This window comes from Mustela nigripes, chromosome 5 (genome assembly GCF_022355385.1).
Source record: "Mustela nigripes isolate SB6536 chromosome 5, MUSNIG.SB6536, whole genome shotgun sequence".
NCBI classification, from domain to species: domain Eukaryota; kingdom Metazoa; phylum Chordata; class Mammalia; order Carnivora; family Mustelidae; genus Mustela; species Mustela nigripes.
In genome coordinates this window covers 115,923,778-115,995,866 of record NC_081561.1, presented here as the reverse complement: position 1 = coordinate 115,995,866, position 72,089 = coordinate 115,923,778, and the positions used below count along the sequence as shown (strand labels likewise).

Genomic DNA, 72,089 nt, shown 5'->3' with positions numbered 1-72,089 from the left:
GTTTCCTATAGCCTCCTAAGAAAGTGTTATCATGTGATCCTTTATTTCTTGCCTGTTTTGTTTATGTTGTTGTAGACTTCTAGCGACGTGAGACAATAGGAAGACGTATGCACGCGCCCTTACCCAGCCACACCTCTTGCTTACCCTTTGCCTCACTTGCTCTGTCATTTTCTTTCACTTGTTCTAAATGTTTATTTGTAATGTTTTTTCTGAAACACTTGAGAATAAGGCTTAGACATCATGCCCCGTTGTCCTGTGACTTCATTGTGTATTTACTGGGAACAAAAGACATTTTCTTATATAACTTGCATAATAAATGTAATTGTAAAATTAAAAAAAAAAACACTGATATATTACTCTTATGCAATCTATGGTCCATATTCAAATTTTATCAACTGTCCCAATGATGTTCTTTATAGTTATTTTTCCCCCCAGTCCAAGCTCTGACCAACGATCATGAATGGGTTTAGCTGTCATGCCTCTTCATTCTGGAACTCCCTTTTTCCCTTCCTTCCTTCCTCTTTTCCTCCCTCCCTTCCCTAAGAACGCAAGTGATTATTATTTTTTAGAAGATTGTATTTATTTATTTGAGAGGGAGAAAGAGAGCATGAGAGAGAGAGAGCTCAAGCAGTGAGGAGGGGTAGAGGGAAAAGCAGGGTCTTTGCTGGGCAGGGAGCCCGATGTGGGGCTCCGTCCCAGGACTCTGAGATCATGACCTGAGCCCAAATCACGAGTCAGATGCTCAACAGACTAAGCCACCAAGACACCCCATACTTTGGTCTTTCTTTGCCTTTCATGATCTTGATATTTTAAAAAGGTATAGGCTAGTTATTTGTTGGAATGTCCCTCAGTGCGGGTGTGTTGATATTAACTCATGACCAGACAGTAGATCATGTATCATTAGGGAGAAAACAAAGCAATGATGTTCTGTCCTTCTTGGTGCTTCCTAGCAGGGCAGCACAAGATTCACTTACTCCCATTACTAGTGATCCTAACTTTCACCACCCAGTTTAGGTGCCGTCTTCCAAGCTTTTTCTCTGTAAAGTAACAGCTTTTCTCTTTGTAATTAACAAACAACTTGAGAGGCATTCATTGATGATTCTTACCCAAATCAGGTATTACTGTGATGTTGCAATATGGTCATTTTCTAACTCCTTATATAGCAGGGAACTTTTTCTCCATCATCATGTATTTATTCATGTATTTATTTATATCAATTTGGACTTGTGGGACTTTTATTTGATTCAAAGGGCACAATATTTTTTAATCATCCTGTGAGGTGATAGATGTGTAAATTAAGTTGCTAGGGGAAATGCCTTTGCAATTTATATGAGTGTCAAACCATCACATACACTTCAGATATCTTACAATTTTGTCAATGATACATCAATAAAGCCAGAAAAATACATCCTTACAACATGGAATTTGACTCTACTTAATATATACAAAATCAATTATGAACAATTAATGATTTTAAAGACCGGTAGTATGCAACTTTTTAAACAATCTCTTAATACTACTAATTTTTCTTAAAAAAAAAAAAAGAAAACTGGTGTGGTGTGAAGTTCACCACCATCAGTTGCCTGATTTTCTCTTTCAGATTCTAGGTACTGGTACATTCACGTTAGTCAAATCTTCTGTAAGATTTTTCTGGTTTCTCGGCTTGGGGACCCTCTTAACTTCAAAGAAGAGAGGTCAGGAATAAATCAAAATGTATGTTAGTAATAAAGAGTTGCTCCTAATTATTATTGATTCATTTCTTTGTGTGGCTTAATCTGGTAAGCATTATTCATTTGGGCTTTTATTAGGTCTGTATTGTTTGGGCTATCTTTGAGTCAGTCTCTTTTTCAAAACCCTACATTATAGTATTTTCAATGGACCTTATTTGCTTGTATAGAAATCTAGAGACTTATGCCAAGTAGAACTGTGGCCATAAACTCAAGTGTGAACCTACTGATGATCATTGCTTCTCCTATTGTCATTGAACAAGGAAGGCATGGGAAGATTTCACTGATTTTACACCCACAAAACTCTATACATTGGTTCAAAGGCTAAAAAACAAGGAATCTATTAAGTGTGAAACTGCTTGGAGGAAAATTTGTTTGCAAAGACATCAAATCTATATCAGAGGTAAGGAAAACATACATATAATGCTTTTTTGACCAGATGTCTTCTTGGATTTAGGAAAATAGGTGGGACTATTTGGAGGGAAAAAAGGGCTCTAGTGGGGCAGAGGCATTGAAGTAGGGCTAAGGCTTCCATTCAGCAGGTCACTGAGGTCTTGAGCTAGTTTTGTGCCTAAGCCAAATAAGGCATTCTGTTGGTGGGAAGTATTTTCCCTGAGCTACTCTAAGTCCTTACTATGTTCTGTGGTATTTTTAGAAAGCAGCCTTGACTTTGCATTAGACAGATGTTTACTTGAGTGTGAAAACTGTTATTTTACGAGGTGAAAACCACACTGAGGTATCACTTTGCTACACATATGGTTTTTTTTTTTTTTTAAGATTTTATTTATTTATTTGACAGACAGAGATCAAAGGTAGGCAGAGAGGCAGGTAGAGAGAGGAAGGGAAGCAGGCTCCCTGCTGAGCAGAGAGCCTGATAGGGGGCTCAATCCCAGGACTCTGGGATCATGACCTGAGCCAAAGGCAGAGGCTTTCTCAGGCACCCTGTACACATATGGTCTTAAGTAGTACCTACTTTTTTTTTTTCCTAAAGATTTTATTTATTTATTTGACAGAGATCACAAGTAAGCAGAGAGGCAGGCAGAGAGAGAGAGGGGGAAGCAGGCTCCCCCTGCTCTCTGCTGAGCAGAGAGCCCGAGGCGGCACTCGATCCCAGGACCCTGAGATCATGACCTGAGTCGAAGGCAGAGGCTTAACCCACTGAGCCACCCAGGCGCCCCAAGTAGTACCTACTCTTAATCATATTTAGATAGTTCTCTTGGGAAAATAGATTCTGTTTGTTTGCATTTAATTTTAGGGAAATGCTATTTGTTTACCCATGGCCTCAATTCAACTTATCTGAAGTGTTGGTGCAGGAAACACAGCACTCTATAGTAGGTTCACATTTACTTGCCAGAATTGCTGATAGAAAAGTTAAATATCTCTCTGCTGCCTATGGTAGTGTAGAGAAAACGAGGTCAGGTGACTGCTCTGTCTGGGTGCTACGGCTTCTATTCTTCCCACACTGATTCAAACAGCCTGAAAAATAAGTCCCGTTGCAGAAACTGAATGCTGCCACTCTGGGCTGTGGGGGCATAATGACTTTCCCATTCAGCCTCACCATGCTGGCTGCAGCTCCCTGATCACTCATCAGCCCCGTGGTAGAGAGCTTCAGAAGGAAAATGATGACTCCTCCTGAATTCTACAGTATTTTGTTCACACTCACGTTAATGGGAGGGCCTTTGCCTCTATACTATTGCCGTTATCTTTCTCACAAGAATAGAAGGATTTACTCACAATCATTTAGTCAGTTAATTCGGGACTGTTTTTATATTTTAGACTCATCTTTATGACCAGTTGATGACTAGTTTCAAGTTAGAAGCAAATGTTGATTGATGATGATATTTATTAAATACTCACAAGTACTAACTGCAGCATAAAACGTTTGCAAGCCATGTTTCCTGTCATCTAACGGCTCATTATTTAAGATGCTAAGATAGTCATATATTCATCCTTCTGCCTCACTTATCCATGAGATCCAAAAGAGAGTGGCAATTAGTCTGTGCGTGAAACAATAACTTCTCTAGACGTTCTTAATTAAGTCAGCTGTTTGTTCAGTAGAAGATGTTTGAGAATGTTTTGGGGAGGGGTAATTGATTACAGGTGGGCCCAAGGGAAGTTTTTGGATGATGGAAATGTCCCATGTTGATTGTGCTTGTGTCTACATGCTCATTCATTTCGACAAGTGAATACATTTGCCTAAACACATCAAACTACATATTCAAAGTGGATGAATTTTAATGTATTTAAATCATACCTTGCTTCTAGTTTATAAAGCAATCCTAGATGTTAACATAAAGCCTACCTAACTGATAGAATGTTCTTCAAAGTATGTGAGCAAACAATTCACAGAAAAGGAAATACAAATGGAAAGATACATACTGATGCTATACTCTCCTCAAAATAAAGGAAAAACACATTAAAATAACATGAAATTTCTACTCCTTTTCACCTGGAGGTTTGGGGGAAATGACTGATAACAAATACATTGTGTGGAAAAATAGGTACTCTCATACTTAACTGGCTGAAGTGTAAATTGGTACATTCCTTTGGAGTTTGACAATAACTAACAAAATTACAAATGCATATATCTTTTGAGCTAGTAATTCTATTTTGGAGGAGCTTGTCCAACAGATATAATTGCATGCATGCAGAATAATGTATGTATCACATATTACTCGTAGAATTGTTAATAATTGCAGATGATTGTTCAGATGTTCCAAAATAGGGGACTGGCTAAGTGAGTTGTGGTTCATCCACGCAGTGAAATACTATGTAGCTGTGAAAATGAGAAAGTCTTTAGAGGTTCTGGTACAGAGAGTTCTTGTTAGTTGAGTGAAATGATAAGGTACACTTTCCAGGAAGATAGAGTGGATATAATTTTCCCTATTCCTTACTCTTAAGTACAAATAAAAATTCTGGATATTTATATATGTGTAAACAAAGAAACAAAATGTTGAAAAGACTGAAAGACAGAGAGAAGGCACGATTGATCAGGTGGGAATCTCAGGACCAAGAACCGTGGTGGTGAGTGCTTTGGGTTTTCCTGGTGCCTCATTGTATCCAGAGTTATTGCTGAAAAAGCTGGCAACTTGGAAATGTTAATGGGAGAAGACAAAAATGCCTCGACAAAAGCTTGCTCGTTCCAACCAAAAGACTGGGAAATGGAAAGGCTAGCAGAAGAAAAAACTTGCAGAGTAACTACACCAGCTAAGTCCCACAGAAAAACCTGAGCACAGGTTTTTCGAAACCTGTGCTCGGGTACCAGGCATAAAAGCAAAGCCTGAATGGGGGAGGAGATTTCCACCCCACTGTTCCTACTCCCCTTTGGTCAGGATTGTGTCAGACAATGAGCACTAAGTAGGGAGCCCAAACTTCATCCATGCTGGGGATAGATTAGACCTAAGAAATAAATTAAATTTGTGAATGACATTGTTAGAGGATGAAAAGATAAACCTTGATTGGGAGAAAATATTGGCAAACTACATACTAACAGACGACTTGTAAGTAAAATATATGAAGAACGCTTAACACTCAACAGTAAAGAAAATCCAACTATAAAACAGGCAAAACCTGAAACATTTTAATGAAGAGGATATACAGATGGCAAATAAACACATCAAAAATATGTTCAATGTCCTTAGCCAGCAGGAAAATGCAAATCAAAGCCATGATGAGATCTTATTGCATACCTTTCAAAATGACTAAAATAAAAACTAGTAATAACACCAAATGCTGGTGAGGATGTGGAGAAAATGCATCACTTATTTGTTGCTGGGGGGAATGTTAAATACTACAGCCACTCTGGAAAATAGTTTAATATTCTCTCATTAAACTAAATATGCAATTACCTTGTGCTCCATGATTTTTACTCCTAGAAATTATTCCAGAGAAATACAAACTTATGTTCACACAACAGTGAATATACATGAATGCTTATATTGGTTTCATTTATAATAGACAAAAGTTTCTTGATGATTGAACGTTTGAGACTGTGATATATCTCTACTATGAAATGGTACTTAAAAAAAAAAAAAAAGAATGAGCTATTGACATATGCAACAACCTGAAAGAATCTTTAGAGAATTGTGTTTTGTGAAAAAAAAAACAAGTAGGTTACATACTACATGGTTTCATTTATATAATCTTCTTGAAATGACACAATTATAAACTTATTTTTTTTTAAGATTTTATTTATTTATTTGACAGAGAGAGAGATCACAAATAGGTAGAGAGACAGACAGAGAGAGAGATGAGGAGAAGCAGGCTCCCTCCTGAGCAGAGAGCCCAATGCGGGACTCGATCCCAGGTCCCTGGGATCATGACCTGAGCTGAAGGCAGAGGCTTAACCCACTGAGCCACCCAGGCGCCCCAAAATGACACAATTATAGATATGATGAACAGATTTGTGGTTGACAGGATAGAGGTGGAAGAAGGAATTGGTGGGAAGTTAGTAGGAAGTGGCTATGCAACGGGCAATATAAAGATCTTTGTGGTGACAGAACTGTTTTTTTTTTCTTTTAAGATTTATTTATTTGACAGAGAGAGACACAGTGAGAAAGGGAACAAACACAAGCAGAGGGAGTGGGAAAGGGAGAAACAGGCTTCCCACAGAGCAGAAAGCCCAATGCGGGACTCAGTCCCAGAACCCTGGGATCATGACCTGAGCCGAAGGCAGGCGCTTCACCGACTAAACCACCCAGACGCCCCTGACAGAACTGTTCTGTATCCATACTGTATCAATCTTGGTATCCTGATTGTGATATAGTTTTTTTTTTTTAAAGATTTTATTTATTTATTTGACAGACAGAGATCACAAGTAGGCAGAGAGGCAGGCAGAGAGAGAGAGAGGAGGAAGCAGGCTCTCCGCGGAGGAGAGAGCCCGATGTGGGGCTCGATCCCAGGACCGGGATCATGACCCAAGCCAAAGGCAGAGGCTTTAACCCACTGAGCCACCCAGGCGCCCCCTGATTGTGATATAGTTTTGCAAGATGTTACCATATGGGGAAACTGGGTAAAGGATACATGGGATCACTTTGCATTATTTCTTCTACTTGCATGAAAATCTATAATTACCTAAACAAGCATAATTTTAAAAAGTCAATGTACAAAATAATATATCTGAAATGTTACTTTATATGTAAAAATTGTGAGAAATAATCTATAATTATTTTGTTGTAAATGAATAATGATTTGCTAGAAAGACCCTCTAAGAAACTTAGAAATCTGGTCACCAGGGGAGGGAGGAATGCAGGGAAATGGGGACAAGAATAGAAAGGAGACTTTTCCTTTATACTCTTTTAACTTTCCAATTTGTATGTATTTTAGATGATAAACTCTGATAGGCATATATACGTATGTATTCTTTTGATACAGACCTGCAGTTTTCCATGCAATTAGTTTTCTTTTTTTGAATAATCTTAAAAAAAATTCAATTAGCATGTAATGGATTAATTAGCATGTAATGGATTATTCATTTCAGAGGCAGAGTTCAGCGATTCATCAATTGCATGTAACACCCAGTGCTCACTGCATCACGTGCCCTCCTCAATGTCCGCTACCCAGTTGCCCCATCCCCTCACCTCCCTTCCCTCTAGCAACCCTCAGTTTGTTTCCTAGAGTTAACAGTCTCCTATGGTTTGTCTCCCCTTCTGATTTCTTCTTATTTTATTTTTCCCTCCCTTCCCCTATGATCCTCTGTTTTGTTTCTGAAATTCACATATGTGTAAGATCATGTGATAATTATCTTTCTCTGATTGACTTATTTCGCTCAGCATAATACCTTCTAGTTCCATATACATTGTTGCAAATGGTAACATTTAATTTTTTTGGTGGCTGAGTAGTCTTCCATGAGATAAATATATATATATATATATATATATATATATATTTTATATACCATGATATATCTATATTCCATATAATAGATATATATCAGATATATCTATATCATGGAATATAGATATATCATGGAAAATATATATATATATATATATATATATGTATGTATATACCACACACATATATATGACACATCTTCTTTATCCATTCATCAGTTGATGGACATCTGGGATCTTTCCAAAGTTTAGCTAATGTGGACATTGTTGTTATAAACATTGGGGTGCAGGTACCCCTTTGGATCACTACATTTTTATCTTTTGGGTAGATATCTGGTATTGCAATTGCTGTTTTGTAGGGTAGCTCTATTTTTAACTTTTTGAGGAACCTCCATGCTGTTTTTCAGAGTGGCTGCACTTGCATTCCCACCAACAGTGTAGGAGGGTTCCCCTTTCACTGCATCCTCATGAACATTTGACTCAACTCTGTCTCTTGTTACTCTGTGTGTGTGTGTGTGTGTGTATGTGTGTATGTGTATGTGTTAGGTGGAGGGGGAGTGAGGAACAAGGAGAAATGGCATATTCTACAATTTAGTCTTTGGGTTTCTATTCATTTCTCAATTTACTTTCTATCCCCAAAGGCCACATGTGTTAAACAATTACATGTCAGGTACATGTTAGTACTTTATATATTAGTTAACTTAATCCTTGTAACACTGCTATGAAGAAAGTGTTATAATTATTACCCCCATTTTACAGGTGAAGAAAATAAAGATAAGTGAGGTAAACAACTTTCCCAGTGCCACCTAGCTAGTAAGGGATGGAACATAGATTTAAATGCAGCTGTTTCTGACATCAAAGTGTATGTTCTTTGCTGCTTTGCTTATCTGGCTGAGGAATTATTGCATGAACTTTAGGAGAACAGAGATGATGCCTTGATGAACTACATGTAACACATCTCCAGCAGATTTCATGGGGAGAGAGGTGAGAAATGGGTAATACACTGACCAGGTAACAGTAGTCTATATGTGAAGGGCCCGAGTTACCATCAGTGCCTGGGTCATTATGAAAGAAATGCATTCTTTATAGAAAAAATAAAAACTATTTTGTAAAAACAGTTGAGTGTGGGAAAAAAGAACAAAGGGTTTGAGGGGAAAGACATGGTTTTGACTCTCACCAGGGATCACTGGTAGGGGAGTTACCTTGGTTAATAAAGAGAGAGAGAGAGAGAGAGAAATGCTTCTATTGCCTGATTTTGCTAGATGTGTCAGGATTTTGTGCAGACAGAGAATGAGGAAGAGGACTGGCTATTTGATAGAGGAGAAAATTGGTGATGTGAAGTATATCTTGAAGTCGTGACTCAGGATGATTAGAATAGCTAAACTTGTTATAGATAGTGCACTTGGAAAGGAAAGGACAGTGCTAGAACAAAGATGAAGAAAACCACACTCCTCGAGAAAAAGAGGAGGGAAGAGAGTTGAGCATGAATCAGTTCAAGGATAGATGGATAAATCTGAAATAGGTCTTTGAAAGAAAGTATCAGATACATCTTGTGCACCTGTTTAAGACAGGATGGTTCTTTGTGCTGAATTATGTCAGTGCATAATTTTCAGTTAATTTTAGGCTGATAGAAATATCACTTTCCTGTAGCCTGCTATATCTCACTTCTCCTCATGTTTGGCTTTCTGCCACTGAAAGTACACTCAGGGACCAGAGCCATAGCAAAGTGCCAAGTCCAATTCCAACTCTAAAATTGGCCATTATGGCCCTTTGGGAACCCCAAAGATAGTCTTCAGTTGTAAATCGTCGCCTTTCCTTTCTGCACCTCTTCACTTCGTGAGGCCAGAATTGATGCCTGGCTCTCCCCGATAAATGTTGGGTGGCTGCCAGCGCTGACTGGGACAGTGGTTTAGAAAAAGCCTTTCATTGATCTCAGGGAATTTGCACACAGCGTGGGAGAAATACTCCTTGCTGTGGCCCACACCTCAGAGACTTCGTGGATTAACTAACTAAAACAAGAAATCTCTGCCTGGGGCAACAGCCTCCTTGTTAGTCCAGTGTCTTCCAGATGAGAAAGTCTAAGCCCAAAGAGCTGTTGTCAAGGTCATTTCCTTGTGGAGAGTACTTCCTCCAAAGGCAGCTCCCCTGCATTGCACTGTCCAGTTGCAATGAAAGTCTCCCCTCAGCTTAAAAATTATCATCCAATCCAGTTTGGGGGATGTACAGTAGAGTTCTCTGGTTTGTTAAATCACTGTGTCCAAGATCTAACCCACCATTTGTTGCTAATGTCTAACCAGAAGAAACATTTCTTTTTCCTCAAAGGAAATGGTTACTAAGGAGATTACAACTATTTAACAAACACAGTCACAAATTTAAACAAAGTGGTAGGGGAAAACAAGGTAAACTTTGGTGTAGTACTGAGGACTTTTATATTCTTCCTGGTTAAAGTTTATCTGACAAAACACTTTCTGAAAATAAAAATTTGATTCCTCAATGCTAACGTACACTCCTCAGGGCTAGGACATCCAATAATGAATGAGATCCAAATAAAATGGTTAATAAAAATGTAATTATTAATTAAATACATAGAATGATTATGTTCTCTTAAAGAGAGCCCTTTTCTTTTTGAGAGTCATTCTAAAATTCTTACAGATGAAATAATGTCATGTCTGGGATTTGCTTCAAAATAATCTGTATGTGAGGTGAAGGGAACAGGTAGAGGTACAGATAAGAGATTGGCAGGGAGTTAATAATTGTTGACTTTGGGTGATGGGTGCATGAGTGTTCATTGCCTCACTCATTCTACTTCTACATATATATTTTTTTCCCATCATAAGAAAAAAAAAATAATACCACATCATGGTCACCGTTAGGGGTGTTTAGTTCTTGTGAACATCATTATTCTTCTCAGAGACACATCATCCAAAAGTTCATAGCAACTGGACATCATACTTACTACTTCTCTCTGTCCCCTAGGTCTTCATTTAGTGAGCTGTGTTGACAAAAAGTGTTAATGACTTTCTGAAGAGAAGCTCCAGGGAATTCAGCTTGATCAGCCAAGTGGGGAAGAATCTTTTCCATACCCTCATGTGCTTCTAAGGAAGGTCTCCCGGCTGGGTCAAGAAACCTGCATGTTCAATGCCAGACAAACAAAAATGAGGTTTTAAAAAAAGAAGATAGAGGCTGACAGAAGTCAGTTCTTGTGAGCTTTGGGGTCAATCCCCTACGATTTACTTAATTAGAATTTTCTTGAAAATTCCAATAAGTGCATTTCAAATGCTCTTATTTTGCAAAATACCAGAGATTACTGAGTTCAGTTACAATCTCATCCAGAAAAACAACACTCCCAAATACACTGATTTTTTTTTCTTTTTTAAAGATTTTATTTATTTATTTGACAGACAGAGATCACAAGTAGGCAGAGAGGCAGGCAGACAGAGAGGAGGAAGCAGGTTCCCTGCTGAACAGAGAGCCCGTGCAGGCTCAATCCCAGGACCCCGGGATCATGACCTGAGCAGAAGGCAGAGGCTTTACCCCACTGAACCAACCAGCTGCCCCCCCTTTTTTCTTTTCTTTCTTTCTTTCTTTTTTTTTTTTTTTTAAGAGTTGTCCTTTGCCATAGTTCCCAGATATAGTATGCTAATTTTCCAAACAGGTCAGTAGTTATGACTTAAATAACAATGTAGGAACCATAACTGTTAGTGCAGGTACAATTTTACAATTTTAGGATAGAAAAATAGAGATGGATATAGTTTATTCAATAATCAACTATTTTTGAGGGAATTATGACATGCTATATGCTCAGACTCTGGAACCAGACTGCTTGGTGGCATCTCATCTTTCCTTCCGCCTGTGTGGCTTTGGGCAAGTTGTGAAACTTTTCTGTGTCTCACTTTCCCCAGCTCTGTCACGTAATTTTGTGGATTGACTAAGTTAATATTCATGAAGGATCTAGAACAGAATTAGCTCTTGCACTCATGGAGTATGTCGTTAGACACCAATTCTAGAATTTGATGCTGGAAAAAAAGACTCGAATGTCTAGTCCTACCCTCTTATTTTATATGAAGAGACTTTAAAAAAATACCGATGGCCAGATGTTTGGGGTCTGGGGTAGGACCCTTAGGTGATTCTACTGTGCAACAGGAATGAGGGCTGTGGCCCGAGAGTTACAGAAAACCATCCTCCTGGAGGCTTTTCTGCCTAACTTTAATATTTGACATGTGGATGGAACATTCTATGTGGGATCCCAGCCCTTCTCCCAAATGTCTGTGCATCTGTTCGTACTATGTTAAAGCAGAGCAACAAAAACATATAATTAGCATGCTCATACTTAATATTTATTACTGTGAAAGCCTCTGATTTTTCCCAGCTTAAAAATAGCTGTTTTCTTTAAAATGCCATATTTGGGGTGCCTGAGTGGCTCAGTTGGTTAAGCATCTGCCTTTGGCTCGGGTCATGATCCCAAGAGTCCTGGAATCGAGACCCATGTAGTGCTTCTTGCTCTGCGGGAGCCTGCTTCTCCCTCTCCCTGGCACTCACCCCTGCTTGTGGTCTCTCTCTCTGTGTCAAATAAATAAAAAAAATCTTAAAAAAAATGCCATATTTGAAAAGGACAGTATGGCTAGAAGTACAGGGGAAAGCACTTGCATAAATCTGAAAGTGAGGAGCTGGGATTAATCCAGCAAAGTTGCTTTGGACCGTAACAATTTTCTGCCATCTAGTGGATAATTCAAAGAATAGACCATGTCTTTATTTTAAGATCCAACATTAACCCAAAACTATGATTTCCAGGCCTCCTGCTCCTGGAAGGGAATGTTTTTATGTTAACAAAACAATCAGTTTCCCACAAATCGTGCTTCCAATCTATTCTCACGTTTTTATTGATCTGTTGGTTTTTTAATGTAAAAAAATTCATTGTGTCTTATGATTTCTCTTAATGTTGCAAAAAAAAAATTGTGGACACTCAATAAAATGGAAATCCGAGTAGAGTAGTCACCCTTATTCAGTTTTGCTTGCTGCAGTTTCAGTGTCCTGGGGATCAGCTGTGATCTGATGGTCCTCTTCTGACCTATCAGAAGGTCAATAGGAGACTAATGCTATGTCATTTCACCTCGCTTCATCTCGGTCTGTGGGCTTTTTATCATCTCACTTCATTAGGAGAAGAAGGTGCGTTCAACGCAGTAAGATATTTTGAGAGAGGGACCACATCCCCATAAGTTTTATTACAGTATATTGTCACAATTGTTCTATTGTATTATTAGTTATTGTTGTTAATTTCTTATAGGGCCCAATTTTTTTCCTAATTTTTTTTTTAAACTAACATACAATGTATTACTGGCCCCAAGAGTACAGGTCTGTGAATCGCCAGGTTTACACACTTCACAGCACTCACCTTAGCACATACCTTCCCCAGTGTCCATAACCCAACTACCCTCTTTCTACCCTCCTTCCCTCAGCAAACTTCAGTTTGTTTTGTGAGATTAAGAGTCTCTTATGGTTTGTCTCCCTCCTGAGCCCATCTTGTTTCATTTATACCTTTCCTACCCTCCAAACCTCCCACATTGCCTCTCAACTTCCTCATATCAGGGAGATCATATGATAATTGTCTTTCTCTGATGGACTTATTTCACTAAGCATAATACCCTCTAGTTCCATCCACGTCATTGCAAATGGCAAGATTTCGTGTCTTTTGATGGCTGCATAGTATTCTTTTGTATATATATACCATTCTTCTTTATCCATTCATCTGTTGATGGACATCTAGGTTCTTTCCATAGTTTGGCTGTTGTGGATATTGCTGCTATAAACATTCAGGTGCACGTGCTTTACAGGGCCTAATTTATAACTTAAATTTTACTATACATATGTTTGTATAGGAAAAAGCATAGTATATATAGGGTTCTGTGTTATCTGTGGTCTCGGGCATCCACTGGGACTCTTGCATGTATCCTCCACAGATAAGGTGGGGGAGGGGCTACTCCATGCTCAATTTCTAAATGGTTGAGTACTTATAGCCCTATGGCATAGACAAATGTGTCTATATTTGGCTCTTTTAAAAAATTCTCCTTTCTCCAATGTTGGAGGAGGCAGTGGTATCCAAGGTTAAAAGCATGGACTCTAAGTCCAAATTTAAAGTTGGAGATCTCCCTTGTGCTAACTCTGGGAATTCGGAGAACTTAATCTGTCTGTTCCCCTATTTCCATCTGGTCATGATCCTACCTGCGTCAAAGGGCTGCAAAGCACTTAATGTTCAATGTCATCACTATTTTTTACAATTGTTATTTGTCTACAGGTGTGCCAGTAATTACTCCTTATGAGGAGGAAGTTCAGAATTGGCTTGTACCCAGACTCAGTTCAATTTAAATAATCAACAAACCTTTCTTTAGGCTTATTTTATATTCAGCATTATGGGAGATACAAAGCCGAAGAAGACATTGCCCCATTCTTGAGTCAATGTTCTCATAAACTAATAGGGGTAAATTAGCTATATTTCAAAGCCAATATAATGAGTGTGAGGTCCCAGTTACTATAAACAAAGTATGGAGGAGGAGAAGGATGTTTCCAGTGGGAGACGTCAACTTATGAGCTGGAACGTAAATAATAGGTAAGTTTTAATGGGAATTAAATCATGTAAGTGGAGATGGTAACAAAAACTCTCTAGGTAGGAGACTATTTTAAGCAAAGGAATCAAGTTGGAAAAAAAAATCAGAATTTACTTATTTCGGGAGCCGTGAGTAATAAGATTTGACTAAACCGCAAGATTTCTTCATTCTTATTTGAGCACCTACTCTGCCAGGGTCTGTTCTAAATGGTACCTACATGCTGGTGAATAGAATATACAAAGATTTGTATTCCAGGGTAGAAGAAATACTGGGAGAGAAACCTTAGGAGAGAGGATGGTGCTAGACTTGGGAGGGGGTCTAGTGGAGAGCCAAGAAGCCTGCTAAGCAAGATGGGGCCATGATCAGGCATTACTTAAGAAATACGTATCTGGTGGAGGAAATATGAGGGGTAGACAAAAGAATGAGGCATGGAGCCATGGAAACATATTTTCATAGGAGGCAAGTCCAGGTGAGATGTGATGAAGCCTTGCACCACTGGAAGTGAAAAGGACAAAGGAGAAGGAGATCCAACAAGGGGAGACTGGCATCCGCAGGACGGGCTTCCGGAGAATGATGTGAAGTGATGATTATAGGTTCACTGCAGAGAGAGGAGACATGATGTGTCCAGGGTATCATTTGCATCATGGACAGTGTAGCTTTTAGAGTTGGGGCCGCCTATATTGTAACAAGTTGTGGCAGTCAGTTTATCTCTTTAAAGCTCAGTGTACACGGGGAATAACTGAACCTGGCATTTTTCAGAGTGTTGTGGAAAACAAAGACAACATCTCCCACATTCCTGGGAGTGTGGCGACCCTCCACCCCGGAGTCTGTAATGAGAGGAGTAAAGAAGTAACGCAGAGTCGTCTACACCTGCTTGCATTTGGCATCAGAGAGGAATTTGAAAGGGAATTTGTTCCCACCTTGAGATTGACCAAAAAAAAAAAAAAAAAAAAAAAAAAGATAATTAGCTGAGAATTTTTCAGCAATGACCCCACATTAGAAAATGAACCACAAATCATAGGATATTTTTTAAAATTTGGGAATCAAAATCATTGTATATTTTGATATTATTTTGCTCACCCACTGGGAAAAACTTCATTTCAGTATCTGGAAACATACTTCTGATGCAGGGATAAAGAGAGATTTCATGAGAAATCCAAGAATGAGAATTTGACTACGATTTCAATCCCCTGAGTGTTTTATTTCCCCAAATCTCAGAGCCCATCTCTGAACATTTGCTGACTGCTGACCTCTACTAACCCACCCTTAGGAGCTATGCACAAAAATGCTTCTGAATATAGAAGCATCAGGCAGCAGAAGCGTGCGCATTGGTTAAGGAGCGGGCGGTAACAGATCCAAAGAGGGCCTAGATGTTTATTTTCTGGAATTCCACCCAAAATAACTCTGTGAATAGTTGCAATCTAAGTCTGGAGGGAATTAATGCACATTAAGAGAAAGAAAACACCAAAACAGGAGAGGTGAAACTGTCAAGAAAAGGAGAAGCTTAATAAGGAGGAAGGAGAGCAAGGCGGGACCCCGGGTGGCTTGGGCAGCCCATGGCTGTGATGAGAGAATTGAAGGTGCCCAAAGCGACACATACTCCGTAATAGGTTAAAGTAGCATCCTCTGCCCTTTTAAGAGACGCAGAGAATGCATTTGGTTGTTTAAGCAAAGTAAGTGCAATCACATTTCTAACTTTGAGTACATGATACAAAACTTGTTGGACAGATGGACTCCAGAGTCAGCAGGCTTGGGATGGTCTGGCTTCATGTAAAGCTATGTGGGGTAGGCAAGATCAGCTTTCGAGGTCCTCGAGGAAAGCTTCAGAAACAGCCAGTTCTTCTCCAGAACACCTGGACAGTACGTGTCTCAGGACACCCTGGGAGTGCTGGCTGCGAGGCACACTCTAGGGATGGGTCGTCTATAGACAGAGGAAACAGTGACATCAACTTGAAAAATTCCAGGCCGATGCCTGAAATTGCAGTTGCTGATTTTCAATCCAGCTGTGTCTTAATGGGCCACTCCCTAGAACATGATCAAGGCGAGTAGGGAAAGGGATTTACATATTTAGTCATGGTGAGTGACAATCAACATAGGGAGAATACTGTTATAGAAAGAAGACTATTTTCACAACTAGAATTTAGTTCAGAAATTGTTGGTTGTCTATCACATGCCAGACATTTTGCTAAGCACTGGGTTTATGAAAGATGAATAAACACATGATCCAGGGGTGGGTTGGGGGATTGGAAGGTAGGTGAAAATAACTGATATTTAATAAATATTACTGAGTTAAATATGTTGCCAGTAGACGTGAAGCAGTTTGTGTATATTTCCCTTAATATTAATTACAGTTTCTTAAAGTTCGTATTCTAGGTCCCCACTTAAAAATGGGAAAACCAAGGTCCAGACTGTTCAGTAACTATTGTCCCACACCGAGGAAATGGCAGAGCTGAGCTCTGTACACAGTTTTTCTGGCTCCAAGGACCATCTTTTTTTTAAATTAGATTGCCTCCCATCCCTAACTTACAATTGGAATCAAGTTGTTCAAAGTTCTCAGAGAATTGTAAAAGTTGAAGAATAGTGATTACATTTTTCTTATTTCTTTTTTAAGATTTTATTTATTTATTTGACAGAGAGAGAGACAGCGAAAGAGGGAACACAAGCAAGGGGAGTGGGAGAGGGAGAAGCAGGCTTCCGGCCGAGCAGGGAGCCCGATGCGGGGCTGGATTCCACAACCCTGGATTTTTCCTCCAGTTCATGACCTGAGCTGAAGACGGAGGCTTTAACTCACTGAGCCACCCAGGCGCCCAAATGATCACATTTTTCTAATCCATGTTCGTAAAGATTTTACACCAGAGGTCACTTGGGTCCGGGTTTTAGAGGGTTACGGTTTTGGCCGGTACGTGAGAGGAGGTGGCTCCTATGCACAGAAAAATGAATAGGAATGGGATTTTGGAAAAACAAAAGCTTGCAAGGGAAAGTTAAAAAGTTATAAATTTTCCTGTAGGATTCAGAAGTAAGGCATCGAGGAAAGGAAGAGTGAAGAGAGATAGAAAAAACAGCTTTGTTGATATATTTTACATATCATACAATTCACTCTTTCTAGTATGTAATAGAGTTTTACTAATTTTACCAAGTGGTACAACCACCACCATAAATGAGTTTTAGAATATGTTCATCCCCTCAATAAAGGTCTCTCATTCCCACTCAGAATTAATTCCCATTCTCACTCCCATATACTCTGTCTATAGCTGGGCCTTTTCTGGGTATTATATATAGTTAGAATCGTACAATCTACGGCCTTTTTTGTCTGGCTTCTTTGACTTAGTATAATGTTTTCAAGGTTCATCCATGTACCCGAACTTCATTCCTTTTGATAATGGAATAATATTCCAGTCAATGCCTCTTCTATGTTGTGCTGATCTGCTCATCATTTGAGTACTTGAGTTGTTCCACTTTTTGGCTATTATGAATAATGATGCTGTGAACACTTGTGTGAACATATGTTTCCACATCTCTTGGATAGATACCTAGAAGTAGAATTGCTGGGTTTTATGGTAGCTTTATATTTAACTTTTTGAGAAGCTGCCAAAATATTTTCCCAAGTGGCTGCACCATTTTACATACTTGCCAGCCGTGTATGAGGATTCCTGTTTCTTTACATCTCAATGGCGCTTGTTACTGTCTTATGTATCACAGACATCCTAGTCTGTGTGAAGTGGTATCTCGTGGTTTTAATTTGTGTTTTTCCTAATGACTAATGGTGTTGAGCGTCTCTTCATATGTCCAAATCATAAATTACAAAGGCTCTCTTTGGATAATGTGTTAAGATGCAGGACAAAGGAAGATAAGTGGAGTTTGCAGGAAGGGTAATAGAGTTGCAAGGAACTGTTTGCACAACACTGAGTTGCATTTGTCCAGAAGGCTGTGAAAAATCCGAGACTGTACCTCAGAACTTGAGGCAGAGGATGTAAGTTTGGGACGCAGCTATGCAGAAAAGGCAGTTGAAATCATGTAACTAGAGAAGCCCATTCACATAGAAAATGTAGAGCAAGAGCCTTGAGGAGAGGATATTTAGAAATATCTGTTTGTAAGGAATAGATGATCACTTGATTTTTATTTTGTAGAATTCTTAAAAAATCCTAGTGAAACATTATATTAAAAATCTAAAATAAAACAAAATAAATCTTAAAAAAAGAAATAGATGAATCATCTACAAAGTTTTAGGGGACTTAGGGAAGACTGGTATCATGGATACCATTGGAAGAAACTTTTTTGTTGTTGCTAATGTTAAAATTTTATTGTACTTCTTTGCAGAATTTTCTTCACATGTATATAGCAACAATGGATCATATCATACATGTTATTTTATAACATTCTGTTTTCACTTAACCTTACATCATGAACATAGTTCCATGTCATTAGGTAGTCTTAAGTTAAGCCTTTTTTAAAAAAAGAATTTTATTTATTTATTTAGAGTGTGATGAAGGGAGAGGGAGAGAGAATCTCCAGCAGACTCCCCACTGCCCGTGGAGCCTGGTGAGGGGCTTGATCTCATGTTCATGACCTGAGCCGAAATCAAGAGTCAGAGGCATAACCAAGAGAACCACAAAGGCACCCTTTAAAGTTATGTCTTAATGGCTATTTTAAAAGTATTTTATTGCAGTTAGGTATCATAATTTTTTGCTTTTGTTTTATATATACATGTATGTATATATATCCACATAATATATATAATTATATATAATTAAATATATATAATTACACATAAATATACACATATATAGAAGTTCCTTTTTATTTGGACCTTTAGGTTGGTTTCTTGTCAGAGGCTATTTTAACAGCACTGCAATAAACTTTCTAGCATAAAAATATTTGTGTGGCTCTTCAGTGACTTCCCCAGTATAAGTTCTCAGGTATTAGACTATCTTGCTCGAAGCTAATGAAAACAATTTAAAGACTCTTTTATATGTATTGCCAAATTGTCCTGAGAAGTATTTTCCTCTCCCAGCAATGTATGAAAGTAATATGACAAGTGTATTGAGCATGAAAAATATCTCATAAATGTAAGGAAAATATTTAATACCATTACTATTTCAGAGAATCTGTTTTAAAGACTGGTATGAGTAACTACTGACAGGACTGCCTCCGAGCATTTGTGGTTGTTTTTTTTTTTTAAGTCTTTGAAGTTATTTTATTTTTTAAAATAAAAATTGTACATATTTAAGATGTACATCATGGTCAATTGTCATACAAATATATAGTGAAGTGATTATTACAATCGGATTTTGAAAGAACAAGGAGAGGCTTACAATCACAAATACCTCACAACAGCAGAGAAGGCTGAAGAGTACCGACTTTGGTAACTGCATAACCATTGTTGGCATCTGAAAGAGTACTTTCCCTTGCTGGGAGGAGACAGATATTATATTGTAGTTCCCAAGTACAAAATTCTATTGCAGTTTTTTTTAGTCCATTTAGTTTTTTTACTCCGGATGCCTTGTGGTTTTGGAAATTTTTTATTATACAGGGAAATAAATTAAAAATGTAATTAATTTGGTTTTATTTCAGGAATGTCAGTTTTTATACCAGTCTTTTTTATTCATTTGCCCTGTATCTATACTTCCTCACTCATTTCCTGTTTGAGGGCTTGGATTGGTGTTCTCATATAAATGGCTCCATACGTGATGCTGTAGAGACAAACCAGAGATCTGTCATTTGTATAAAGAAAGAATAAGCCTTTGGGGTTCAGCTTGTGGACTTCCATAAATATCAAGCTTGATTTTTGTTTTTGCGTGTGATCAGAATAGCATTTAATGTAACTGTTTGAGTCATTGAATGGATGTCTGTTGAGCTCATTACTGTTTCTTGTTCAGAGAACCCTTTATGGACATCCACCCCATAAATTTATTACCATTCGTGGGAAAATATTTGACCCACATATTCTCTGCTCCTCTGTGACACGGGTCATAATTCTATCACAGTGAGCTGTTTCCTTTTCAACCGCAGAGATATACAATCCAGTCATTCCAGATACACACATATCCTACTATATCTTTTATGTAGACTCAAACTTGAGCATGGATCTGTTGCTGCTTTTCCCTCCTTTCTGGGTCCCAGTTTGTGAAGTCTCTTTTCCACCTTCACATTCAACAAGAGAGCTTGTCCTAAAGCTGATCATTCAGGAAAATTCAGAATGGTCAGAATTCTGGAAAAGAACTTCTCTAATTTTCTCCGTATGATGCATATTTAGTGCCATCTGGGAAGCCATACAGATATCTCAGTGGATGGACTCATTTCTAATTTCTCTGAGTGGATTAAGTGAAGATGCTTGGTATCCTTGCTCCTTGGTGTCCATTTGTTACATTGGCATAAAAAATCCAGATACCGTAATTTCTGAAAAGTGGTAAGGTCAAATCTATCTTCTGATATATTTTCCCAAGTTTTGATAGATCTTTACCTGTCCCTAAAAAGGGGTCCTCTTTATAGGACCTTTAGTTTTTTTGTTTTGTTTTTTTAAAGATTTTATTTATTTACTTACTTGACAGCTCACAAGTAGGCCGAGAGCCAGGCACAGAAAGAGGAGAGAGCAGGCTCCCTGCTGAGCAGAGAGCCTGATTGTAGGGCTCCATCCCAGGACCCTGGGATCATGAACTGAGCTGAAGGCAGAGGCTTTAATCCACTGAGCCACCCAGTCGCCCCTGGACCTTAACAGTTCTTTACAGTCACCCCCAGCTGACTCTTAAATAAATGTTTCTGGTTGAGTTATAGCAATCTAAAGATCTGACATTTCTTGGGGGAGAGGTTCAGGATAAAAGTACTATCTTAGCAATTATAACTTCTAGTGACATTCTGACTCTTTTGTTGAAGAAACACTGTTCCAAGCCATAAAGTTTTTTGAGTTACCCATTCAAATTTCATTATATTTCAAAGCCATGTGATTTTCAAAAATGAGTTAGAAATTTTTGGTAAGAGAGGTTTTTCCAAATGTTTCTCTGTGGTACACACCTGCATATTAAATGAACTCATAATCTATAACATAACTCTGAAGAGAACCCAACTAATGCTTACAGTGTGAATTAGCTAGTTTCTTAAAGGCTTGGGTTACAGACACAAAGTTCTCTTTAGATAAAATAAATAAGAGTTTAAAATCACTTTGATTTATTTTGAGATATAATTGACATGTAACCTTATATTAGCTTCAGGTGTGTAACCTAATGATTCAGAATTTGTATATATTGCAAAATGATTACCCTAAGTCATCATACTAGTTACAATTTTTTTTCTTGTGATGAGACTTTTAAGATCTACTCTCAGCGTTCAGATATGCAGTACCGTATTATTAACTATCGTCACCATGTTGTACATGACATCCCCATAACTTGTTTTGTAACTGGAAGTTTGTACCTTTTGATCCCATTCACCAATTTTACCCTCCCTCACTCCCCGTTTCTGGCAACAACCAATCTGTTTTCTGTACCCAAGAGCTTTATTTTTTTTTTCTTTTCCATATTTTGATTTAAATTCCAGTTAGTTAGAGTACAATGTAATATTTGTTTCATGTGTAGGATTCAGTGATTCATCACTTACATACAACACCCAGCGCTTATCACAAATGCCCTCATTAATTCCCATCACCTATTTAACCCATCCCCCTGCCCACCTTCCCTCCAGGAACCCTTAGTTTGTTCTTTATAGTTAAGAGTTTGTTTCTTGGTTTGCCTCTCTTCCCTCCACCCCCACCATGGTCATTTGTTTTGTTTCTTAAATTCCGTGAATGAGTGAAATCATATGGTATTTTTCTTTCTTTGACTGACTTATTACACTTAGCGTAATACTCTCTAGCTCCATCCATGTCTTTGCAAATGGTAAAATTTCCTTCTTTTTTATGGTCAAATAATATTTCATTATATATATACACACACACATACCACACCTCTTTATGCATTCATCAGGTGATGGACATTTGGGCTCTTTCCATAATTTGGGTATTGTAGACAATGCTGCTATAAACATCGGGTGCCTTTTTTTATACCCTTCAAATCAGTATTTTTATACCCTTTGTGTACCCAGGAGCTTTAAAAACACTAAGAATTCCAGCAATTCCTCCAATATAGAAATAATAAGAAATTAGCTACAGCTATCCAAGTTAAAACAGGGTAATCAGATTAAAATAGGCCTTTTCTGATAAGATATTTTTAGGATCACAGAAATGATAATTAGAAATAAAATAATTCCTAGCTTAGAATATATAAAAAAATTTGATCACTGTAGGAAGGATCACAGATGTGTTATTTGGGTCAGCTAGAATTCAGTTGTGCTATTTTTATATTAATACTCTGAAATGGTATCTGAACATGTAGTTAATTTGGGTATTGTAAAAATGGATGGGACAAGAAGATAAAAGTCATCATGCTACCTTATGTACTAGAAGTAGAAACACAACAAAGCTATTCCATATTGACACAGTTAATGTAAAAAATAAATCTCTAAAAACAATTGAAGAATGAGTATTGTGCAAATTTATTCAGCATAAGAAACTTCTGAAAATGACAATTTGTAAAAATACGTAAAAACTATGTTATTACAATAGTAAATATCTATCTAAATTATTTGAGAATAATTTATGTGCTCACTTAAATATATCTGAAACATACTCTAACAATCATTTTCTTATTTAAAATATGATTATGAGTATACCAAGTAGATTAAAAAATACCTTTTTTCTTAAATTCAAAACTGGTGTCACTAATATCAGAGATATGTTATTAGGTTTTATTTTTTATTTGTGCTTCTATATTTTGCAACAATTTTTAACCAACACCATTTGTGACAGCATCATGCATTTTTACAATGGTTGGCCAATCTTTCATTCCAATGTGTAACTTAATGTTCTTTCTTTTCTTAATGTTCCTTTTAAAGCTATAGTGACTGGGTACATTCTGAATCCAGGATGGTACTCTGTCATACTTCACTTAACCAATGAACCTGGACTGTTCCAATATAACATGTTTATGATCTTGTTAAGTGAAAATTGAAACCTTGTGTACCCTACCTATTATTATGGAAACAGAAATTCTTTTGTTTTTCTTTGTTATATTTAATCCTAACATGCTAACATAAAATATTTTGATTCATTGACTTGTATTCTCATCGATAGCTCTTGGCTTGCATTACCCATTGCTCCTTCTTTGTTTTCTGTGGCCACTCACCAAATGTGTTACTGCATTAAGAGACTTAGCTTTTGAAATCCTGCCCCCTTCAGTTCTAGGCCATACAGAATCATTAGCATAATGTTCCTCAAACACAGGCATAATGCTTTTCTCCTCTCTTTGAGAGCAGTTAGTCACTTTCTAGTCTCTGTTATATCACATATAAAGCTTTTATCCTCAGAATTAATATTCTGTCTTCATCTGACCTTTTTAGCTCTCTCATTTCTTCTTGCTCTTTGGCACAGTCTCTCTGCTACTTCCAAGCCATCTGGTTGTTATTAGCACACAGGATTGGCTTCTAACTGCTTTCCTGCCCATGCACATGTCACTCCTTGAATCACTGGGTGCCCACTGCTTCCTGAGGCAGTCTATTCCATCTCTGGATAGGTCAGAGAGCTTTTCTCTTTACTGACCCAAAATCAATTACAGTATACAGTATTTATATCTTTGTGTGTATGGCAGTCTAATGAGGTCTTCTTTCTTCAGAGTTTTGCATATGTATATTACGTCCACAGTGGCACTGTTTTTCAGCTCTAGGGAAGATTTCTGTATCTGGCAATCTCGCATTTCCATAACGTGATCTCCCACCACCCCAGAACCACAGCGGTTTGAGCTCCAACTCTGTGCATGGTACAATACATATCTGATAATGAAGCTAAATTCTAAATATGAAATTATTTATATGTGAAAGTATATGTATTTAAGTATATGTATCAAAGGAGAAACGAATATCTCAGATATGAGAAAAAGAATCTCTATCTCAGAAACGATTCTGTAAATTTTAATTGTACAGATAGAATGCAAACCTGACCACGTGCATACTTGCCCATACACAAAGCGAAATGCTTAAACATTACTCATTGTTTAACTTAGAAAATTCATCACATTTTGCATGTTTTTCTGTAACTGGTTAACTGAGACAATGTTACATATCATATATTTATCCAGACCTTTTAAAAGGGCTTGGTTTTCTAAACATATAATGCACTATTATGTTCTGGTTCAGAGAACAATTGGAGTGTTTAGTTCTATATGTGCAATTTCAAACAATGCAGGAAAAATATTGACGGTTTTGCCTACGTCTTAAACTGTGAATGTGAAAAGTTATCTTGGTGTTGTTACTACACATACACAAAAAAAGACAGTTATATCTTTCAAACAGCCTTTGTAACCTGACCTTTTATTAGCAACTGTAAATTGTTAGCATCTCCAAACGTCCTTGCATTTTGAACTATTTCAAAAATTGTGTTTCCATAACAATTTTAATTGCATCTCCTGTGATACTATTTTAATCACTGTAATCAGCTACATCATATAATTAGGTTTCAATCAGAACCTTTAGTGCTAGGCAGTAATCTGAAAGTAGACACTTATAAAAATGTTACGTCCGCATAGCTTTCTTCTGACCTCCCTCTACTCCACCTAAGTGACACTATAACAAAGACAGTAATTGACCATGGAGAAAAGAGTTTGCTTTTCATTTGTCCCTCATAATGTGGAAAATATTGCAGCTCGGTAGGGCGATCATTAGTTGATGTCTGGCAGAACGACATGCATATGGTGATAAACTTTTCCTTAAGGCTGTTTCTTCTCTTGTGACCGATAAACACTGACTTATTTGTAGAATGGCTGCTCAGGGTTGGGAGAGAACCTGTGGGCCATGCAGGAGCTGTGGGCCATGCAGGAGGTTGGAACTCTTGGGACATGGTTGGCATGGGGTGAGGGGGGTGGCACAGGTGTGGTGCAACAGTGGGGAGGGCTCATCTACCGCCCATATTGGTCTATGGTATTGCTTTATAGGTCCAGAATTATCAGCAGTGAATTATTTTTTCTCACTTCTTATTATTACTAAATTCTGTCAAAGCCCACTTTCATGTCTTCTCATTAATCAACTGTGTAATTTTAGAAGGCAAAATGCATGAAGCTCAGAGGTAATTATGCATTCTATTATGCCTGTAGATATCGGGATGAAAGTCATGTTCCATCGCTCAATCCCTTTCCTAAAACTCATTTCCACAAGTGATGACTTAATGATCTACTTACTTTAAAGGTTTGCCTTTGGGGACAATGATTACCCCAGTTAGCTCATTTGAGAGAATAGACTTCTCTTTCATGGAATCTGTTAAGTATTTAGAAAAATCATGTGGGCTTTGAAAATGCATTTGGTGCAACATGTGTTGAAACCTAGGCTTTAACTATCCCCAGGTAGAGAAGATCCCTTCATAACCATGCAGAGTATGAGAGCCACAGTGTCCAAATTCTCATTTCCATTTGTTAAACATGGAGCCAGCTAGCTCTGGAAGCAGCATATAGGAGGTCAAACTGCAGTTTTGTTTTGCAGCTCCAAAGTCAGTATGTGTGAATAAAAGAATGATAAAGGGGCAGAATTCTCAAATCGGATGATTACTGATCAGTTTTTCTGATCAGTTTTGTTCTTCTACCAACAATAGCCAGTCTATCACTTTATATATAACTAGCTAGCTAGGAATGCAAACATTAGCTTCACATATGCCTGTCAATTTAATCTCTTAATTTCCTTTTTTTACTCTGCAGTTTTAAAACCATCAGTCTTTGGTAATAACATCCATACTTCTAGGTATAGGTCATATGTTTGATTGCAATAAGGAGATATACTCCTATGCTTTTAACAGCAGAGTGCAGTATTTTGCAAGGAGAGATGCCTTTGTGAGTTAGGATATGTTCATTCCTGTTCGACTGCTTTTTCTGAGCTCTTATGATACAGTCCAATCGGTGTGTGTGTGTGTGTGTGCAAAAATCCTCCTGCTATAAACGCTGCATTAAAATGTGCTGAAACATAAGTCAGAAATACTACTTCAAGCAAGGTCTGGATTTAGTGAGAACAAAAGCAAGGTGGATTTCAGGTGAGGAAGGGCTCTTCTCCCTCTAGATGTCAGTTTCCAATCCAGAGCCACATTTGCGGCAGAAGATTTCCTTGTTCTGGGTCAGGAAGCCTTCCCCCACCAAGGAGACTGAGCACTTTCCACAGTTAAAGCATTCACTGTGCCACTGGCGGTCTTGAAAGCAGATAAATTTGGCGCCTCTGAGACCTGTAAAGGAATTGGGGGGAAAAATATTCTTCCAATGAACAGATTAAGGATTCCATCTGGTAGAGTCTCCTAGGAACTGTAGAGAACAGCAACGAGCAAGAAGACCGCTTAGAGGCAAGTATGACCTTCCATGCCCCTGTGTCCATCTGGGAATGTCACCCTAGGCAATTTCCTGATGAGGTCCAGTCTGAGTCCCAATTTTTTCCATAATTTACAAAAGTAGATAGAATCTGAATGTACAAAGCAGGTATTTTGGGAAACACATAAAGATCACCTAAGAGAAGGGGGACAGATTTCAAATTAAGAGATACCTGGGTGTGACTATCTTTTTTTCTCTCTTCATGGCCCTGTTTTCTTAAAGCAAAATTAAGATACAATAAAATAAATGTATACTACCTAGCCTGGTGTCTGATGTTTTAATGACTTTGAGTTTTCTTTCCTCTATTTCTATGTTAAGTTTTACTCAAGATAAATTCCCATGGTCATACTGTGGCTTGGGACATGATTTCCAAAAGTCCCCAGTAGAAGATTTCATCCAGACCATCATGTAACTAGCCTAACATGATACCTGATTGCCTTGCCCAGAGACAACATCAGCCCAGGCTTGCAATAAAGATCTGTGAGTCTGCTCACTCGGGCCACTGAAGCCATGCTATCCAGTAATTTGTCTCTAAGAGATGCCTGGTCAGCCTCTACAACTTCTACCTGGGCTTCGCCTGAACCGTAACATTTCCAAGAAAGGGAATAGAATTTGAGTCTTCAGTGACAATCTCTTTCCATATCCCTAATATGGATCTAGACTACAGTTTAAGGGACTGACTTTGAGGAGTTGAAAGGGAGAAAAGATGTAGCGGTTGGGAATGGTTTGGGATGCCTTGGGTCTTTATTTATTTGCCAAGATTTTTTCCAAGTGATCATAGTGTTACAAACCTCCCGTGATTTGCTCATTACTCACAAAGTGTGGCTAACATAGTTCGTGGGTTGATTCACATGTAATTTCCAAATATTCCATTTGGGGAAGCAAAAAACAAGAATAAGCATTCTATTTCAAATAAACTCTCCTTAAATATGGATATATATATAATATAATATAATATAATACAAATATATGGTAAGTTATAAATTTATAACATAAATTTGTATATAACACATAATATATAAATTTATAAAATAAAAATATAAATATGGATATATACTATAATAATACTTAAATATGATAATGAACACTTATTTCCATACCAGAAATGCTATTTGATGTCTTTACATGAAATTTATTAGTTTATAAGTAAATGCACATCAAATTTCTTTACCTTCTTTAATTAAATTTATAGCTTGCTTATTTATGATGCTATCATCATTACTTGCTAATAAGAGTAAATCAATAATGAACCAATTAATTCCCTGAGTGTTATTCAAAACATTAATAAGCTGACTGCAAGAATCATGTTCTATATATGCATGAATCATCGCTGTTCATAAAACTGATTATTACATATCTTGCATTTTGATGCTCATGAGCTTTTCTTGATTTTATTAGTAAGCCCATATAAGGGGTAAATATAAAAACAATTCTGGAGAAATAGAAGCATCTGGTAGCTGGAATTCAAGAGAGGCAGACTCAACATGTCAGATGCTTATAAATTGTTTCAATTTTGAATAAATTTCCTCCATTAAGTCATGAGGGTCATTGTAGTAGGAAAGTCCCCCAAGAAACCTGTCTCTGGCCCTTGTTTTATTTGACTTCATTTATTAATGAAAATTCAATAGAATAAAAGCTAGCATCTGTTGAGCACTTGAAAATGAGTCCATCACTATCCTAAGCCCTTCACATATCTGCATCACATAGCTCTCATCTTACCTTCATGAGTAGATATTATCATCAACTCTGCTTTGCAGACAAAAATTTATGAACAGAGAGGGTCAACCACTTGCCCAAATCAGCCGTTTGGTATGTAGCAGGTCTGGGATTCAATCCTAGGCCATCGGGCTTTAGGACCTGTGCTCTTAACTTCCCCAAATTCACTCTGAATTTATCTGTTGTAAAGACCATAGCCGGGAACACTAGCATTCTTTTCTGAAGAAATAACATCTGAAACTCCTTTTACTCAAAATAAATAGAAATGGCAGAAAGTGAAGATATGATCCTGTTCAACTGCGCATTTGCAAGTAAGGAAATGAGGAGCTCCATGCTGGTGAGTCCTTTACCCAGGGTCACACAGTAGTCAGGGGGCACAGGCAAGGCCAAGTTCTTTTACTCCTACTGCATCAAGCTGCTTCACTTATCCCAGAAAATTTGAAAGGTTGATCCTATCTTAGAGGAGAAAAAAATTACAGTTCCACCTTGAATTTGTTCAAATGAATCAAATTTATTCGATGAGATTTAAAAAAAATCACACCTGAGACTCATAGATAGATTTAGTTAATACGAAAAAGTATTTTCAAAACACCCTAACATAGTTTCTTAGATTGACATATTGTTGGCATGAATGTGCAACTTTCAAAAGATAAATATATGGCAGCATAAGAATTCCCTGTGGAACATTAATTCAAAGGGCTCAATTTTAAAGAAACACTACTATAAAGCATATATATATATATATATATATATATATATATATATATTCAGATAAAAAAATAGTGAAGTGAATCGGAAGTTTTTGCAGACATTATAGTCTCAGGTGTCTCTCATCAGGGCCAAAAGAAGATTATGATAATTATAAAAAAGCTGATTATTCTGAATTAACTACATAGTCCCATATTTGGATTACTTTTGGGTCAAATCTGTGATTCTTAGGGCATCCTTATATTACATGCAGGACAATGTGTTTTTTCTCTCTGAACCTCAAAGACCTGGGCTCAGTGATTAACAGAAAACAACCCAACAGAAAAAAGTCACTTATCTACATACATCTGTGATGGATCAGAATTGAAACTCCTCAAGCTCAGGGCTCACACAGGCTCTTTGCAGGTCAGTATTAGCCATTTGAGTGCCCAGGAAGTTTTTAAACTCATTTGATTTGTTTAATTTTCTCATTTCCTCATAGAACTCCCCCCGCTCCTTTTTCTGGCTAGTTAAGAAAAGTGTCCTAGAATAAATCAACTGCATGCATTGGGCTGTAATTGCAGATTCTACCAAGGAGATTTATGAGCTCCCAGTACTGATGCATTTCTGGAAGTTCCATTTTCTAACCCAAACTGGTAGTGAGTGACAGTGGCTTATTCCCCTGACTGTAGGACATGTGAGATGTATAGAGGCAGGGGAGTGTAGTGGTGAAGAACCCAAGTTTGGAGCCTGGTCGTCTGGGATTGCCAAAGGAATCCAGCGCAAGGGCTGGGAATGTAACAGAGCAGAGGGATGGAGAGGAGCTGTGGGGAACAGAGCACTGGGGCAGCCACTGAGCCTGTGACAGAGACCCAGCTGGGGTACGCGAGGGCAGTCTGCTCACCCCGGGCAGGCTCTTCATGTACTTTTGGCTGCAGAGATGGGTTTTGCACTTGTTTCCAAACATGTGCAGGCCAAACAAAACAAACCTGCCAGCCAGCTGTAGCCCTGGACAGGGTGGGATGCTGAAAAACAGGCCCTGTGCAGACAGATTGTCAGGGTAACTCACTCTCTCCCTCTTGCAAGTCAGTGAAAACCTGCCAAGCTGGGTTTGCAGTGAAACTCTTCTTTCTTTGGAAATAGAAGAAGATTCAACTTTTATTTTGTGATATATTTGAAGATGGAGGAGGAGGAAAAGGATAAAATAATCTTTAATTCTATGTTACATAAACTGAACTAAAAGAAATGGAATATGATCTAAGAATCCCAGGAATGGGGAATAGAAGTACAGTTCTGCCTAAAATTGTAGCTACTGTGGTTCTCAGGTCATGCTAAATTCTTCTTCTTCTTCTTCTTCTTCTTCTTCTTCTTCTTCTTCTTCTTTTTTTTTTTTACTATAGGATTAGCATTTTTGATGTTTCTCCAAGGAAAATAAAATGCATCATTTTACCTTGAAAATCTTTTAAACATGAATCAATTTATCATTTGTGATATTTTAAAATCATATCACATGTATTTTGTTCATTCAGCACAATGCTATCCTGTTTTATTTCATCTATTCATAATTAAAATATATTGCAAGTGGATAGAAAGAAAAGAGAATGATATATTTGTTAGAAGCATCTTAAAATGAAGTTTAATTAATTCCTGACCTATGCCACCCTAAATATTACAGCTATAGATTTTTGTACAATACTTTGCATTTAATTAAAACCTTTTCTATTTCAGGGACCTTTGCCCTTATTTGGAATTAAGCAGGATTTTTCTTTATAAGTATTCCTTTCTCCCACTCAAATCGTTAAATGTCAGGCTCCTTGTGAAGTTCTTCTCTGACCTCCCAGCTCATCCTGTTCCTGAATGATTACTTTACTTTAGTCATTACCATTAGGTTTAGTATTAATTACCCTCTACAGAACATGGGTGCCTTAATTATGCTCTCCACTTGCTTTGAGGGGGTCTGTGTAATATTTGTATTTATGTGTGGGTACCCCTACATGTGTATCTTAGAAGACACAAAGAGATGAAAGAGCATTCCATGCTCACGGATCAGAAGAATAAACATTGTTAAAATGTCTAGACTGCCTAGAGAAATCTATACTTTCAGTCCCATCCTGATAAAAATTCCACCAGCATTTTTCAAAGTGCTGGAACAAACAATCCTAAAATTTGTATGGAACCAGAAGAGATCCCGAATTGCTAAGGAAATGTTGAAAAAGAAAAACAAAACCGGGAGCATCACGTTGTCTGATTTCAAGCTTTACTACAAAGCTGTGATCACCAAGACAGCATGGTACTGGCACAAAAACAGACACATAGACCAGTGGAACAGAGTAGAGAGCCCAGATATGGACCCTCAACTCTATGGTCAAATAATCTTCAACAAAGCAGGAAAAAATATACAGTGGAAAAAAGACAGTCTCTTCAATAAGTGGTGCTGGGAAAATTGGACAACTATGTGTAGAAGAATGAAACTCAACCATTCTCTTACACCATACAGAAAGATAAACTTGAAGTGGATAAAAGACCTCAACATGAGGCAGGAATCTATCAAAATCCTAAAGGAGAACATAGGCAATAACTTCTTCGACATCAGCCACAGCAACTTCTTTCAAGATATGTCTCCAAAGGCAAAGAAAACAAAAGCAAAAATGAACTTTTGGAACTTCATCAAGATCAAAAGTTTCTGCACAGCAAAGGAAACACTCAACAAAAGAAAGAGGCAACCCATGGAATGAGAGAAGATATTTGCAAATGACACTACAGACAAAGGGCTGATATTCAAGATCTATAAAGAACTCTCAAACTCAACACACACAAAACAGATAATCAGGGGCAGAACATATGAACAGATACTTCTCCAAAGATGACATACAAGTGGCTAACAGACACATGAAAAAATGTTCATCATAATTAGCCATCAGGGAGATTCAAATCAAAACCATATTGAGATACTAACTTACACCAGTTAGAATGGCTGAAATTAATAAGACGGTAAAAAACAAGTGTTGGAGAGGATGTGGAGAAAGGGGAACTCTCTTACACTGTTGGTGGGAATGCAAGTTGGTGCAGCCACTTTGGAAAGCAGTGTGGAAATTCCTCAAAAAATTAAAAGTAGAGCTACTCTATGACTCTGCAATTTCACTACTGGGTATTTACTCCAAAGATACAGATGTAGTGAAAAGAAGGGCCACCTGAGCTCCAATGTTCATAGTAGCAATGGCCACAGTTGCCAAATTGTGGAAAGAACCAAGATGTCCTTCAATGGAAAAATGGATAAAGAAGATATGGTCCATATATACTATGGAGTATTTTGCCTCCATCAGAAAGGATGAAGACCCAACTTTTGTATCAACATGGACGGGACTGGAAGAGATTATGCTGAGTGAAATAAGTCAAGCAGAGAGGGTTAAATATCATATGGTTTCACTTACTTGTGGAGCATAAGGAATAACATGGAGGACATGGGAAGATGGAGAGGACAAGTGAGTTGGGGGAAATTGGAGGGGGAGACAAACCGCGAGAGACTGTAGACTCTGAGAAACAAACTGAGGGTTTTGGAGGGGAGGGGTTGGGGGGGTTGGGTGAACCTGGTGGTGGGTATTATGGAGGGCACGTATCACATAGAACACTGGGTGTAGTACATAAACAATGAATTTTGGAACACTGAAAAGATATAAAATAAAATAAAATGAAAAAAAGAAGATTATCATTTTTTGACTCACCTTTCCCAAATTAACTATATAGCATCCACATAGCCATCATAGGACCATATTAAACTGAAGAACTTACCAGTAATAGACTTGGTACAGGCTGCACACTTTTTGGCATAAAGATGATTGTAGCAGTCCAGACAGAATGGATAATCATCTCTGGACATAAACTCTTCTTCACAGAGCTCTTTCCTACAGCTACTGCACAGAAAACACTCTTTATGCCACGGCTGGTCATGAAACGTTATCCCACCTGATGTTATCACCTGCCAAAGGATCACAAAAAGCCAGTGACCATGGGATCTAGTACGATCTGTCATGATCCTCTTCTGTGTCCACAAGTGATACTTTGGGCTGCTCTATCACCTTGTGTCAGGATGTCCTTTCCCTGTGATTTTTTTTTTTTTTTAATCAATATGAGAAGCAAAAGGCTATAGGGATTAAATAGAACTGGCTAGAAATATCCTAATTTTTTTCCTATAGTGGAATAGAAAAGAAGCAGGGCCATCATGGACTCAGGAAAATGAAAAAGAAGTAGAGCCTTGATTACTTTTCTCATTGTTCTCTTTTTTTGTTGGGCTTCAAAGATATGCCATCAGCACTAAGATATTTTCTGCACCAGGTTCTTATTTCCATGTCTGACTTTTAAGGATGCTGAAAAAGTGGCTTTTCCCTGAAAGCTTTAATCCAGCAGTAACAACCCTGAATAGCATTGTTAAGCACCATCATCCACTAATCATGACTAATATTTCTGAAGTGAGCTTTCAGTCCTCAGCCCTGTGCTAAGGGATGACCTCTTCTTTTGTTCTTAACACCACAACACAGCTAAGACTATTATCTTCTCCCCTTTAAGAGATGAGAAACTACTGAGTGTTAGAATGGTCAGGTCACTCACCAGGTCTCACAGAACTAGCATTCAAACCTACACAGTCTGACTCCTGAGCCTGTGTGCTTAGCCAGTAAAACAATACTGATCAAGGTTACTTTTCGCTCTTGAACAGTTGATAAGTCCTTGTCCAATGAGTGAACAAATGCCAAGGGAAAAAACATTTGGACAACAATTCCGGTATTGTATCGAGCACAGATGGAGTGCTGTGCCAACTGTGTGGGTTTTCAGCTTTAGAACTCTATGTAATGAGCACAGCTTGTATGTCGAACCTTAATGTGTGATGTGCGAGGGTTTTGTCAGACATACTTATTATTCCTCCATAATATATATAACGGAGGAATTATATATAAATATACACACACACACACACACACACGCACATATATACCAAACCAGTTTGTTTGTTTGTTTATTTTTAATGATTTACTTATTTGACAGAGATCACAAGTAGACAGAGAGGCAGGTGCAGTGGGGCAGGGGGAAGCAGGCTCCCTGCTTAGTGGAGAGCCTGATGTGGGCCTCGATCCCAGAACCCTTGGACCATGACCTGAGCCAAAGGCAGAGGCTTTAACCCACTGAGCCACCCAGGTGCCCCATATACCAAAGCAGTTTAATCCATGGGTTGTAATCAGATGGGTAAATATTGGACAACTGTTCTTGGGTAGCAATTTTTAAGTCACAGTGTCTTTAGAACCCATGGCTGTTGAGCTCTTGGAGTAGCTCTGGAATCTAAAATGTGTTCCTCTGCTCCCTGAGGCAAGTCCTGCAATCTCTGTATTCAAATTAACTGGACATAGAAAATGTGGAGACTCTTCTAAGCCATCTTATTAATGAAGAATTTAAAAAATATGTTGTATATGATACAGGCTTTTGAAAAGATGATTCTAAAGATATTTTTGAATCTACAACAAATATCTTAAAAATTAAAGATATTTGATGGAAAAGTTACTTTTCCTACTGGAAAAAATGTATACTAGTCTAAATAAGTAATGGGAAACATCATGGTGTGTGTGAACTAAAGCAATTTAAAATACCCCCTACTGATTTCAAATCCCTCATTGCGGGCACAGCAGAATTCAAGATGCCTTTGATTTGTTTGGTCAAATTATTAGCAGGCAATGCTTTAAAGATTCCAAGCTTGAAAAATATATTCACAGCAAAAGAAAACTTGATATATACACCAAAGACTGTTTAATTAGACAGAAGAAACTCTGGAACATTAAAATAGTTTGCTTGTGATGATGTTCCTTTTGAAGAGGCAAGCCCGCTAAGATGAAGCTGGATATCCAGGCGTGATGTTTGCCATTGGTTAGTCCTGGGATTTGGAACAAGTTTCTTCTCTGGCAACGTGGAGGCAGTACTAGTTTTGTGCTTAGTAGCCATAGCCAGTGAATCTATTTGAACCTCGAGGAGCTTGGATTCAAAGCACCTGTGGTTTGAGGTTACTTGTTTTTGGTAGAAAATAAGTTTTATCTATTTATTGATCTATTTTTATTTTATTTTATTTTATTTTATTTTATTTTATTTTATTTTAGAGAGAGGGAGGGAGAGAGACAGTAGGGGCGGTGGGGGCAGAAGGAGGAAGAGAGAATTCCAAACAGTCTCCATGCCCAGCGAGGAGCCTGATGTGGGGCTTGACCCCAGGACCCTGAGATCATGACCTGAGCCAAAATCAAAAGTCAGACCCTTAACCAACTGAGTTGCCCAGGCACTCCAGAAAATAAGTTTTAGTTTCACAAAATAAAATCTATGAAATCAGTTCTAAGGGGCTGGTTGTCCAGTATTTTTTGCCCATTTTGTTTGTTTTATCTGGTCTTTGGTTTGAGTTGAAACATTGTTTTTCTTGATCAGAAACATTTATATCCAGCTTTCTTTAAAAGACTTGTGGTTTTAAAAATTAAATAGAAAATAATCTGGCATGTCGTGGTCTGTCTACTACCCAGTATAAATATTTCACAAAGTTTTGGTGACTTCAGATCATATTCTAAATATAGGACAGGCTCCTATAACTTGGGAAATGCCAGTGCTTTGGCCTCAAACAGTGCTTAACGTGGATATACTAGAGAAATTCCTTCTCTTGAATTTTTATAGCATTGAAAGAAACTTTATTGTATGCCCAATAAATGATTTTAAGATAATTTCCACAAGTCTTATTCATATTTTAACTGAAGTCTTTAAGAAACATAATGTGAACATGGTCCACTTAGTTGTCCTACAGAACAGTGAGATAAATCTATTTGTTCCTAGCATCTGTTTCTAAAGATTTTATTTATTTATTTGACAGAGAGCTCACAACTAGACAGAGAGGCAGGCAGAGAGAGAAGGAGAAGCAGGCTCCCTGCCGAGCAGAGAGCCCAATGCGGGCTGAAATTATGACCTGAGCTGAAGGCGGAAGCTTAATCCACTGAGCAACCCAGGTACTCTCTAGCATCTGTTTCTAAAATGGATGTCTTCAGGGGCTCCTGGGTGGCTCAGCTGTTAAGTAGCTGCCTTTGGCTCAGGTTATGATCCCAGGGTCCTGGGATTGAGCCCCGCATCAGGCTCCTTGCTCAGCAGGAGGCCTGCTTCTCCTTCTTCCACTCCCCCTGCTTGTGTTCCCTCTCTCACTGCGTCTCTCTGTGTCAAATAAAATCTTTAAAAAAAAAAAAAAAAAGAACGAATAAATAAATAAATAAATGCATGTCTTCAGGGTGCCTGGGTGACTCAGTCGGTTGAGCATCCAACTCTTGATTTCAGCTCACATCATGATCTCAGGGCTGTGGGATGGAACCCCATGAGGAACTCCATAACCAGCATGGAGCCTGCTTAAGATTCTCTCTCCTTTTTTCCTCTGCATCTACCTACCTCCCTCGTGTGTGCTCTCTCTCTCTTTCTCAAAAAGTAATATAATAAAATAAAAAAATAAAATGCAGGTCATCAGCTCTAATAAATCGTCTGAGCTACATATATTGCAGGGTCATAGGATCTGAAGGTTTTCTATAAAGTCATTGTCTAAGTCAGTGTTTCTGATGGAGTAATGGAAATTTCTGGGTATAAGATGGTTTTCTATCATGTTACTATCAATTGTAATTTCAGCCATAATTATAGTGTATTCTAATGGTTATGATGTAGGAGTTTATTGTTTTCTCTGCAAATGCAGTCCTTCTGTTTTAAATACATATAAAAAATTACTGTGCACATGCACTCCCATAGAAAGTGGTAGTGAGGCTTCTAGCTGTCTAGATGCAATTATACAAGTGGTCTTGAGATCTGCCAAAGCAGCCCATAGATCAAAAATGTTTAGAGAGCGCTGCTTTCCCATCACAATTTATCGTGTTATTTTAAACTTGATGATGCCTTATGGGTCAAGGTTTTCTTCAAGTACATCAATATATATTTTACAAAATACAGACAGATTTTATCAAGGTAATAGAGATGAGTGACTTTTCACATTAATGCTTAAAGGCTAAAAGAGGTTGGATGACGTTTACTTGAAAGCATGACTCTTTTCTTATTGGAAGATATGGTTTGAATGGGTGTCCAAGTCAGAACAGTCTGGAACTGGAAGCGAACCACTTGCTGCCCTTGTCCTCTTTCTGTCTTTCTGTCTAATTTCCCTAATGATCTTGTCACTCTCTTGAGTCTACTTATCTACTCTTTAGAAATATTAAAGCTTCAAGCCAAGAAGACATTTGTGTTGCTGGGACATAATGTGAAAAGTTAAACATCCCATTTAAACTGGTTCCTTTAGTGACTCTGTGAGAAAAATCGTATTTCTCTGAAACGAAATGGATCCAAAGCTACCTTCCAAAAAATGTCTTGTATTCTTCGAGAGATGTATGCCCTTTGCCAGAATACATAATCTTGTGAAGTAACAGTGAATGGAACTGGACTATCTTGAGCTTTTGGAACCTTACATTCACGTTCTGGGTGGAATTTTATGACGATGAAAGTAGGTGGCTGTCTTCATCATGACGGGCAGTGTGCGTCTGGCCATAATGGAATTCAAAACTAATGTGAATGTGTAAAGACAGACAGAACATGGGGCACCTGGGTGGTTCAGTGGGTTAAAGCCTCTGCCTTTGGCTTGGGTCATGATCCCAGGGTCTTGGGATTGAGCCCCGCATCGGGCTCTCTGCTCGGTAGGGAGCCTGCTTCCTCCTCCCTCTCTCTGCCTGCCTCTCTGCCTACTTGTGATATCTCTCTCTGTCAAATAAATAAATAAAATCTTAAAAAAAAAAAAAAAAGAACATGATGGTATCGTTGCATTCCAAATATCTAGAGGGTTTAAAAAGCAATGGTCTGGAAGGTTCCACAAGCTTCATCCTCTTTAGATAATTACCTTCTTACAAAAGCTGCAGTAATGAGCAAACGCCTTCTCAAAACATGGCACACAATAATTGCCACTCTCTTTGGAAATCAAAGGTTTAGTTCCTATTGGCTGTCGACAATGCTCACACACAAAGCAGGTTTCATGCCAGTAGTTTCCCTTAAATTCCATTTTGCGGGAACCTGTGCCACCCCAAATAAGAACCTGTTAGTATAAATGAAACATCATTTTATTTAAGTAAAGGTATGTCAAATTACTCAAACTGTATATTGTAACGTTAAGATGATACGCCTAATTGTCCTCACAGAAAAACAGTGTTTTGTTGGCTTCTAAAACACTTACCTGAGAAAAAGAAGGTATAGTTCAGCCACGATGAGGATGAGTCTCTCTTTTACTGACTCTCTTGTGCTGTATAAGCTACAATTTTGAGATTTGAAAGTACAACTGGTGGAGATTCTGAAAGGCTGCATGGGATTTAGATAGACTGGGCTGTAATTATCAATCTGGGAAATTAGGGATGCCTGAGGCACAAACTCTTGAGACTGATGTTGTACAGTTATGGTCTTCTAGAAACTCTTTGAATTCATAATAAGAAAATGAGAGAAAACTGTGTTTTATGCTGCCGTCCCTGGGGATTTAGAAGAAAATCAAAACAGAGAAGGTGCTTGCCTGGAAGTATAATGATGTACATGTATCCTTGACTTGCCTAGAAGGAATAAAGATGAGGGACCCTCAAACCATATTTTTTGTCCTGCTACAAAATGATGGTAGGCCCCATTCTCCTATGAGGAATTATGCTTCCCGATGACATTGTTTATGCCTAAGACAGGGTGTTTAATGCAGCCTTAGTGTTGTTGGTTTAGATTTTATCTTTATTCTATGGCCCAAATTGTGGTTGAAAATGTCTCTGTGAATTAACTTCATGAAAATACATCGAACACTGTAATGTACCCATACAGAATAATTACCCAGAAAGAATAATCCTTTAATTTCTAAAAATGTACAAAATGAAATCAAGAGATAGCAAGATAGACATCTTTCTCCAAAGGGGGGGCTTTCTTAGCTACTCTGCTTTTCCTTGGGTGCTTGGGTGGAATTCAAAGCCTTGCAGCTTCAGTGAGAGACTGGGGCTCCCTTGGGATCTTACCAGGCATGATGGTCCTCTTGCAGTGGAAGCACTTGCAGGAGCACTCGTTAGAGTAGCACTCCGAGCACAGCAGGCGCTCGTCCTTGGCAGCAAAAGGCTTTTCCACCAAAGAGTGATTGCATTTGGCACAGTTGAAGCATGCTTCATGCCAGTGTCGGCCTTTGTAACCAAGATCCTTCGAGGCAGTAAATATGAGTTAATTAAATGTGCTAGTGACAAAACAGGTCATTGGATAAGACAAAAATGAACACTCCTGGGACTCTGGTGTCAGTAGTTTGTGCTGGTAGCTTGAGGGAAAGTTGTCATTGATACTATTACCCATGAAGAGGAGGCTCTCTGGGGCAATTAAGAGCTAGAGCCTGGGGCTTTCTTAGTTGGTCACTGAAGACACATGGAAAATAAACTCTTTTTTCTTCAGATTTCCTCTTCCTTCCTTTTGTAAACTGTAGGATCATGGAAATCATGGAATGATTTTTATTTTTAGGTTGTAATATATTATTGTTTGAGATTAAACAAAATCTCAACACCACAACACAAAGACAAAAGAGGGAAAAGAGAAAAACAGTAATGTGCATGGTGGGAGGAATGGGCTGTATGAGGGCACAGTGGACTTAGGGGAGATGAACCTGATTCGAAGTCAGAAAATACAGATTTTTGAATCTCTACACTTGCAATGATTTATGTATTTATCCATTTATACTCCTGTTATTCCAGAAATAAATCAGCATTTTCACTGTGTAACATAACCTCCTTAGTCTTTAACATCTTTAACTATCTTCTAAGACCACTGTGAGGATTAAAATGTATGTTGTGTTTCATAGTGCTAGACACCATACCTGGTCATCATGGTAACTTTGAAGGTGCTTATATCCAGTAGTGGAGGAATACAGTATTAACAGTCAATACTGAAGGAAACAAGACATTCCCAAGCATTGGTCTGATTGTTCACATGCAGTCATTCTGTGAATTGAAGACCTACCTTGGAACCTGATTCGATTGGTTCTTTGCACTCCTCACAATAGTTAGAAAAGATACGATCGTAACATGAAACACAATATGGATTGTCATTCTTTAGTACATACTTCTTCCCAAGAAGTGATGCTGTGCAGTATTGACAATCAAATTGAGCTGTTGTCATTTTGGATCAGTCCTGTGAATAAGAAAATGATTCACGTACATGAAAGCAAATTTTTTATAAGAGAAATTATAAAGCCTTAACAGGAGCCAAACACTTGAATGAACTTAGATCTTAAGCAAAACAAACAGACAAAAAAACCCCAAAACCACCAATTTAGGAAAATATGCTGTAGTCATGGTGACATTTGGAGTGATTTAGGAAAGGCTCCTCTCCCATTTTGGCAGTTCCTGTGTGTTTTGTTAACAAAATGCAGTAAGCCAGCAGCCAGATTGTGCAAAACATCTTGTATTCATCATTCATTAATGTGAACTTCAATGAAAATGTGATATGTGTTGAAAGAGGACAGTTTCACCTCAAGGATGTAAATATGAACTGTTGATAGGTCTTTCATTAACTGTCATCACTTACTAACTTGCTGGAGAGTTCTGGAGGTAGAGTTCTTTGGAAATCACAACAATCTGAAATAGAAGTTACTAATCAAGCACACTGTCATTTTCTAGGCCATTCTTTTATTTCTCAAATTATTATTGGGCACTTACGGAGAGTTCTGCCCATTAGTCCTTAGATCTGTCTGTACTACATACTCTGTTGGGACATCCTCCTTCTTTGTGGCTTGAACATCTCCAAATATGCTGTTGACTCCCAGATCCACAGCTGAAGGTACCCTTGTCTTCTGGGCATCTGCTTTGGGATAGCCCACACTAAACTGGCCAAATACAACTCCTAAGCAGGTAAGACTTAGTCCAAGCACTTGGTCTTTCTGGTTACTGTTGAGCAATTGCCCAGACGTAGAAGCATTAGTGGAAACCATCAGTGGTAGGAAAGAACTCAAGCCTTCTTTAGGTTTTAGAACTAAACTAAAACTAAGATGTATGTAGAATGGTGAATTGCCGGGGCATTTGCTGAATGAGAAACTGTTATGAAACATAAAGCAAAGGCAAGGATAAGAAACCAGTAAAGAACAGAACTTATGGCTTTCAAAAGGTTTAATTAGGCATTGAATGTGAGTTTTTCATTGTCATCAAAAGCACTATCACTGATTTTCTTGGAAAATGAGATTTATCATCTCTGGATTTACTGGAATATATTAGGAGCTATGAATATGTCCTAATTCTCTACCTTGGAAATTTTTTTTTTTAAATTTTAGCAAAATCAGAAAATCCATTAATTATTGTGATGCTTTTTACAACATTTTTTGAAAATTTTTTTATTATGTTCAGTTAGTTTTTACAGCATTTAAAATTTTTTTTTTTATTTTTTATAAACATATAATGTATTTTTATCCCCAGGGGTACAGGTCTGTGAATTGCCAGGTTTATACACTTCACAGCACTAACCATAGCACATACCCTCCCCAGTTTTTACAGCATTTTTAATGACAGTTTTTATTTAATACATTAAAATTGTATTCCCATACATTTTTGCCTTCTTTTATTTAATGATGAGGTATTCAGAACAATGTCTTGCTGAATATATATTGTCATTAATTCTGTACGTGGCAGCTTTGTTATATTGTTCTTCACTAACAAAGAAAAGACAGGATTTAGAACATGTGGGGTTTTTTCCCAGGGAAGATGAAAATTCATACTAGAAAGTTCCCAATGGAACATGCCAAAATTATCTGCAAGGAACATTGAATTCCCTATTTGATTAATTCCACAGAAATGTCCTTTCCAAGTGAATACAAACACACTCAAAGAGTTAGTGAGGACTTAGAAACAGGAGGAAAATAGATCTGATTCCCTTGAAAGACTTTGAAATGCGAGTTTTATTCACATTTACAGTGATCATGTGTTTATCTCTTAATAGTGAAATAAGGTATATATACCTTTAACTTTGTATGGAAAATGCCATTTTCATTATTAGTATTTATTTGGCGTTAGATGTATATAATAGCATCGTGGAGCAAGGGAACTCCCAGTCCACTTCCATTTTGTGAGGCTTTTAGTATCTGATAAAATGAAGATGCAGCTAAAGGGATTACAAAACTGGTAGTGTTTCAGCATTTTAAACACAACACTGCAATACTTATATCTCATTTATTTTATAAATATATACATATAGATATCAAAATATATATCAATAAATATAAATATTTATCTAAATAAGTATCGCCATCCTAACCACATAATAGGTCTTGCTTCCTAGAAAATTCTTAACAAAATGGATCGTATTTTATTATTTTTTTAAGGAGAAAGTTTTATTTCCTTTTTTTGCTAAGATTTTATTTATTTGGCAGAGAGACAGAGATCACAACTAGGCAAAGCAGCAGGTGGGGGGGGGGGGGCGAGCAGGCTCCCTGCTGAGCAGAGAGCCAGACATAGGGCTTGATCCCAGGACCCTAAGATCATGGCCTCTGAGCCAAAAGCAGAGGCTTAACCCACTGAGCCACTCAGGCACCCCTAAAGAAGAAAGTTATTTCTTATTTTGTCTTTTTTTTTTTTTTCCCTTAAAGCAGCATCAGAGAGTTGGGTAGGGTGAGAACAGTCATTTCAACATCCCAAAACCTTGTGATTTTGCAGTATACTGTGAGTGAGTCAACATGTGTTGAATATCTACTCTGTAATATTTGAATTCCCTGCCCTCCAGAAGTCTGGATTCTCTTAGTATAACTCTTATCTTGGTCGTAGTGGACATAATTTGAGGTAAGAGAACAAACTAAATATTCATTTTTTTATTCTTGGTTGGGGAAAATACCCTAAGTAATTCAGCCCTCATTTTCATGAAGTCTCTTATTTACCTGTAGGTATGTGAACAATGTCCAAAGCGGTGTTATAACCGTATAAGTGATACATATTCTACTGGAACCATGGAGGTCTTAAGGAGCTAATAGAGAAGAGGCTGAGGAGCTATAGCATCAGGAAACCTTCCTGGGGAGATTTTAAGAATGTTGGAACTCAGGAAGGGAGGGAGGGAGGAATGTTCTTGATTTGGGCGGAAAAGGAAGTAGAAAAGACTAACGGGAGAATGGCACGGGGTCTCTTCTGAAGTTGGGAAATGGTGAGTCTTGGGAACAGATTTTCAAGACTTTGAAACTAAAGCTTCTTAAATCTATTTGAGCTTTTAATACAAGCAGCTCTAAATGGGGTGGAGACAGGCAAGAGAAGCATTGTCTTTCTCTAATCAAGTCACTTCTTACCTAACCTTATTTTCTTCTCAACATCATTCTATCCTTTTTCCTCTTCTTTATCCCTAACATTAGTATTTTCAAATACTTGGGGAATAACTTCGTAGCTGGGAGAGCAGATCAAATGGCTTGCTTTTAATCATTTCCTACCACTCAAAGCTGTAAGGAAGGGGAGGAGGACCATGTGATTTTTGTCTCAGGAACCCCCATCTGAGGGTTAATTTGGCAAATACTGGGAAAAATTTCCCTTTCAAATATTTTAAATCTTTCTTTCAAAGATTTGAAAAACAGATCTATAATAATAAATGATAAGAAATCTTAATATTAACAATGTAACCCAGTTGGATAGCATTTAATTTTTTTAGGTATAAATTCAGAAATGCTAGTATCAATATCGAGTAGACGTTCTTGTCAAACTTCTTTCAAAGGGATTATATATTTCAACTAGATATATTCTAGTCAAACTTCTTTCAAAATCATTTTGTAGTATACAATAGTTTAAGTACAGAATTTTTATCTTTGCATACTGGCGTTTTAAAAGATAGATTTAGAGATACACTGATATAGCAAAGAACTGATACATCTAAAAATAAATAAGTAGCTCAGAAATCCAGTGTCATGACCAGTGTTCTGTCCTTTATTTCAGATTTCTACTTAAAAGGATGTGAGTTTATTGGCAATAGTTTCCAAAAACTAAAAATGCCATTGCTTAGATGTTATTTTTTCAAACCAAGAATAATTATGTGTCAAGTTATATTTTATGGTGAATTATTGATTAGAAGACTAATGCTGTGAGCGATATATCCATTTATATTTTTACTATGCTGAGCAGAATTAATAGATTCACAAGAAATGTACTTGAGACAATGTCAAGCAGGAGGGAGACAGGGACTTGATGTGTGGTATCTTTAATGTGTTTTTGTTTGCAAGGCATCATACATCATTTATTCATGTAGTCAATCAACATTAAAGTTTTTTTTTTTATTTGCAAAGTAATCGACCAGAGGTTGTGAAGGAAATAAAAGAGAGTAGATTCAAATCCTACCCTCAGAGAACTTATAATCTAGTAGGAAGGGTAAAAACATTTTATAAATAACTAAACAGAAGTTAGGAAGTGATGAGGAGAAATGAAAGATTGTAAGAATTTAGAGCAGTGGTTCGAAACAAAGAGTGCACCTGGGAACTTAAACATTTCCATAGTGCACCCCTAACCCAAACCAATTAAATCAGAACTTCTGGAGGCGAAGAACAAGAGTCAGTGTTTTTTCAGGTCCAAGGTGCTTTAATGTCCAATGGTGGTGGACACCACCAACTTAGAGGAGATGGAAGAACGGGGACTTTTAGCTCGGAAAAATCTGGGAACAAGTTGGAGAAGGTGGAGTCTGAATGAATCCTGCAGTAGATATTATAGGTTAGCTCTCTCAACCTTGGCTTTACCCTCCTCGCTCAAGAGGTCAGGAAGCTAAAATATTTCCTGACCCCTCTTCAGTGGGTTTCAGGAGGCAAATTTGGCTCTGCTAACTCAAACCATGTGTGTAAACTGGATGCTGGGAGGGAAGCGGAGGATGTGTTCCTGCTGCTGTTGAGGCTGGCAGACGGTGTTCGAACTATGTGAGTGGCTTCTACGATTTTGAAATGCTTGGGACCCGAGTTGTCCAGGGTTCAGTGACTGGAGTTTTGGCTGTGAGAAACAGTTGTAGTGGTATCAGGGGCAGCTGCAGCAGGTCTCTGATCTCTGGATTACAGAGCAGAATGGATGTAGAGGTGGACAAAGATTGTCACTCCTACCCTTGGAATTTTATAATACAAACATGACCAATGATATCAAATATTCATGTTCCCTGAGCCCCAAGGGCTGTATTAACCATTTTGTATGGATTATCTCCTTTACCCCTCACTTAATGCTCTATTATTATTATCCCCAGGAGTATCCCCTTAATGAAGAAACCAAAGCTTAGTGAGGCCAAGAGCACCTGACTGGTAAAAATGTTGGATCTAGAATTCAATCTACTGGTCAGAAACTGAAGCCTGGGGTCTTAGCCTGTGCAAACCTCTCTTTCCCTGGAGATGTTGGGAGGGGCACTTAAGATAGAGCAACGGAATTAGGGCAGACATTCATACTCGGGTATCTGATGCAGGGATGGGAAGTGACAAGTAGTTTATTCAAAGTGGCTTACAGAGCAGGAGAAGGCAAATATTGGACGACAAATTGGAGTTGAACATATTTTTTCTATAGAAAAGAAAATAACCACTGATGACTGAAAATAGATCACTGAAATTTTTTGAACTGAGACTCATGAAAATTAATTTAAAGATAATGATAGGAAGGGTTGGAAGATGAACCTACCACAAACAGGCAAATCAATTTGGATTCTATTTTTGAATATTCCATTTGATCAACAAATATTATTGTTCTTCCCATGTATAAAAAGTGTGTTTTACATGTTTTATGGGGAACATGAAGGAGAATTCTTTTCTTTTTCTTCTTCTTCTCCTTCTTCTTCTTCTTTTTTTTTTTTTTTTTTTTTTTTGAGAGAAATACAGAGGGGGTGGAGAGGGCAGAGGGAGAGAGAGAGAGAGAGAGAGAATCCCAAGCAGGCTCCACACCAGAGCAGAGCCCAACAAAGGGCTCAATCCCAGGACCCTGAGATCATGACCTGAGCTAAAATCAAGAGTGGGACACTTAACTGAATGAGCCACCTAGGCGCCCCAGGAGAATTCTTATTGAAGAAATAATGGCCAGTCTTCCAAAACTGACAGATTACATCATGCTACAAATTTATAAAACTAAACAAAGCAAAAACTATGAACCTCAACCAGGCTTAAAACACACACACTGAGGCATCTCAGGGCAAAATCACCAAAAACCAAAGGCACATAACATCTAAAATATAAGGTTAAAATATTATGTGCATTGTAACAATAAGTTAAGAAGTTGCCTACTTCCTGATAGAAAAATATGGAAGCTAGAAATGGGAAGGTAAGGTTAAAGTTGCTGAAAGAAATTAGAAACGAACCTATTTTATTCTCAGATAAAACGGTTTTTGATAATGAAGATGAACAAAAGACATTTTTCAGACAACCAGAAACTGAATATATCCAGAGCACACCCAAATTAAAATAAATGCCAAACACCACTTCTCAGGCAAAAAAACATTGATCTTAGATTTAAGCTCAGAGATGAAGAAAGCAGTAAAAAACAACAATTATAAATATGGAGGGATATCTAAATAAACACGGACTCTGTGGAAGAACTTTGGTTAAATAACTAGAAAATTTGGATAAAATGGGAAACCTCTAAGATAAATAAAATATTAAATACAACAATATAAAATTATAACTAGTTGGTAATTATCAGAGAAACTGAATTTGTTATTCAAAGCCTAGGATCACAGTAAAATGCAAGCCCAAATGGCCTCACGAGTGAATTTTACCAAGCCTTCAGAAATAGCACCATGCCTAATAAGGTATGCCAAATATTATGAACAGGAAGCATGTTGTGAGCCCATTAAAACTCTGATACCAAAACCTGAAAACACGAACAAAAAAAACCTTACAGGCCAATTATGCTTATAATAAACAACAAATTTTGCAGTATACACAATCTTTCCTCAAATAATAACTAACTGACCCTAGTGATATGAGAAAATGTTAATCATATCATGATAGATTGCGTTTCTCCCAGGAATGCAATTTTGGTTTAAAATTGAAAAGAGAATCACTATATTTCACCACATTTAACCAGTAAAAGAGAAAGCCATGTAATTATCTTAGTAGATGCATTAAAGGCCTTTGATGAAATTTGACTTCAATTCATAATCAAAAACTTAGTAAACTAAGAATAAAAGGAATTTCTTTAATGTAATTTGAAAAATAGCAAGCATATTTAATGGTGAATGCTGATAGCTTTTACTCTGAGATCAGAAACAGAAAAAAATGTCTGTGATCATCACTTCTATTCAGTTTTATGTGAGAGGTCCTGGCCAGTGCACTATGATGAGAAAAAGAAAAATATCAGAATTGAAAGGGAACAAGTAATCTGTTATTATTTGCTGCTGACTGATTCTATGTGAAGAAAATCCAAATGATTCTTTAATAAACAATTATAATTTGTAAGTGGGTTAATGGAGTTGTTGGATAAAAGGTCTATATGCAAAAATCTAATTTTTATGACAACAAACAGAAAATGAAATATAAAAAATTAATTGCAGGTAATGCATCCTCATAGATGAACTTTACAATATTGAGTGAAGCAAGTAGGTTGCAAAAAGTAAATACACTTTTATAAAGTTCAAGAACAGCCCAAACCGATTATTAGGAATGATAATAAATAGGTTAACATATTAAAAATGCATGTTAATATATTAGTTAACATGTCATTACACATAATAAATATGTATTATTCAAGCTATTTTAAGAAGCATGATGGTGATAAATACAAAAATCAGAATGCAATTTAAGATTAATTTCTGGAATTAGGGTGTTGAGAAGTTGCAAAAAGGTTTCAAATATATAGGATCTAGGTATTTAACCAAAGGATACCAAAACACTGATTCCAAAGGATACATGCAGCCCAATGTTTATAACAAAACTATCAACAATAGGCAAATTATGGAAAGAGCACAAATGCCCACTGACTGATGAATGGACAGAGAGGTTGTGGTATATATACACAATGGAATAGTACTCAGCCATCAGAAAGAATGAAATCTTGCCTTTTGCAATGACATGGATGGAGTTAGAGTATATTATGCTAAGCAAAATAAGTCAGAGAAAGACAAACATCATATGATTTCACTCATCTGTGGAATTGAAGAAATGAAACAGGTGAACTTAGGGGGACAAAAAAGAGAGAGGCAAACCATGAAACACACTCATAACTGTAGAGAAAAAACAGGGTTGCTCAGGAGATATGGATGGAGAATGGGTTAAATGGATAATGGGGATTAAGGAGGGCATTTGTGATTGAGCACTGGGTGTTGTATGTAAGTGACGAATCACTAAATTCTACTCCTCAAACAATATTACTATCTGTTAACTAACCGCAATTTATTTATTTATTTGTTTAATTATTTATTTTATTTGCCAGAGAGAGAGAGAGAGAGAGCGCGCGCGCGAGCGAGTACACACAAGCAGGCAGAAAGGCAGGCAGAGGCAGTGAGAGAAGCAGGATCCCCGCCAAGCAAGGAGCCCGATGTGGGACTCGATCCCAGACCCCGGGATCATGACCTGAGCTGAAAGCAGCGGCTTAACCCACTGAGCCACCCAGGCGTCCCACTGCAATTTAAACAAAATCCTGAAACTACGAAAAAATCTACATGGATCTATAGGAAATGTTTGATTTCTTAGACTAAGTTGCTATCGTACTTTGCATATAGATTAGAAATATTCTTTCCTATATGTGAAATACTTTATTTTTTTAGAGATTGCAAAAAATGAGTTGGTGATAAATAAGGAGAGTAGTACGTATTAAACAATCCTTTCTTATGTTTATCAAAAGAGAAATAATCCATAAGGATGTAGTAATATCTAGAGAAAGGTTTTGCCTGCCGATAGTGGTCATGGAAATCGTCTAAACAGGGAAGATCTGGGATGCATGTTGATTGAATCAAAAGGGACCTGAGAGGGATCATTTTATTTTACTTTTTATTTTTTAAAGATTTTATCTATTTATTTGAGAAAGAGAGAGAGAGAGATTGTGTACCCATGAAGGGAGGGGCAGAGGGAGAGGGAGAAGCAGATTCCTCGCTGAGCAGGGAGCCCAAAATGGGCTCAATCCTAGGACCCTGAGATCATGATCTGAGCCAAAAGCAGATGCTTAACCAACAAAGTCATGCAGGCACCCCAAGGGGGACCTTTTTAGATGCAGAAAAGGGGAGCAGTTGTCTCTCACACATTCTGTATTTCTCAGTACTGTGGAAGTGTGCCAGCAAGAACATGGTTACAATATGCATGAGCTTTGTGCATATTGTACAAATATGTACAATGCTTGTACAAATTTGCGCAAATCAAGGACAATTCTGTACGTATCTTATGACTCTCCTGTCATGGATTACAAGTTTCAAAAGTAAAAGGGCTTTTCCATCTTACGGTGGAGTTGAAATGTACAATATAATATATGTACAATATAATTTGAGTCTTCTGGCTTCCAGTAACATCTTTATTTTGGGTGTATTTTTGAGGAATTTTATTTATTGAGGTGGTTGAATTACCATATTTTTAAATTCTAAACAATTATAACTCACGTTGTTTTGGTAACAGCTTTTTGTTCCCTATGGAAGCGGGTGATAATGTATAAAATCATCACATTGATTGTAATCCTGAAAATAGAGGATATACAATAAATCGTATTTAAGATTACTTCTCTGAGGGGCCCCTGGGTGGCTCAGTGGGTTAAGCCTCTGCCTTCGGCTCAGGTCATGATCTCAGGGTCCTGGGATCGAGTCCCGCATCGGGCTCTCTGCTCAGCAGGGCGTCTGCTTCCCTCTCTCTCTCTCTCTCTCTCTGCCTGCCTCTCCATCTACTTGTGATCTCTCTCTGTCAAATAAATAAATAAAATCTTAAAAAAAAAAAGATTACTTCTCTGATACATGATCTGTAACTTTGGCTAAGTAGATGCAAATAATGCCATAACTACTACTTTTGCACATATGTAAAAGTGCACTGCTCTTTAATTCAAAGTTCACAGGGATTTCTGGCTTAATTCCCATCGGGTTATTCCAAGCAGCTTTGCTCAGTCTGTATGAATACATCCATGGTCCTAGGAGAGTGTGGTATGACTATTTCTTTTCTTTTCTTTTTTTTTTTTTTTTTAAAGATTCCATTTATTCATTTGACAGGCAGAGATTATAAGTAGGCAGAGAGGCAGGCAGAGAGAAAGAGGAGGAAGCAGATTCCCCACCGAGCAGAGAGATGGACGCGGGGCTTGATCCCAGGACTCCGGGACTCCGGGACCATGACCTGAGCCTAAGGCAGAGGCTTTAACCCACTGAGCCACCCAGGCGCCCCTGGTATGACTATTTCAACTGCCCATTCAGGCTTTCTTTGGCTCAGTAATGTAGATTTGTTTCTGCTTTTCTTTAGGGAAGAACTCGGGGAGGAACTAAATCTAAATGGTGTAGGGAATAGTCAAATCCTCTCGGGAAGTGTTAGTACAAAATGATGAAGTCTTTGAGATTTGTGATTGATCTACCAAACTTCAGTGGAAACAGAAACAGGATGAAGAATCTTAAGTCAGACTATACTTAACTGAATTTATCTGTGATTTTCCCATTTTGGATTTTATTCTTCTTATTATTATTTTAAAAGATTTTATTTCTTTATTTGACAGAGATCACAGGTAGGCAGAGAGGCAGGCAGAGAGAGAGGAAAGGGAGCAGGCTCCCCGCGGAGAAGAGAGCCCGATGTGGGGCTCGATCCCAGGACCCTGGGATCATGACCTGAGCTGAAGGCAGAGGATTTTACCCACTGAGCCACTCAGGCACCCCTCCCATTTTGGATTTTAATTTGAATTGTTGCTCTGATGGCCAGTCAGGAGCATTTTGGAAACCTCATTGAAGAAAATAGATTTCCCTATGCTCTGTGGTTATAGAAACCATCTACAGTGCCTTGTTAGATAATTGCCTACACTCCTGAGGCAGCTGTTTCTACCATTCTCCTCTCCTCCCTCCCTGCCCACACCCCCTACCTATGTTTGTTGGGTACCACAGCCTATCGATCCCACTTCGGAAGCATCCTTTCAATCTTCATTTAAGCCCTTCTCTTATCTCTGATGGGTCATAGTGCTTTACATTGACCTGAGAGATTATTAAAGATTTTGTCTTCTATTGAGTGGAACCAAGCACATTTTTACTACATGACTTTTATTCTCTAATGATAAGCTCAATTTTCCCTAGGGAGTCCTAGAACATTCTCCACATGCTCAGGAAGAATCTTTCTCAGACTCTTGTAATCATCTCCCCTCTGGGGAAAAAACCCTCAGTGACTCATGTTTTATTATAAAATGAAGTCTAAACTCCATTACTTAGCATAAAGACGCTTTACTACCTTGCTACCCCCCCCCCCAGCCCTTTCCAGACCCAGCACTGCCCAACACACCCTCATCTCATCTATGCTTCAGCTCCTGCCGTGACTCTCAGGTCTTCTAATACATTACATCCATTTATGCTGTTGAGCATCTACCCAGGGCTTTTCTTCTGGATCTAATGCCCTCCTCCCTCTCACACTGACCTTGTCTGCTTGACGCTTCTCCTCATCCATCAAGGTCCAGTTAAAAATCCTTCTCTCTGTAGCTTTTTCATAGCCCTCAGGAAAGACTTGTTGCTCTCATTAGTTCATACATATGTCTGCTTTCTTTTTGCCACATTTTGTGACAGTATTTTTGTCCCATATGGGTCTCTCTCACTTGTGAGCTCCTCAAAGAGTAAGGATGTTGCTTATTTCATTTGTGTATCTCAGGTCTGAGCAGCACCTCAGAACATGATTTATGACTGAAAAAACAAATGCCTGGAAAACGTCCTGGTCTCTGAGGGCTTGGAGTCCAAGACAAGTACTGATAGAAACACGTATCTAAAGAGGATTTCTATCAACAGAACAAAGCATAAAGCCTCAAGTAGAAAAGAGCTAAGAATTAATATGCAGAGTGTCTGTCCACTTGAGTAGTGAATTCATTTGTATCTGTTACCTCTGTGGCAAATATGTCAAAGGATGGAAAATGAAGGTGAGGGAACAGAAGGCAAAGCCCCCAGGGTCTGTCTGTGGCAAGGAATGTTCTTTCACTTTCCCTGTGAGGGCAGCCAAAGAAGACAGCTGGAGGGCAACTCCACTACCAGCCAAGGAAGATATCAAAGAAATAGCAGAAGTAGGTGATTTATCTGCTGATATTATTAAAGAGGTTTTTTTTCTAAACTAGGAGGACTAATACACTTCTATTAACAGTTTTTTAAAAAAGATTTTTTTTATTTATTTAAAAGCGAGAGAGTGTGTGGAAGGGGAGGGGCAGAGGGAGAGGGAGAGAGAGAATCCTGAAGCAGACTCCCTGCTGAAGGTGGAGCCTGACATGCTGCTCCATCCCAGGACCCTGAGATCGTGACCTGAGTTGAAATCAAGAGTTGGCCGCTTAACTGACTGAGGCACCCAGGTGCCTCTATCAGCAGTTTTTGAGCTGTTGAATCAGATACTTCAGTTGTCTGTTGGAAGTTACACCAGGCTTTTCAGGTCTGTGCACATAGCATTTTGAGACAAACCATGTCTTTACCAAGATCACAAGGTCTTTGTCTTCTGAGATCTCTGATGTTAGCTGTTTGATTGAGTAGTCACTCAATTTGACAAAGTTTAGGGAAGTTAAATGAGATATATTAAAAAGTAAATCTTCCACAGTCTGTGTAAACTAGGCCAGATGGGGCAAGTATATGTTTTACAGCAGAAGCAATTAAAATGCACATATTTTTAAAACTATGAAGGAGTTAAGATAACTCATAAAGAAGTTCTACTTTTAGGTTTTCCTCTCTTCTCCTGGTTCTGAGGGTTGAGTTGAGCAGACCTGCATGTACTTCCTTAGCTGTTTTTGCTTGTAACCCAAGACAGAACATATTCAGAAGAACTAGTTAAGAAATCAGAAGCTGTGGATAGTTGCACCATTTGCTTGAGCACTAGCATGTAACTTATCCACTGTTGTGGAAACCATTTAACCTTCTGGGTTCTTATGTTCCTTAACTATAAATGAGAACAATAATAGCTGCTCATGATCCCACCCAAGTATAAGAATGGAAAAGTCATGGGTAAATCAGCTGTAGGTATACTTGACTTGATGGAAAATGTGTAATTATAACTAGTTCCCATTTTGAAGAAGGAAGCTATTTCTCCCCGCCCCCCCCAACACTACTTTTAAAAAACTCAACAAACAATTTTTAAAAATAACTAAAGCCATAACTTTAGGCCATCAATCAAAAATAACCTAAAACCAGCTTCATAGAATTGTGGTGGAATGTTTGATATTAGTCTCTAGGGACATATTTGCAAAACCAGTTTGTTGGAAGCTGAATGTCTTGTGTGGAAAGGTCAAATATGAATTCTCCTGAGAGCTGATGAACTACTCTCCCATGAAACAAAACAGCTGACTAGAGCCTTCCATCTGGTTAATTTGTTCTATGGATACTAACAAAGGAAATAAAAAATGCTTTGATGGTTTTCTTGGAGGGATTACATTCAGAAGAATCTAGTTTTAGCAGTTATTACTGAAATAGTGGTAAATAGATCATGGTAATATACAACTACATTTTAATCAAACATTATATTCTTTAAAAATAAATCATAAAATACGTAGGTTTAATACCATCCTCGATTTTTTTTCCTCACTGGGGTATAAGAAAATTGTCAAGACTAAAGAAAAACAGTCCTTTTAAGATGAAACTGGATTATCTAAATGTCTGTCTGTTCAGGTCCCAATTTTCTGTGTTTAAATTCATCGTTAACTTTGCTTCTGTATTTTGAGCACAAAGGAACCAGGAGCATTTCGGTAGCTTTGAGCTGAGTTTTCCTTTCTACTTCCTGAAAAATTACTGTTATTTCTGTAAAATGTGTATTGAAAAAGCAGATCTGTTCCTAGGTTGATTTAGTGTCTCCTCAAAGTCTTGAGGTTCTAATGAAGTGCAGGGTTTGATAAACATAGGGCCAGCACTAAAAGAGACATTTTATCTAAAAGTATTTAGCATGGGTCAGCACATGGTAGGGGCAGGGACTGAATGTTTCTTGCGTATGAAGCCCCCAAATTAACCCCATTTCCTACAGTCTATGAAGTCTATGAAGACACTGTACATCTAATATAAATATTAGAAAGTATTTTCCTTGCCTCCTCTCTATGCTTTTTTGGAAAATTCAAAGAATACTCTTTGAAGTAGTAATTGTATCCTCAAGGGTAGTAATTGTATCAGTTTGTTTTGTTATGTTGTCTTCCTTTCATTTGAAGAACACCTTCGTCATACTCATTAACTACGGTCTATGTAAACACTAGGAGCTGTTTTCTAACACTGAGTAGGGAGCACCCTTGATTCCTTTATTTAATCCGCCTCCCCTTGCCTCTAATGACAACTACAAGCTTCTTTAGCAAGAAGGAGAATCTGCCATTGTAAAAACGAAGGCTACTGAAGAAGGGCTGAATCTGGAATCTTGGCCATGTCTGTAACACACACTCATCAGCAGAGTTACCCCCACAGGGCCAGCTGTTTGAGCGCACGAGATCACATGAAAAATATGCTATGGTCTGGGGGATATACTTCATCAGAGAGAAAATACAGGGTCTTTTGTACCTCTTTTTCTTTCCATTTTTGAGTTCAGTATCATGGGTTAGAAAAAGGTTGTGAATTATGGGTTAGAAAAAGATTGTGAATTAATCACTGTAAAACCAAGATGGCTATTTTGTTTTCCCTGATGTTTTAAAATAAACTCTAATTTCCCTCCATAATTAGTGATGAGAAACTCAATCCTCACTTAATTAATTCATCTTAAGAGGATGTTCAATGTAAGCAGGTTAGGTTAATAACCTGTTAATAACCACGGGTCCAGGCACTGTGCCAAGTGTGCCAGTCTTCACAGAACAGTGGGTTCATCTGAACCCTATCAAATTCTGAAAAACTAAAAGTTACATACTCCTTATAATATAGGAGAACCAACCAAACAAACAAAAAAATAGTTCCTATGATTTTCTTTTAAACAAATATGTTTTTAAATATAAGAAATAAACCATCTCTATTCTGATAAAACAGTATTAGAAATTATCCAAGAAACGTAAGAGTGTTCTTTATTTGGAAGGTGGGCAATATAAAATGAAAGATGTATTCTTTATCCAATAAAGCCTATAAAGTAGTTTTTTAAATCCATGACTTACCTAAATGACAACTCCATTTAAACAAATTAGTTAAGAAGAACTTTTAGCCATTCAACTAAGAGCAATAAATAAGATTTCATGATAATCACATGATTCTTTCCTGAGAATAAGCCAAGTCTAACCATACAACATATTGGCTTTCATATATCCTGGCAGTAATGTGCATTATAGCTTCTGTTGGTTTATGATCTTCAAATTCATAAAACACAATGCTGAAAGAAGAGTTCCTTTTTGAACCTTCTGAAACAAGGGAAGCCTGTCAACAAGTTCTATTTCACCTTGGGCTCACAGCTGCGGACATTTCTGAATTTTAAGGTATATAAAGGCACATTTATAAATTGTATTAGGAGTGTTTGATGAATGCCCTTTTTGTTTTTCTTAGATATTATTTATATTCTACCTTGTATGATAGATGCTCTGGAGGTTTATTGTATTTCTTATAACCATAATATAAATTCACTGAGGGCAACCCCTTGTCTTACTCATTTCTGCACTCTATTTGAAGCCTAGTGATGCCCCATACTTGGTGGGCGATCTTTCAAAATGTCTTGGATAAAACTGATGGTAATTGTTAAAGGATTTCTACGTTATTGAAAGTGATGATGGCTCAAGATCAGAAAAATAAGCTGTAACACCTCCAGTCTTAGAATTTTTTCTTGGAGGGGGCAGAATATCACGTGATTCCCCAGCAACTAGAAGTGCTCATCAAGCACCTTTTCCTTGATTTCTGGAGGGGAGGCTCCAGATACTCTCTTTTGTCCTTGGAACTAAGAGACCAAATCAAAGGATAACAAGGGTCCTATCTCTTTGCATGTCCACCAGCCATTTTGCAGATGATTGTAGGCATGGAGTAGGTATTTGCTGTCTCTTTGGATCTTTTTGTTCTGTGTTCAAAACTAGTGGTACCTGCAGCTTTTTGACTCCTACAGAGCCCATGGCTGGGAGAGGAGTGCTGGACCTTGGATGAGAGGAACTCTGCCTGGTCCTTTACAGACCTGGAGAGGACAGAGTCCCAAGCACTTCTGTGAAGCCCAGCAGCCTGTTACTAAGGCCTGGTGTTAAGACATATGCATCCCTTGTCATATGCATAACATTTCTAAACTATCACCAAATTAATTAATTAATTAATTGAATTTTAAAAAAAGATTATTCGTTTATTTGAGAGAGAGAGCAAGAGAGAGAGAGGGACAGGGAGAAGCATACTCCCTGCTGTCCAGAAAGCCTGACTCAGAGCTTGATCCCAGGGCCCTGGGATCATGACCTGAGCCAAAGGCAGACACTTAACTGACTGAGCCAGCCAAGTACCCCATCATCAAATTCTTAACTTTCAGTTGATTTTGGGGCACAGATAACAGTAACATTTTATAAAACCACTTAATTATTAACATTCTAATTTTTGGTATTTTGACAAAGCTAAAATACATATATGGTGAAAAAAAATGGCATTTATATTCTGCCTTGCAAAGTGGAATATTGTAAATTATGTCCATAAATGGTGCTTTAGAGCAAATGAGATAATATATATTAATATAGCTTAAAAATAATCATGCAAGTATATGCAAGTATAAACATTGCTGAAAAGGAGAGCATATAGGAATGAGAATAATTATAGGTGGAAAATGACAAAATTTTAAGAATATTTACAATTTGTTATCCTAGTAGAGTTGTAATATGTGGTATTGATCAAAGCCAATCTTGGCTTCTTAGCAACTAACATTTCACTTAAAAAATACTTAGAGTCAGGGCACCAGGGTGACTCCGTCATTTAAGCATCTGACTTTTGACTTCAGATTTCAGCTCAGGTGCTGATCTCAGGGTCATGGGACTGAGCCTGTGTGGCCAGGCTCAGTTCTGGGCATGGAGCTTGCTTAGGATTTTCTTTCACCCCCTGGCTCTCTTCCCCCCTTCATGCCCCACCTCTCTCTCTTTCTCAAAACACAAACAAAAAAACAAATAAACTTGGAGTCATTCTTGGAGAAACCACAAGACACAATATGATGAATACAGGAAAGATGTACTTTTCACAGTATAGTGAAATTTACTTTTCACTGTCTATATACCCCCTTGTACCTTTTGAATTTTGTTCCAAAGGCATGTGTCTATTTTATTTTTAAAAAATATTTTATTTATTTATTTGACAGAGAGAGATCATAAGCAGGCAGAGAGGCAGGCAGAGAGAGAGGGGGAAGCAGGCTCCCTGCTGAGCAGAGAGCTCCATGCGGGGCTCGATCCCAGGACCCTGAGATTATGACCTGAGCCGAAGGCAGAGGGTTAACCCACTGAGCCACCCAGGCACCCCACTCTGTTTTAAAAATTAAATAAAATCTTAACACAAATCAAAAGACTACATATATTTTCACCTTACTTTCTTGTTCCTAATCATAGAATATAAGGCCTAGAAGAGACAGATTAGTTTCAACTCATTTTATGGATATGGAAACTAAATTCAAAAGGTAATACTCATAGTTACTTTCCAGAAAAAGTTAGGAAAAATGGAATATATCTTCCAAATAATATTTTGTAGGCACTTAATAGAAAATGCCCACATTGCTAATCAAAATGAGTTTTTAAAAATATCACCAACTATTTTATTACCACATCTGTCATTTGCATGAATCTTAACAAGTTTCTTTTTAGACTAGATTACTACTTTGTAATGAGTGACCTCTACAGGACCAGGTTGTTAAATCAATATGAAGAATTTTCTTTAAGATCCGCCAAAATTGATTGCCAGTTTAGTGACCCACTTAAAGAATCTTACATTTACCACCATTTTGGTAATTTTTCACAATTTCTCAGCTCTGCTCTATGTGAACTTGTTTTCTCAAGGATAAAGAAAGTATTAACTTCCACCCCCCAATAAATTAGTTGCACAACCAGTCTTTGCTATAATAGTTTACTCCAACAAAAACAAACAAACAAACAAACAAAAAACTTGACCATTAGATCTAGGAGGGGGAGGAGGGTGATCCCAGAAGAGAATTTTGGGAAACTCAGGAAAAGGAATCCCCTTTGGGTACAATAAGATATTTAGAGATAAAAGTCTCTTAGTGCCCCAGTCATTTTGATATTTGGCCTTCCCTGTGAAAGCATGCTTCTGATCCAGTCCCATTTTGACAGAATCTAGGAGCTGGGAGGGGTTCTTGAAATTCCCTAGTTTGTTCCTCTCATCTAATTAAGTGAGAAAAACTGAAGTTCGGGCTGGCACATTGTTTTTTAAAGCTGACAAAGTGGTTCCTGGAAAAGCTTCCACCGGAATTCAGATTTCTGGCTGGTGATGGAAGCCATTTCATGTATATAAAAGATTGTATGGAGTGACGGCCTTGGTTACTGCTGTGATTTTTTTTCCAAAGGTGAAAAAAAGTAAAATCTCTCCTTACTTGTATCTGGCACTCGAGGTTTGAATTACTGACCTGGTGACAACCTCCCATGTGTAAGCAGAGAGGTTCATTCTGTAGCTCAAGCCGAGCTGCCATTAGCTGTAGAAAACAAACCAATTATCCTCAAAAGCAAGTACATGTTCCCTCCAACATTCAAGGCAATTCAATTTGTTGGGTTTTGGTTCATTATAGCTGTTACTGATTTACTCTGGAGTTGGGACGAAAAATCTAAAACCACATTTGGTTTTATTTTCTGGATCCTCATCTAAAAAAACAAAACAAAACAAAACAAAATGAGGTAGTGATGTGTGTGTATGTGTGGTTTGTATATTTGTGTGTATGTGAATACGCGTGGGTATGTGTGCTGTGTGGCATGTGTGGAGGTGTTTGGGTTGAGAATGGGGGTGCGGGTGGTGCAAGTTGATGTTAACTAATTTTTTCAGTATTTTTGCCTGAAGCAAAATAATCTTCTTCCTACAAGAATGTGATTTTAAAAGACACAAGGCAGAAGTATATCCTATTCTTTGGTGATAACACTAATCAATAATTTCAAATTACCCTCTCGACAGTTTAAAATTCGTTGGTGATAGAGGGGGTAACCATTTGAGTGGTTGTATGGTATTTAAAACCAGCTTTTTAAAAGATTTTTAAATTTTATTTTATTTATTTGACACAGAGAGAGAGAGAGAGATCACAAGTAGGCAGAGAGGCAGCAGAAAGAGGGGGAAGCAGGCTCCCTGCTGAGCAGAGAGCCTGATGTGGGGCTTGATCCCAGGACCCTGAGATCATGACCTGAGCCGAAGGCAGAGGCTGAACTCACTGAGCCACCCAGGAGCCCCTAAATCCAGCTTTAATTTAATTTTTATCTGTTCCCAGTCTTAGAGATTTAGATTAAGTTGGTTCTCAGCATCTATCAAAGGGAAATGACCACAGTCAAAATGCTCACAGCCTCACTGGGTAACTGTGGCTTACACCTACCTGATGTGTTGATCTCAGGTGGCTTGTGCTAATTTTGGAGAGAAAGTAAATGGGAAAATCTGTTACCATTCCCTTGGAGACCAAATGTTCATAGTATTAGCTGACAAATATTGGTTATGATTTAGTATTATTTTCATTTTCACCCAAAGCCTCATTCAGTGTGTGAATTTTTAAGGCATGTCAATGTGTCACACACACAGGGGCAGAGAACTTTCCTGCCTGGTTCAGGGCTGTGTCCCTGGCATCTAACACAGAGCTTGGCTCAAACATGTGTTGAATGAATGCAGGAAGAAAGAAGTCAGTTGTTTGGCCACAGAATCTTAAAGGTTTAGAGCCAAAGAGCCACTTTCCTCCCATTTGATAAATAGAGGCCAACCCAGAGTCTTTGGATGACTTGTGTTTGAATCATGCTACTTTCTGTGACCTTCATAATCCAACCTCGTTGGCATAGCATTCCAGATCTTTCATAATCTTTTTTCATTTTTAAACCCAACAATATCCAACAGCTCTCTGAACACAGTGTACTTTAGGTCTGTGGGTTTCACAAAGAGCTCTGGAGTGCCAGCTTGGGCCATCCACGGTACTTGGCAGTGAAGGTAAAACAGGTCTTCCCTGTGAAAAGTTTCCATCCTGGCGTGGGAGAGAGACTCACAGAAAATTTCTTTACTCTGTCCTTCCACCGGATAAGGAATCTGACTCTTAAGTTCTCATGGCTCTCGGTACTCCTCACATACAGTTGGCCTTAGCTCTAGTTCATTATCTTTCGTACTCAACAGTAAATGCCAGGTGGGACAGATGCTCTGTTCCCACTAGACTCCTGGTGTCTGGCATCACACAACCATATGCTGAGTACTCAGTAAATATTGCAGATGGAAGGAATGAGGACAGAAAGGAGAGATGACATGCAGAAATACTTGAACAAACACATGGGGTGCTCTGGAAATTTCTAGAAAACTTCAAGAAAAGCTTCTTCTAGAGCTGCATCATGAAGGTTGAGAAAGGCTAGTCTCTAGGAAAAGGTGGAGGAAGGTTCCTAGGCAGTAAAGAGTCCACAGCACTGTGGAGGTGATGTGGGAGCGTGTCCGGGTGTGGGCGACAAGCTGGGGAGCACTATGACAGACGCTTGAAAGACCACAGCTGCAGGGCAGGATTTCGACCATAGTTGGATAAGAAAAAAGTCATTCAGAAACTAAATATTTTTACATGTCAGAGCTTTAAAAACTCAGCTATCCATTGCCACGAATATATTTAGCCTACTGTTTTGCTTTCAACTGAAGACCATACTTTGTAAAAGGAGGTCTTTGACATACACTTTTAACTAAAAATCTCTGACTCAGCACTTCCACAAGTCACCTTGATGACTTAAACTTAGAAGAAGCCAGGAATGCTGCTTTGAATTAAAAATCATGAAAGGGAAAAAAAAAAATCATATGAGAGCTCTCATTTCCTCAGGTTTCAAAGTCCACAGAAAAAGGACTTTTTCTTTTGAAATTATGGATAAAATGTCCCCACCCCACCCCACCAGATTTCTGGGCTCTCTGATTCTGTTACACTTGAGGAGTGACTCAACTGATAAGTACCCGGGGAAAGGGGGCCTCTCCTTTGTGAGTGAGGGTAACTCACTCTCTCCCCATCACTCTGATGGAAATAGCCAGTGCACCGGCTTCCACTCTGCTCTCCTCCCTAGACACAGCCCAAGGCAGCCCCTCAGCTCTGCCCCAGGAAGGCCACTGTCACTGTGGGAGTCCATGGGCTCTTCCTGCCCTGGCCTGGGAGGGGCAGTCTTTGGAAGAAAACTGTTCCAATTCAGCTTTAATAACAAAAAATTGATAATACGTGGATTCACATATGACAGCTGTGTCTACTTCTCAGTTGTCTTAAAACTTGAAAAGTAGAGATAATACGATTAAGTGGCGCTTTCAAATCCACACATATGTTGCAATAAAGGTGGTTTTATTTTTCAGTTTCTTTGTTGAACTACGTATATGTGTATGTGGGGAAAAGGGAGGAGAGAGAGACAGGAATCCATATACTGCTTTTATTAACCAGGATGTTGACAATTGGGATTTTTCTAGTTATGCTAACTTTGTAGTTTAAAACTTAAAAACAAAATGAAGGAATGATTAGCATTATTTTTAAGCTCCTGGCTCAGCCAAAAAATAAACAAAACAATAAATATTCTAATTACCTTGATCAGAATAACTGTTAATTCTTACTTTTAGTGTGTTTGGGAATGTGACTTAACTATTTTCTCTGTAGGTTCTAGTTTATAAGGTTTTTGGATTTCAAGTACCAGTTTCCTAGGTGCAATTTTGGCAATGGCATACATTTATTTCTATTAATCAATTTTTTCAGGTCATTTGGGTTTTCACTGAATTACGTCATAAGTGAAATACCGATATATGTTTTAATAAATGATTTATGGTTGAGATGCCTGCTTCTCCCTGTCCCTCTGAACCTCCCCCCCCCAATTCTACATGCTCTCTCTTTCTCTCAAATAAATGAATAAAATCTTTAAAAAAACAACTTATGATTCACAAAGTGTTTTCATGTATATTATCTGAAACATGATTTTTAAACATTTTAGTTTAAGAATTTGTTTAACATCTAATGAACATCTAATGAACATCTAATGAAAGCTATTTACCTCTTCTTAAGAACATTTATCTATGCATGTTCTCACAGAAGCTTCTCAAACCTGGTGAAGCCAAAGTTCTTGGAACCGGGCTTCAGATTAGAGGTTGCCTTCTTAAGCCCAGGGAAGAAAATCTAGCCACTGCTTGTGTCTGTATGGCCTTTGACCTAAACTTAGCTTTTACATTTTTAAATGAAGAAAAAAAACCATAAATCCAAAAGAAGAATACAATGTTTTGACACGTGAAATGATAGGAAATTTAAATTTGTGCCCATAAATAGTTTTAATGGAACATGGCCACACTTCCATTTACATACAGTCTGTGACTACTTTATTTTTTTTTAAGATTTTATTTTTATCTTAAGTAATCTCTATATTTATTGTCTGGCTCTTTACAAAGATGTAAAGTTTCAAAGTATATTTGTGTTTTTTAGTTCTATTTTGTTAACTACTAAATTGTGTCTAAGTTTAGGATTTGAAAAGGACTTCTACAGGCTGCTTAAAAGAATATGAAATTATTTACCAAATGACTTTAAAATACTACTAGAAGTCACTAATATGGTGTTTGGAAAAGTATTTAATGATGTGGCAAAATGGTTCTGATATTGCTTTAAATAAGAAAAAGAGTATGAAGTGAATAATTAGTGTGATCGCAACCACATAAGTACCATTAAAGAATAGAAAACAAGTTTAGAAGAAAATACACTCAAATGCTAGGCCTCTTGATTGAAGTTATGGATTTTTAAAAACATTTTTACTGGCCAGTACTCTATAGAAATTGTACAATGTATCCTTTGATAATAAGAAAAATAAAATATTGAACAAAGTTAAGAGTACAGTTGTTTAAAAAAAAAAGTTCAAAGATTAGAATCTTCTGTGATAGTATAACTCTAAAAGTGTTCAAGAGAACAGATTAATAGAGTGAATGTAATTATAGGACCAGAAATCATTTTTAAAAATTAAGTCTTACTTCATTTAGGTAGCATGACAGCTAGATGTCAGATGCTTTATTTTTCTCGCCATGCAAATTATACCCACAAATCTGCTAAAGATGCGTTGGTCTTAATGTTAAGACACAATTTCCCACAAAACTGAAGCATTGTGAGTTCTATCCTGAGAGGCGTTTGGTCAAAATGTATGCTAGACCATTCTTTGTTCAAAGAAAACTCAGGAAATGGTCATCAACGTAATGCAGAGATTCACGCTCTACAGAAAACTGAACGGTTGACCCGTTTCTCTGAGGTGCTACGCTGGCTTGGTCTACTTGATGAATGAGTGAATATATGAATGAATGAATGAATTACCTTTATGTATGACTTTTTGGCTCTGTAAAAAAAAAAAAAAGATTAATTTTTTTTTTTAAAAACATGCTAGGAGATCAATGACCATGTTAATTAAATTGTCTTATGAACAGCTATAAGGAAAAGGAATCTTAAAGAGAACCGGATCAAGCTGGGAAACAGGAATCCCAGAAGCCTGTTCTGCACCATCTTCAGTGCTGTAATTGTGATTAAATTGCAAATAACCTCAGAAAGTGTATTGTTAAATAACATGAGGGGAGAATCTGATACATCAAAGTGATCGACTGAAAAATAAAACTCGGGATCCATTTGGTGAATACTGCTCTGGCAGAATAAACAAACAAAGGAATATCTCAAATCTTTGCTAGTAGCAACAGAATTGTAGCAGAAGAATTTGAGAAGAAAGAAAAATTAAAAATGCCTTTGCTCTAATACAAAATTCTGTAAAATAGGTGTTTGTATTCCATCATTGAGGCAGGGAAGCAAACTCATCTGCCTGAGTTCACAGGGAACTCAACATGGACCAGACTTCAAAGTCTTGACTCTCTTCTCTGTATCACACTATCATCATTTCATTGACTTACTAACCTTATTTATTTTATATATTTGAAACTTTTTTTCTCCTTTCCATTGTGTTAACAGTCCGACCCAGAGCAGCATTTGGAGTGTTACATACGATATTTCCCTTTTCTCAAACCAGATCTTAAAGCTCTCTGTTCCCTATCTCCATTTCTCATGTTACAGGTCTTTGGAAATGCATCTATAAAATGCACTCATTCTTGGGGCGCCTGGGTGGCTCAGTGGGTTAAGCCACTGCCTTCAGCTCAGGTCATGATCTCAGGGTCCATGGATCAAGTTTTCTGTAGAGCGTGAATCTCTGCGTTATGTTGATGACCATTTCCTGAGTCTCAAGCCCTGCATCAGGCTTTCTGCTCAGCTGGGAGCCTGCTTCCCCCTCTCTCCCTCTCTGCTGCCTCTCTGCTTACTTGTGATCTCTGTCTGTCAAATAAATAAGTAAAACCTTTTAAAAAAATTGCACTCATTCTTTACTGATCCCTGCAACCTGCAAAAGAGTGTGAGACGCTAGAAAGTCAGCAGTAATTGCCGCAGTCCTTTACTCTAATGGGACAGATTGTCTTATAGGAGATACAGATAAAAAAATGAGATAATCTGAGACCAGAGGGCACCCTGGTGATGTGAGCATACTCAAAAGTGGTATGAAGTGTGGACTCAGATGGAGGATGGTCTGTAAGTACTTCCTGGAAGATACATCATCTGAGCTGAGATGTAAATTAAGAAGAGCGGGACCGAGTTGAGTTAGGACTGTGTGCAGAGGGCTCTGCCCAAAAGTGCTATGGGAACTTGACATAAAAGAGGCATTTGCTCTATTCTTAATTTTCTAAAGGTCATTCGGTATGAGTGAGCAGTAGTGTGTGTGTGTGTGTGTGTGTGTGTGTGTGTGTGTGCATGCGCGTGTGTGTGCAGTAAAAACTGGTTTGGAGAAGAATGGAGAGGCTAAGTGATTGAAGGTCTTGACTAATGATAGTAAGTAGCACTTAACACTCTGTGCTAGGCACTGCAGCAAATAATTTTAATATAACATGTTTATTCCTCATAAAAAACCTAAGAAAAAGGTATACCATCATGATCTCCATTTTATATACAAGGCAAAGGAGACACACAGAGGCTAAGTGACTTCAAGTTCTTCGACCAAGTGAGTGACACACCTAAGACTTGAGCTCCAGACAATCTAGCAGGAGAAGCATGGTCCTTCAACGAGTATCATTAGCTTCACCTGGAAGTCTTGTTAGACATGTAAAAATTCAGGCATCGATCCAGACCTATAGAACCAGAACCTGCATTTTAACAAAGACCAGGCTCTACCGGAGCACCTTAATGTTTGGAGAGATCTGCTGTAATCCCCTAGACTCTATTGTTTCTCTTTAACCTTAAGAAGGAATCTGGGCATTATCTTAAGGTCAATGGAGTATTCGGGAAAAGTGTGAAGAAAGAGGTTGGCAGAATTAGATGTGTTTTTAGAGCAATTGTTTGAGATCAGTTATTCTGGCTTCAGTATGGAGAATGCAGTAGAAGAGGACAATTCGGAGGCAGGGAGACCAGTGAAAGGGCTGCTATTCACCGAGTAAAAGAAGATGGCAGCCTCAAACAGTGTAGTGGTAGTGTCAGAGGAGAGGCCTTGGTAAATAAATAAACTTGGAGATTCTTTGGGTCTCCAAAGATACATGAATTGAGGGAGGGAGGAATTCCCCCATATTTCTGGCTTGGGCAGCTGGTTTCATCATGGTATCATTTACCATGGAAGAGTATACTTTAAGGAATCAGGGCGGGGAGCAGGAGAGAGAAATGATGAATTTAATTTTAGATTAAATCGTGAGATTTGAGACTTTGGGGTTTCCAAGTAGAGTTGTTTAGCCAGGACTAAAGAGAGCATTGGAAACCATATAAATGACAGGGAAACCATATAAATTACTTGAGCATATTGGAAGGGGTCTTAGAGAAAGTCCTCGTTGTTCCTGATGTCCCTCCCTCCTTCCCCATTTTACTCACCAGCCCCAAGCCTACTCTACTCAGTTCTGATTTCAGCAGACAGTTGGACACATAGGTCTTTAGCTCAGAAAAGATATCTCAGATCTAGATTTTTGGGTTCGCCTATAGAACAGATGATAACTGAAGCAGTGAAATTGCCCAGGAAAAGAAAAGGGAGTCCAGCATACAGGAAGAAGAAGGGGAACCTGCAAAACAGACCAAGAAAAGTGGTCTTAGTGGGAGAGAGCACCATGAGTTTGGTATCATGGAAGCCCTGGGTGAAGAGTGTGTCTCAAGGTGGGGAAAGTGGAGAAGAGTGTGAAATTGATTTGAGATACTGATAGGTAATGAGAAATGTCTGCTGGATTTAACAATATGCTAGTGATTGATAACTTTCATGAGAACTGGGGAAAACCGGTGAGAATGAAAGCCAGACTTCAATAGATTGAGAAGTGAGACTCAGGAAGTAGAGATTAATAGAGTGTAGACAAATTTTCTGGAGCTTGATCTATGAAGCTGAGGGAGAGGGGAAGTGTAAGAGCTCAGTCATGAAAGAGAGGCATTTTAAGATGGAAAATTTGAGCATGTTTAAGTGCTGATGGAGGGAGCCAATAAAGAAGGGAAGGTTGAAGACAGTGAGCCTTGAAGGGTAAGGTATGCCCCGTTAGGGCACTGGTTTGGCTCTTCCTTTTAGGTTCCAGTGTACCGATAGGTAGCAATGGAGAGTTAGGAGGATGGTCAGAGAAAAAGGAGGACATCTCTATAGTCATCTATTCCACATTCTGGGGTCCTCAGTGGGTTAATCCTATTCCCCTTCCATCCTAAGCCTTGTTCTCCACAAAAGGAACTGTTCGGCTACTTGAATACTCCATTTTTATTTCCGTGACCCGCTGTTCAGGACAAGTATGGCCATGAATTCACTAAGCACCTGCTTTAAAAATTAACCCTTAAACTGAAATCCTTGCCTTAGCGTTACCTGTCTTCAGGTGAGGACAGTTTAAAGAGACAGTTTAGGTGTTCTTCCACCCTAAGACTTCTGAAGATTTTGGTGAACCTACTGGCACCAAGGTATGCCTAAAACTGAAGTTTCTGCTTCACAGAAAATGTAGTTCATAATCAGGACCTCCAAGAATACTCAAGGACAGAATTCAGGGGTCTGTCAACCCCACAAATGTCACTGAAAAATCTATTTGCAATAGGCCTTTTTTGTTTGTTTGTTTTTAGAAGAGAGTACACTGATTCTGTCAGATTCTTTTTTTTTTTTTTTTTAAGATTTTATTTATTTATTTTTGACAGAGGGAGAGAGATCACAAGTAAGCAGAGAGGCAGGCAGAGAGAGGAGGGGAAGCAGGCTCCCCCCTGAGCAGAGAGCCTGATGCAGGGCTCGATCCCAGGACCCTGGGATCATGACATGAGCCGAAGGCAGAGGCTCAACCCACTGAGCCACCCAGGCACCCCTGATTCTGTCAGATTCTTAAGGGCACCTATAATCTGTGGAGACAAATAAATGCCAAGCTGATCATTTCCAGGGCATCAAAAGGTAACCAAGAAAAATTATGACAATCACAGAGGAAAAAGACAATTACGAGAGCCCAGAAATACAAGTCTGTTGAACTGATATCTGACTCAGAACTCCTCATGCGAACCCAAGGATTTGGTTTTCAATTGTAAAGAAATCATGTTTCCTAGATTGAAAACATAAAAAACAAATCAGAGCTTTTCCAACGTGTTCTAGATGAACATTTATTTTCAATATTACAGTAGAAAGTTACTAGGCTTGCCTAAGGAAGGCAAATTAATCCACCTTTATTCAAAATGTTGTTGGCAAGTATAATAAAAATAAGAGGTAAACTTGTCAGTGAGGTGATGTGACATTAAGACGCAAATGTGCCCCTCTTGGTTAGGTAGAACAGACTCAGAACTGGCAACTAATGATAACATGTGGAAATAAATAGAGCAAGTGTGGAAAATAGACGTGGGTGTTTACCTTCCCCATCAAACGATTCGGAGCATGGCTTCAGGCATATATCATAACAAATATGGTAAGAAATACCGTGTATGGAACATTTTTGCAGTGTTTGTGTTAAATATTCATCTATAGCCTTCGCTAATGAAAACACTAGAATTTATACATGACGATATTATGGATGTGAAATGACAGCTAAAGTGACTTGAGGATTTTCTTACATTTTATTTATCAGGATTACACATTTTATTAATGATTCTTTTTAGTTTCCACCTTTCTGAAACCCAGACTGACAGCTGAGGGCTTGCATTTGGTTTTTCAAATGGCTGACAGACTCTGAAGGGAGTCTGACTATATACTGGGAAAAAACATAAACACATGTGGGATGCACGCTTTTGCGGCAGTAACCGTTTGCTTCAGGAAGCAATGCTTTCGATTCCTGTACTAGGTTATATATTTGTGTGGGCCAGACACACAGACATTTCATCAATCTCTGAAAACCTCACATTAGGAATGGTGTTTAAGCCTGCATCTGGAAAGTAGGCAGATTTTTCTTGAACATAGAAGGAATCTCACTAATATTTAAAATCTGTAAGTGGCTTTGAATTGTGCTGTGGATATATAAACCCAGCCATAAAATAACCACAGTAATAAAGTTAGTCATTCAAATAAGTTAAGCCAAGTAAATCCCCGGAATCCTGCCGCCTCCTTTTCACAGCAACAAAGCTACACATACCCCCATGTGTAAAGACCACTTTCAGAACAGAGGCGACAACTCGAAAGAGTTCTCTGACCACTGTATAACCTCCGCATGCATATTATTGAAATGAGACATCTGAAAAGCTCATCTTATAAAATTTAACAACTGTTGGCTCAAGTGGCTTTTGAAGAGTTTCTAAGAAACTTCAAGATATGCACTTACTTGCCAAGTAAGAATTTTCTCATAAGCAGTCACTAGAATGTTTATAAGAATCTCTCATACTTAAAAAAACAAAACAAAACAAAAACAACAACAACAAAAAAAAAACGAAAGCCGAAATACCACATAAAAAAACTACAAAGGAAATATTACAGAAAAGAAAACAAAACTTACTTTTTCTCAAGGCTGCCTTTTCCTGTGATTTAAAGAGTATGAAAGGAGAATATGTGATGATGATTTTTGTCCTCTGACACTTTCAAATGTCAACTCCAAAAGGAACAGAAAGGACCACCAGAGCTATCTGAGGGTCCCTCCCAACTGCAGCTTTTTCAACTTTGTAGGAGGAAATGGGAGAGTGAGTTGGTTTCCTCCAAGTCTTGTGATGTGCACGGAGCTGACTCCTACTGGGCTGGAAAAGCACTCCCTGTCAATTTTTACGTCAAATTGTGAGGAACAAATTCTCTGCAGGATATCCTTAAAGGGAAATCCTGCCAAAATGAGTACTTGGAATATCTGGGTAAGCCCCCAAAAGTTTAAAATGCAAGTGTATATACAGACAACTCATATACATACACAAGAAATTTCCACTGCTTAGGCTAAATTAAGGGCATATTTAACTTTTAAAAATTTCCAAAATGATGATGTACTTTCTTTTTCCTTGATTAATATATTTTTTTTAAATTTTGTTTTGTCTTGTTTTCTGATGACTCTCTGAACCTATCTTTTAGGTTAGAAATGGTTGCATTACAGAGCTTTTCTGTTGAACTCTCTGGAAAGAGATGAGGCCCCATGTTCTTACCTGCAGAATTTTTGGTGCTTGAGAGATTAACCTTGGGGTATGGCCTCTATCACTGCGTTCTTAGGAAATTTGAGAACTTAGAGCCTTGGATTTGACTAGAATAACTGCAGGTTGTTACCTGCTTCCCGAACCTCACTGTAGACTCACCATTCCCTGCTTTTGCCTATTGCCCTGTGAGCTGGCAACAATTGTTATGTCACGGCATGGCTGTGTGACTTCATTTAAACAGAGACTTGTCTGGTCTTTTGAAGTCTTTGATTAAAAAAAGAGGAAAAGTGGATTGGGATCCCTGGGTGGCTCACTCGGTTAAGCTTCTGACTTTGGCTCAGGTCATGACCTCAGGACCTCAGGATCAAGCCCAGCATCCATATTCTTGCTCAGCGGGGAGCCTGCTTCTCCCTCTGCCTACCGCTCCCCCTGCTTGTGTGCGTGTGCACTCTCTCTCCATCCCCTTCTCTCTCTGACTAATAAATAAATCTTTAAAAAAAAAAAAAAAGTGGATAGAGATTTCGAGAGTTGAATCTAAAGAAATGTTTGAATATTGAACTAATCTAGGACAGGAATTTTCCGTGGGTCAGTTTGATCCATAAAGCAAATACGGTTTGTTCCTAGAATCTCTGCTTGAGGCTGTTTCTTCATTTTATAAGATGGGGTGAGAGGAGAAGTGTCCTGCCTTCACCCCATTTATTCCCAGACAAAAACTGTTCTTGTTCTAAGTGCTAACGGAATTACACACTAATATTTTCTGAGATCAAACTCAGGTAGATACAATAAAAAAACTTGAGTTAGGGAAATGCAAAGCCAGTCAAGTGTGTGCATTGCTATTCACTTGAATTCGATGATTAAGATATGAAAATGAAAACATGAAAAAAAAAAAAAAAAACCATGGCAAGCAACAACAACAAATCGATTCAGTAAGAGAACACGAATACATTCAACTAGTGATAGATTTCAACCCTCGTGATACTACTGCTAGCCGGGACTTATTTTTATTCTTTTCAGGGTGAGGAAGTGGAGTCTTGGAGATATAAAATTGCATATGTTCCCACCTAATTATGGGGCCATCATCCTTTGTTTACTCCTATGCTTCCCGAGAGGGTGATCTACATTCACTGATAAAACTTCTGATCCTGGGGTGCCTGGGTGGCTCAGTGGGTTAAAGCCTCTACCTTTGGCTTAGGTCATGATCTCAGGGTCCTGGGATGGAGCCCCGCATCCGGCTTTCTGCTCGGCGGGGAGGCTGCTTCCCCCCTCTCTCTCTGCCTGCCTCTCTGCCTACTTGTGATCTCTGTCTGTCAAATAAATAAAATCTTTAAAAAACAAAAAACAAAACTTCTGATCCTTCTGGTTCCTCCTCAGACAGTTGCATTAATTCTTCCCCTTGAACCACTCCACCAAAAAAGCTTCATTAAGTTCGTAAAAGGGAGCTGGGGGAAATTGGAAGAGGAGGTGAACCATGAGAGACTATGGACTCTAAAAAACAATCTGAGGGGTTTGAATTGGCGGGGGGTGGGGGTGGGGGTGGGGGGGGTTGGGGTACCAGGTGGTGGGTATTAGAGAGGGCACGATTGCATGGAGCACTGGGTGTGGTGAAAAAATAATGAATACTGTTATGCCAAAAATAAATAAAAAATAAATTAAAAAAAAAAAAAAGGTCTTAATGAGCACTTTAAAGGGTGCTGTCTTTAACCTTACCTGAAATTTCTCGTCTTTGGCCCTATTTCTTTTTAAAATTTGCTCTAGGGTTCCCTAAGTTACACACTCCTGATTTCCTCCTTGTTCTTTAGCCTCCTCTCCCTTTATTCATCTCACCCTTCCCTAGAGCTTCCTCCTCAGGTCAGCAGGCTTCTCTGCACACTCTCCATGGCACTCCTGATGGAAACCATTAGCGATTACATGACTCCCAAACCTGTATTCTCACTTGCTCTGTAAGGTTCCAGACCTGCCTCCTGCTGGCTGTTGGCTTTGTCTACAGGTCCTCATGCACCTCAAACTGCAAAGTCCCTAATACATCATCTCATCTTCTTCTCACTCCAAACCTGCTAGTCTACTGGCGTTCCTCCTCAGGGCATGACACAGTCATCCAAGCCGTCATCTTAGACCGTCTTCCCTTATTCTGCCCCAGCCCCATTATTTATCCCCAACCCCAACTTCTGCTGGTTCTCCTTTGTTAAATCTCCCCTTCAAGTCTGTCATCATCCCTGCATTCTGGTGCTCACTTTTCTCCCTTGCATTACTGTAACAGTCTTGAAATGGTCAGTATCCCCTCCTGCCATTTCTCTACATCACTGTAAAACCATATTTTAAATTTATCGGTTTATCAAATTATAAAATACATGCTTCTTGCAGAAAACTTGGATTAAGATTTGAAACAA

At 38.2% G+C, this 72,089-nt stretch overlaps 1 protein-coding gene across 1 annotated transcript; it reads right to left on the bottom strand.

Annotated features, from left to right (window-relative positions):
- Nucleotides 1-22,669: 22,669 nt before the first annotated feature.
- On the bottom strand, nt 22,670-69,304 carry FHL5 (four and a half LIM domains 5). Its single transcript, XM_059399248.1, has 6 exons — nt 69,090-69,304; nt 40,020-40,190; nt 39,041-39,215; nt 37,906-38,075; nt 32,775-32,961; nt 22,670-26,443 (listed from the first exon to the last, which is right to left on the bottom strand). Exons 2-6 carry the CDS (start codon nt 40,176-40,178, stop codon nt 26,280-26,282), a joined length of 855 nt encoding a protein of 284 aa, XP_059255231.1. The 5' UTR covers nt 40,179-40,190; nt 69,090-69,304; the 3' UTR covers nt 22,670-26,279.
- Between the last annotated feature and the right edge of the window lie 2,785 nt (nt 69,305-72,089).

Bases quoted from the DNA above. Each gene is read 5' to 3' on its own strand.
- FHL5 (XM_059399248.1), bottom strand. From the start codon at position 40,178: ATGACAACAGCTCAATTTGATTGTCAATACTGCACAGCATCACTTCTT. The intron at 39,216-40,019 runs GTAGGTCTTCAA...ACTGCCTCGAAG, and splicing joins CAATCGAATCAGGTTCCAAG to GATCTTGGTTACAAAGGCCG. The intron at 32,962-37,905 runs GTAATTATCTAA...ATCCTTTGGCAG, and splicing joins ACTGCAGCTTTTGTAAGAAG to GTGATAACATCAGGTGGGAT.